Source organism: Lissotriton helveticus, chromosome 3_2 (assembly GCF_964261635.1).
Source record: "Lissotriton helveticus chromosome 3_2, aLisHel1.1, whole genome shotgun sequence".
NCBI lineage: Eukaryota > Metazoa > Chordata > Amphibia > Caudata > Salamandridae > Lissotriton > Lissotriton helveticus.
In genome coordinates, this window is record NC_136062.1 from 420397730 (window position 1) to 420469818 (window position 72089).

Sequence of the window (72089 nt, forward strand, 5' to 3'; positions counted from 1 at the left end):
CCTCAAGAAACTCCAACCCTATCTCTTCGGCACCCACTTCCGGGTGCAGACTGACCACCGACCCTTGCGATGGTTGATGCAAATGCGAGGGGAAAACCCAAAGTTGCTGCGATGGTCCATCTCCCTCCAAGGGATGGACTTCACTGTGGAACATCGCCCCGGCAACGACCATGCCAACGCCGACGGCCTGTCCCGCTTCTTCCGCCTCGACGAGGAGAACCCCCAAGAAGATGGGTGACTCTCCCCGCCTTCAGCTGGGGGGGATGTGTGTTGGACCCGGCCTCGTGGCGTGGTCCCACTTCTCCCGCCTGGCAGGCCCCGGACAGCTTCGACCCCTGGCCCCCGGCCTAAAGCTATCCCCTCCAACCTTCACAAGAGCCGCCTCCCCTGGCGACCCCCGGCTCTTCCCCTTAGGAGCCCGGCGACCCCTACTCGCCCCCTCTGCGGATCCGACCCCAATCCTGGGCCAACATTTCAGGCCTCGACTCCATCTTGGACCCTCCACGTCCGGACCGCGTGGCCCCGGCCCAACCTCGGCCACAGCCCCCGTGAAGCCCCGACAACGAGGCACCAAGATCCAACCAGGTGGTAAAGCGGCCGCTTGACGGATCCAGGAGGAGGGGAGTTTCAATGGGCCTCCAGCCGTCCCCGGACGCCTGGTTTCGATCGCCCTCCGGCCTCCCTGGGGGCTGGCTCCACCCCCTTGCTGGGTGTCTGGACGCTCTCATCCCGGCCCCTCTGACCCCCAGGCACGAGGGTCCGGACATCAAAGGACTCCAGACCTATATCTGGGGCAGCTCTGGAATGGGTCGGCAGTTGTATCCTGGAGTCGAGAGCCCTGCTGACGCTGCTGACGCGGCTGACCCTGAGAAGAACTCGCTACGTTGAACCCTGAAACCATCTCTGCCGCGGCCCGACCTCGCTGAAACCACCTTTGGAGTCCTGCTGGCGCTGCCGCGGCCCAACCTCGCTGAAACTATCTTTGGAGCCCTGCTGGCGCTGCCGCGGCCCAACCTCGCTGAAACCACCTTTGGAGTCCTGCTGGCGCTGCCGCGGCCCAACCACCCTGAAATTATCTATGGAGCCTGCTGGCGCTGCCGCGGCCCAACCTCGCTGAAACCATCTTCGGAGCCTGCTGGCGCTGCCGCCGCCCGACCTCGCGGAACCCCCCAGCACGAGGATTGAGAGCTGAGCGTAGGGTACCCCTGTGCCAGACTGGTACCAAGACGGTCCCGCTACCCTTTTTCCCCAGTTACCGAGACTCTAAGGATCCCTAGATCCGTTTGTACATATTGCCGAAAGAACGAATCGTTATTGCTGATAAAGATTCTAAGTAGTTACCCTCTTGTGTGGTGTCCCTTTGTAGTGGTGTGATTCCTCTGCTGTTACGATTCTAGGAGAGGAGCCTCGCCAAGGAGGCCTCTCTACGGCGCTCGGCCAAATTCCATAAGGGGAAGTGGGTCTCGGGAGGGGTCAGTCAGACATCTTCTGTCTCCCCGGGGATCGCCTTTCTAACAAACTGGCACATAAAAAAGTTTTGTTCCGGATTGACAATATGGCAGTGGAGGAAATCATCAACATGCAGTCAGCAAGAGATGAGCAGATTCTGTAGTTGTTGTGGGTGTTTGTTCTTGGCTGCCTTAGACATGATATTGCGTTCAGGGCACTTCACATCCCTGGTTGGACAATGACATTGCGGATGCTTTGTCTCGTTTGCAGTGGGAGAGATTCCATGGGCTGTCCAAGGAGGCGGACAGAACACCAACCCCAATGCCGGAACATCTTTGGTATGTAGGCAACGTAGGGTTATACAGTTGGTGGTAGGTTCCTTGTTGGCCTCGACTCGTGCAGCTTATGCGCTGGCCTGGAGAGAATTCTTAGCATCAGGTGCCTGTTGACAGGATGAGGGATGGGAGAGGTCGGAGGATGTGATACAGTTTATGCTGGACCTCATTGAGAAGGGTCTTTCTAAGGTCACCATCGCAGGGAAACTGGCGGGTATTTCTTTCATGGGAAAACTTCTGTGGGGCTACTCCCCTTCCGCGGGGGAAGTAGGGAGGAGGATGTTGGAAGGTTGGGCTAGGGAGCGGGCGGGGAATGTTTAGCACATAGGCCGTTATCTTGGCAGACTTAAGCGCGTTTGTGGGAAGCTTTACTTGTTGTTTGTAGGTATGGTTTTGAAGCATGTTTGTTTTCTACTCTTATGGTTTGGATGTTTTTTGGTGCTTTTAGGATCTCCGAGCTTTTAGGTAAAAAGATGGGAATCACTTGGCAGGAGGTCTTTTTCGCAGAGAGAGGGATCCATATTTGGCTGGCCAGCGCAAAAATGGACCAGAGAAGTCTTGGTAAGGGAGTATGGCTGGAAGCAGCTTCTCTGGTGTCAACATGCCCATTACATTAGGCTAGGTGGTTAAGGGCTCTGTCTGGGGGGGACGGTGGTGAAAGGGTTTTTCAACACGCTGTTGGGACGATCAGTTGGGCATGGTGCTGCGTAAGGCCTTGAAGCATATTGGTCTGGATGGGGCACAGTTTGGGGCGCATTCTTTTAGTATCGGGGCGTCAACGGAAGCCTGCAATTGGGGTTGGTCTAGGGGAGATAATATGCGGCTAGGGCGCTGGTCATCAAACTATTTCCAGTGCTATGTGACGAGTACTGAGGAAGAAGCGATTGCGTCATCCTCTTTTTCATGAATCTCATATTATTTTTTGTTACAGGTTCAGTGGCAGGTACTCGCTCCCCGGAACTGACCATCTGGATAGTGGGGCACTCTTTCATCAAATGGGCTGAAGTCCAGGCTCGCCGTTGTTATTTGGAGAGATGTTGGGTTTTAATGAGCGCTTGTTTAAAATTGTTTGGAAAGGGAAGGGAGGGATGTTGTGGAAGGAGTTACTTCTGGCTTTGAATAAGTGGCTTGTTGGGGACCAGTGCCCGGATGTTTTGTTAATTCATTTAGGGGAGCGTTAGACCTGGCATCTTTGGTGTGGTTTCCCCCTATCTTTTTGCCTCTACCTCCTGCATTTTTTATGCTGTGCTGGATTTCGTTCTTGTTGGTTTACATGCTTTGGGCACTTTGCCACTGCTGTTCAGTGTCAAAGTGCAAGTGCTTCCTGTGTAAATTGTTATTATGATTGGTTATCCATGATTGGCATATTTGTGTCACCAAGAAGTCCCTAGTAAAGTGCACTGAGTGTGCCACGGCTGGTGATAACAAATGCTACTAGTGGGCCTGCAGCACTGATTGTACCACCCACATGAGTAGCCCTAAAATGGTGTCTCAGGCCTGCCACCGCAGTGTCTGTGTGTAGTCTGTGAACTGCCATGTCCTCTTGGTCAGTGTCCCCACTGGCCAGGCCTAACCCTTCCCTTTCTGTACACATTGGTCACCCCTATGGAAGACCCAAAGTACCCCCTTGGGCAGGGTGCTGTGTATGTGGAAGGTAGAGCATGTACTTGTGCAGGTGACATGCTCTGGTAGTGAACTACAGCCATTTTAGTTTTTCACTATTGCAAGGCTATCTTGCCCCATAGGCTATCATGGGGGATGCTGGCTACAGTGGCTACAAGCATATTGTCCCATAGGAGCAAGATTGGACATAAAAGTCTGGTATCTCTGAACTCAGAATTTAATAACACATCTTTTAGGAAAGGTTGTTTTTAACTCCTGTGTTTGAGAACAGCACTTTTAGAAAGTTGCTGTTCTCTTGTCTAACCTTTCTATGTGCTTTTGGCCTGTTTGTGAATTGACTGTCTGGTTTGTGAGTGACAGGGGCTGCATGGTTCCCTGGGCTGAATAGCTCCATCTGCATCTAGAGTGGTGAGAGGGGGTAGCACCTGGGTCTGAATAGGACTGTGCCTGCCTCCCACAATGCTGGCTCTGTGGTACTGAAAATTTTGGACCTGTGTCAACAACATTGTCGTACCATGACGATTTTGGTATCAGCAGACCGAGAATGACGAGTACACTACATACTCCAATTTTCGTCATATTTGGACGGCGAAGTCACCATTAAATCAGGGACTCCGTCCTGAACCCTCGGGTTCCATTTTGTATACGGCATCCATTTTGTGGTTGCCCTCACATAGGCCGGTGACTAAGGCCAAAACCGAGTCTGAAGGACACGTTTACCTTTGCTGACTCCTGCAAGACCTGGGCAAGCTGACTCCACTGCCCAAGGCAAAACCTGCTTGGTCAGTTCTTCTCCCAGTGGCCGATCGAGATAGTATCAAGGCACAACATGCCATAAATCTTTCATCGCACACAAACCACGCCTAATCTTACATACACCTGTCTCTGCTCCTTACTTTATGACCTGCTTTACGAGGAGGAGGTGCCCGAATTTATTGGGGTTTCGTCGATATCTGATGAAAATACTGGGCCTTGCCGGGTAATTGATTGTGGGCTGAACAAACTGAAATACGGGCTTGTCATCATGACTCCGCTTTTTCTTTGTATTGAAAATATGTGAATGGTCAACTGTAAAATAAGGAATGTTTGCCTGAAGCATATTATTTTGAATAAAAAGAGAAGGCTGGCTTTGTAAGATTGAGCAGTCTCCTGAGAATATACACCGTGTTGTACTTCTAGGACGCCTGTTACTTGGTTGCAGCCAATAAACTCGATCTTTGACTTCACCTAGAAGACTCTGAGTTTCTGTAGTCTGAAACAGGAAGGACTCGAAGTCATAGAGTGTGTCCCTGGCACCGCTGGGTTCCGAAAAACCCAGTACTTCAGCTCCACCTCCTGGTGGGCGGCTGACGACCCTGCCCCTCTCTCTGAAAGCAAAGGAGAGGCCAGGAAAACAAAGTGCTCAAGGAACACCCAGAACTGGTTCAGACCAGGCTCAGAGCCCTCCTGCATAAAGGGATAAAAGACTTTTAGGGGTAAAAGTACAGGACCCCTGACTACAGAAAAATAGATCATCCTGGAATCAAGAAGGAACATCTGCCGAGGAGAAAGCTTAAACTGAAGAAGGAAGACTGTTCTGCTGTTTTCTCTGCTGAACTGGCCTGCTGTTGCTTGGCTGCCAAGGAGAGGGGAAGCACTTTGCTTCTGGTGCTGTGTCCCCTTGCTTGAAGGAATCTCCAAGGGCCTGAGAAGAGCTGGCTCCCTGTTAAGAAACCCCAGGAACAAAAGTACTTCACCCCCTGCTTCCCTGAACTCTGCTGAGAGAGTCCTGTCCTTCCTAGAGTGTTTGGGCCAGTTGTGGTGCCTCTGGGAGTTGTACCTGTGTTGGGAAGCTGGAAACCAAGGGGCAGATTTATGTTAACTGGCGCATCCCCAGAGATGCGCCAGTTAACATGCGCCACAGTGCGCCACAGCTCCGCCACCCATGGTGCGCCGCATTTATGATGCGGCGCACCATGGGGCAAAAACGGCACAGATGCGTGACGCATCTGTGCCGTAAAGGTGACGCATTGCTGGAGTTGCGTCGCAAGCGCGACGCAGCTCCAGCAAGGCTCGGGGGTGCCCCATCTCCACAATGCTGCGTCAAGACCTACGCCTGCTACAAGCAGGCGCAGGCTTTTGACGCAGCATTGGCCTGAAAGTGACTGAGTGAAATCTTATAGATTTCACTCAGCCACTTTTGCGAGGCGCACCTGCCCCGGAACGCCCACCCTGCGCCGGAACGCCCACAAGTGGCGCAGGGCTTCACAACGTGACGCATCTGCCTAGATGCGTCACGTTGTAAATCGTTCGTAGGGATGCGCCACGTTTACGCCGCCTTGCGTGACGCAACAGCGGCGTAAACGTGGCGCAAGTGCCTCATAAATCTGCCCCCAAGGGCCTCATTTATGAGGCCGTGCGTCACTTTTACGCTTCCGGAGCGTCACTTTTTGTGACGCAACAGCAGCGTAAAAAATGTGCCTTGTTGCACCATATTTACAAAGTGACACATCTAGATAGATGTGTCACTTTGTAAACCCCTGTGCCACATTATATCTGCACCAGGTATAATGTATGCAAGGGGAGCGTAATGACGCAAGAAAGGGTCATGGAAGTGACGCAGTGAAATTTATGAGATTTCACTGCGCCACTTCTAGGACTCAAATGCGTCAATTTCTTACGCCTGCCTCACAGCAGGCGTAAGACTGACGCAGGCCCTTTCACATGGGGCTTGCCCCATGTGAAAGGACACATTGCTGGAGTTGCGTCACTTCTGTGACACACTCCAGCAATGCGTCACTTTTGTGCCATACAGATACGTCAGAAATACTGACGTATCTATAACTCCTTGCGCAATGATGCGTCATACTGTAAATATGACGCATCATTGGTGTCGCAAGGAGGGCGCAATGAAAAGTGACGCATCGCTGTTTTCATGCAGCGATGCGTCACTTTTCATAAATGAGGCCCCAAGCTTTTAAAGACCTTCTGCAAGGTTTGTCGCATCGCTCGCTTGCGGAGCGCATCCCCGTCAGTGCGAGCAAACTCCTGCCACGACGAAGGCCGAGATCGTGGCAGCGCCTGTTGCCGCTGCCAGACTCGTCGCATCTTACATTTGCGGGACGCATCAGACCGGTGCGGGAGGATTACCATCGCTGCGAGTGTCGTCGCGGAGCCTGTCGTCGCTGGGTGAGATCGTCACACCGCTTGCTTGCGAACCGCATCACGTCGCTGCGAGTGTCGTCACAGAAGCCATCGCATCGAGGAGCTGCGAGAGAGATCAGCGCTGGTCCGCGCATCGTCGCCCCGGAGATCGTCGCAACTCCAAAGATCATCACATCGTGCCTTTGCAAAGCTTCTTTCACTACGGAACCTACGCACCAGAATCCATGCAAGGTATTGCATCCCTCCCCATACAGACCGGAGTGACTGCATCATGCCTGCTACATCCAGCGGGGCTGTCGCATCGCCTCCCCAAGGTCTCAGGAGTGACGCATCGCTTGTTTTCCACCACACCAGTTTCTGTTTTGGAACTTTGTCGCATTTAAAAGTACTGTCGGCTACACGTGACACAACTGTGAACTTTTCACACAACTGTGGATTATTTTATCGCAACCTTAAGAACCTTTTTGAAGCCATATTCTTGAACAGTGTATGTTGGATTTTTGTCGTTTTGGTCTTGTGTAGTTTAGATTAAATACCTTTATTTTTCTAAACTGTTGTGGAGTCAGTTTGTGGTGTTTTTACTATGTTACTGTGAGTTTGGAGTAATTACTTTACACATTGCCTTTGATAAGCCTTGACTGCTCGTGCCAAGCTACCAAGGGGGTGAGCAGGGGTTATCTACATAGTGTATCCTCCTTACCCTGACTAGAAGCAAGGGTCTCTATTTGGACAGTGGTACCTACCTCTGCCAACTAGAGACCCCCAGTTCTAACATTGTTGGTCAGCAGTGGGATTTGAACTTGTATTTGTACTAGACCCACAGTGATTGGTGTACATCACTAGTGAGTGCAGACCACTACGCCATCGCATACTACGGTTAAGTTTTTTTTGGTTGGTTCTATTTTTGATGAACTCTTCAAGCATCATGTCTGTGAATGAAATGGCACCCAGTGTGGAAGAGGCAGAATTGGAATTTTGTATTGAGGATTTGTATTTCTACAAATTGCACAGCTTAAACAATTCTGCAGCCAGTTTGAGTGCCCCATAAAAAGCAGCCTCAGGAAGGAGGACGTCCAGAGCATCTTGAAGGCCCATTGGGAGGCCCAAGAAGGAAATGGTGGAAGTGGAAGGGGTGGTTTCAGCCCTATGAATTGCCTGTGAGCAGACCAGATTCAAGGGCTTGCAGCAACCACTCCGGCCGAGGTCTGACCCAGAAGAGTTAGAAGAAAATCAAAAAGTGAGAGTTCATGAAATTGAAATCTTGAGAATGAAAATGAAGCAATTGCAGGTAGAAAAAGAGAGGGCAGTGGAGGAGAGCAAAAATACCCGTGCCCTGGAGGAGAAGAAATTGCTTTTGGCTCATGAAGTGAGCAAGAGATAACTGAATATCAAGGCAAAGCAGGTGGATTCCAGTTCAAATGGTGGCAGCGCACAGCCAGTGCAGGGGGGTAAAGTATATATTCCCAGGGATCTGGTACAGAATTACCATAGGAGTGAGGATATCTATGCCTGGTTTACTTCTTATGAGATTGCATTGAGAATGAATGGTGTGCCTGAACAGCATTGGGGGGCAGGCCAGTGGAAACATTTTGAGGTTTCTGGGAGGAGTGCTTAGAGCCCTTAGAGTTAGCAGGTACCATGACCTACCCCAATATAAAGGAGGCCTTATGTCTCAGGTATGGACTTACTCCATAGCAGTACAGACTGTAGTTTAGGAACTCTAAGAAGAGAGAGTGTGAGACTTGGATGGAGTGTGTGAATTTGTACTCACGTGCACTGGAAGGTCGGATGAAGGGCAGCAAAGTAACTGATTATAAGGGTTGTTGCATTTAATTAGTTGGGAGCACTTGAGTAGTCTTTGTGTTCCAGAGCTGTGTCAGCATCTTTTAGACAGCAAGCTGACAGACCCCATTGAGCTTGCTAAGAAGGTGTACCGCTGGACCAGTACCATGGTCCACAGAGGAATTGTGGGTACCACAGCCAAAGGTGGGCAGGGTCCCCAACAGAAGAGTGGGGGGACAAGAGTAACCAAAAAGAGTTCTCTCAAGGGCCCCAAAATAGTTCCCAGGAAAAGGAATCCCAACCCCCCAGACCTAGACAGCCATGCCCCCCGCGGGCAGACAGGACATTAGAGACAACAGGGACAACAGGGGTCCCCCTACCTGCTATCACTGCAATGAGGTGGGCCACTTTGCTCCTAAATGTCCCAAGAAATCCACAGCACCCACTGGTGCTCCAGCCCCAGGGTTAGCAAGTGTAGCTTTGGGAGGGGATTTGATTTCTAGTGGGGAGGAGGGACTAGCAGTTATGACCTTTGTTTCTTTAGGAGACTAAGAGATGGTCCAGGAAACCTTACTGCCCCCTAACACTAAGAAATATGGGCAGAAGGTGATCATCAATGGGAGAGAGATAGAGGCTTTGAGAGACATGGGAGCCAGCGTGACATTCATGAGGTGTCAGTGGGTGTCTGAAGAGCAGGTCATTCCCGATGTACTCTGCCCTGTAGTGGCAGCTAACCGCTCAGTACGCCTCTGCAAAGTGGCACGTGTTCCCTTTGAATGTGGAGGGGTCTCTGGTCTCTTGGAAGTTGTTGTCAGTGATGCCTTGCCTGTAGACTGTCTGCTAGGTGATGACCTGGAGAGTTCTCCATGGAAGGATGTGGAACACCAAACTCATTTGTAGATGTTGGGTTTGGCTGCATGGATCTGTGTGACCACGCGTGCTATGGCAGCCAGTAAGGGTGATTCAGCAGAACTGAAGCCTGAAACAGTGGCCCAGATACCTGCCAAGAGAGGAAGAGGCAGGGGGCGCGGGAAACCAGCCCCAGCCGTTTCCACAGTCCAGGAAGAAGCAGAACCTGAGGGGGATGCCCTGGAACCTACAGGGGAACAGGTGGCCAAACTGGGTGACCTGCCTGAGCTGACCCATTGGCAGCAAGAAGGTGGGCCCACCAGGGAGGAATTCTGCAAGGCGCAAAACGAGTGCCCTTCCATCATTTGTATGCGGCCACAGGCTGCAAACCAGGCAGCAGGTAGAGCGTCCAAAAATCATTTCCTTTACTGGGAAGATGAGTTGTTGTATAGTGAGCCTAAGTTTGCTGAGCCCGGTGTAGCCGTGTGCTGGTGGTATCCACGCACTTCAGGAACTTCCTAACGGGTCTGGCTCATGACGTGCCTCTCGCAGGACATCTGGGGCAAGACAAGACCTTCCAAAGGCTTGTCACCCACTTCTACTGGCCCCAGATGAAGAAGCATGTCGATACCTTTTGTAGAACTAGCCAAACATGTCGGGCCAGTGGCAAGAGCGGAGGGAAGTGCAAGGCACCCCTCCAACCCTTTCCTGTGGTGAGCACCCCTTTCCAGTGGGTGGGCATCGACATCGTGGGACTCCTGGACCCCCAGACAGCCTTAGGCAACAGGTTCATCCTGGTCTTGGTAGACCATGCCACCCGGTAACCAGAAGCAGTCCCTCTCCGGACAATCACAGCACCCATGGAGGGCCGTGCATTGATGGGGATCTTTTCCCGAGTGGGGTTCCCCAGAGAGGTGGTCTACGACCGGGATACCAACTTCATCTCTAGGTACATGAAGTCTCTGTGGGAGGAGTGTGGGGTAACTTATAAGTTCACCACTCCTTACCACCCTCAGGAAATGGGTTGGTTGAAAGGTTTAACCTCACCCTCAAAGGTATGATTATGGGCCTAGCGGAGCACATGAGACGGAAGTGGGACATCTTCTTACCATGCCTGTGGTTTGCCTGCAGGGAGGTGCCTTAGAAGTCCTTAGAGTTCAGTCCCTTTGAACTTCTGTATGGCCAATCTGTTAGAGGACCTCTCACACTGGTGAAGGAGGGGTCAGAGAAATCCTGTGGTAAGACACCCCAGGATTTGTTCAGCTACGTGCTGGCCTCCGCAACCAGACACAACACATCAGGAAGCTCGCACAGGAGAACCTAGAAGCTAGCCAGGAAGAAATGAAAAATTGGTACAACCAGAATACCACTCCGGTCGAATTTCAACCTGGGCAGAAAGTGTGGGTAATGGCGCCAGTGGAGTCTTGTGCGCTCCAAGACAAGTGTACTGGGCCATATGAGGTGGTGATGCGCAAAAGTGAAGTAACCTACCTGGTTAACTTGAAGACTCCCAGGCAGCCCCTGACAGTCTTGCATGTGAACCGCCTCAAACCCCACTTTGAGAGGTTTGAAGTGACAATGCTCATGGCTGCAGATGCTGGAAGGGAAGAGGATAGTGATCCTCCCCCTGACCTCCTGGCAGCTAAGGAGCAAAATGGGTCAGTGGATGGTGTGGTCCTCTCGCCCACCCTGACCCCTGAACAGCAGAGGGTCTGTCGCCAGGTGTTGGGTCAATTTTCCTCCCTGTTCTCCCTGACCCCAGGTATCACCAACTGGTGCGTCCACGATGTGTACACTGGAGATAGTTTACCTGTGAAACAAACATTTTACAGAGTAGTTGACAAGTTCAGGGCCAGCATCAAGGACGAAGTTTCCAAGATGTTGGCGCTAGGGGTGATTAAGCCCTCCAGCAGCCCCTGGGCTAGCCCAGTGGTCTTAGTACTAAAAGCTGCTGTGCCCGGTGCCACTCCAGAACTCTGGTTTTGTGTGGACTACCGTGGGCTCAATGCGGTCACGAAGACTGAAGCACACCCCATCCCCAGAGCTGATGAGCTTGTGGATCGGTTGGGAGCTGCCCAGTACCTCAGTATGTTCGATTTAACTTCTGGGTACTGATGGGGCCAAAGAGAGATCTGCATTCTCAACGCCAGAGGAGCACTTCCAGTTCTGAGTCATGCTCTTTGGGTTGAAAAATGCCCCTGCCACGTTCCAGAGACTGGTTAACCATGTATTGACCGGGCTGGAGGAATTCAGCGCTGCATAATTGGATGACATTGCCGTGTTCAGCTCCACGTGGGAAGAACACTTGCAGCACCTCTGTGAAGTGCTGAAGGTTCTGCAAAGGGCAGGCCTCACTATCAAGGCCAGGAAGTGCCAGATAGGGCAGGGATCTGTGGTGTACTTGGGACACCAGGTAGGGAGCGGCCAGGTGGCGCCCCTACAGGCGAAGATTGATACCATTCTGGCTTGGGAACCCACCAAGACCCAGACAGAGGTGAGAGCCTTCTTAGGTCTCACCGGGTATTACAGATGGTTTGTCAAGGGATATGGCACCATCGTTGCCCCCTTGACTTCCAAGAAGCAGCCCAGGAAAGTGAATTGGACTGAAGCCTGCCAAACTGCTTTTGATGCCCTGAAGACTGCCATGTGCACAGCACCGGTGCTCAAGGCACCTGACTTCTCCAGTGAGTTCGTATTGTAGACAGATGCTTCAGAGCATGGTGTGGGAGCAGTATTCTCACAGATCACTGAGGAGGCCTGGAACCAACCTGTAGCTTTCATTAGCCGGAGGCTACTCCCCAGGGAACAGAGGTGGAATGCAATTGAAAGGGAAGCTTTTGCTGTGGTCTGGGCTCTGAAGAAGCTGAGGCCCTACCTGTTTGGGACTCTCTTCAGTGTTCAGACAGACCACAGGCCCCCTCAGATGGTTAATGAAGATGAGGGGTGAGAACCCAAAACTGTTGAGGTGGTCTATCTCCCTACAGGGAATGGACTTTACGGTGGAACACCGCCCTGGCACATAACACGCCAATGCTGATGGTCTGTCCAGGTTTTTATGCCTTAGTGAAGAGAACTCCCAAGAGGGTGGATAGTTCTCCCCACTTTCAGCTGGAGGGAACACGTGTTAGACCTGGCATCTTTGGCGTGGTTTCGCCCTATCTTTTTGCCTCTACCTCCTGTATTTTTGATGTTGTGCTGGATTTCGTCTGAGTGGGCCATCCCTGGGCTGAATAGCTCCATCTGCATCTAGAGTGGTGGGAGAGGGTAGCACCTGGGCCTGAATAGGGCTGTGCCTGCCTCCCACAATGCTGGCTCCACCTCCTGCTGGGCGGCTTACGACCCTGCCCCTCTCTCTGAAAGTAAAGGAGAGGCCAGGAAAACAAAGTGCTCAAGGAACACCCAGAACTGGTTCAGACCGGGGTCAGAGCCCTCCTGTACAACGGGATCAAAGACTTTTAGGGGTATAAGTACAGGACCCCTGACTACAGAAAATCAGATCATCATGACGGAACCTCTGCCAAGGAGAAAGCTGAAACTGAAGAAGGAAGACTGTCCTCCTGTTGCTCTGCTGGACTGACCTGCTGTTGCTTTGCTGCCAAGGAGATGGGAAGGACTTTGCTTTTGGTGCTGTGTCCCCTTGCTGGAAGGAATCTCCAAGGGACAGAGAAGAGCCGTCTCCTTGTTAAGAAGTCCCAGGAACAAAAGGACTTCACCCCAGCTTCCCTGAACTCTGCTGAGGGAGTTCTGTCCTTCCTAGAGTTCTGTCCTTCCTAGAGTGCTTGGGCCAGTTGTTGTGCCTCTGGACGTTGTACCTGTGTTGGGAAGCTGGAAACCAAGCTTTTAAAGACTTTCTGCAAGTTTTGTCGCATCTCTCCCTTGAGGAGTGGATCCCCGTCAGTGCGAGGAAATTCCCGCCGCTACAAAGGCCGAGATCATCGCAGCGCCTGTTGCTGCTGCCAGAGTCGCCGCATCCTTCGTTTGCGGGACGCACCAGACCGGTGCAGGAGGATTACTATCGCTGCGAGTGTTGTCGCAGAGCCGGTCATCGCTGGGTGAAATTGTCGCACCGCTTGCTTGCGGACCGCAACACGTCGCTGCGAGTGTCATCGCAGAAGCCATCGCATCGAGGAACTGCGAGAGAGAGATCACCGCTGGTCCGCACATCGTCGCCCCGGAGATCATTGCAACTCCAAAGATCATAACATTGTGCCTTTGCTAGCTTCTTTCACTACGGAACCTCCGCACCGGAATCCATACAAGGTATCGCATCCCTCCCCATACAGACCGGAGTCACCGCATCACACCCGCTACATCCAGCGGGGCTGTCGCATCGCCTCCCAAGGTCTCAGGAGTGACGCATTGCTTGTTTTCCACTGCACCAGTTTCTGTTTTGGAACTTTGTCGCATTTAAAGGTACTGTTGGCTAAACATGATGCAACTGTGACCTTTTCACGCAACTGTGGAATATTTTATCGCAACCTTAAGAATCATTTTGAAACCATATTCTTGAACTGTGTATGTTGGATTTTTGACGTTTTGGTCTTGTGTAGTTTAGATTAAATACCTTTATTTTTCTAAACTGTTGTGGAGTCAATTTGTGGAGTTTTCACTGTGTTACTGTGAGTGTTGGTAAAAATACTTTACACATTGCCTTTGATAAGCCTTGACTGCTCGTGCCAAGCTACCAAGGGGGTGAGCAGGGGTTATCCAAAGAGTGTATCCTCCTTACCCTGACTAGAAGCAAGGGTCCCTATTTGGACAGTGGTACCTACCTCTTCCAACTAGGGACGACCAGTTCTAAAAGGGAGAATGACCTTTGTGGGGTAAAAGGTGTAGTCTTGTTAAGGACAATGAAGAGGGACTTGGCACTTTTGCGGGAACTGTGGTCTGGTTGGCATGTTTTGTGGACAGAGCTAGTGCCGCGCAGACTGTGGAGGGGCGCTTGGAATTCCAGGGCAATTGACAGGGCGCGTAGGAAAGTAAACCTGGAGATTTCTAGGTTTTGCAGGAGTTTAGGCTTTGGGAGAGTGTCTCATAGGGACATTCGGTTTGGTCAGTGGAGTTTTTCAGGAGCGATGGGGTCCACTTATCCAGGATGGGTATTAACCTTTATTTGTTGGAAATTAGAGAGGTTTTATCCAGGTGTCTCAATGTACAGGAGAGTTCGAGAGAGGCATAGATGAGTTGTTTTTCGGTTGGGGGGCAGAAAAGGGGGGTAGTATTCTCCCTCCCGGCTGGCAGGAGAGTTTGTGTAACAGATGGTTTAGATTTATAGGTTTATATGTTTATGCATTGAATTATAGTGTTTGTAATTTTGTAATGTTGTAATGTTCGGGTGGGGGGCGGGTTCGAGAAAAATGTTAGGAGCGGGGGAATGGGGACGGGGTAAGGTAAGTGTTTTTATTTAGTGAGGTTTAGTTTTGTAAGGCATTGGCCGAGGAGTATAATTGTTATGTGCACCTGTCCCAATAAAGGGCCCTTTTACACACAAAATCTGGTTGTGGTCTGCTCCCCCCCTTCCTCCCAAGTGCTGTGACTGCTTGGCCGGGAGCCCCTCTGCATGTGTGCAGGGATGGCTCTGGGCCTCAGTAGTTAGGTTTCCAAGGAGCCGCGCTCTCCTGAGTCAGGGAGAGGGCTGCATTGTTAGGAGAGGGCTTGCCTCTGAGATTCTGGCCGCAACAGCGCTGCTACGTTATGCCCACAACAGTGCTAGAAATCAGCAGCGTGAGGAACAATGGCGAAAGTGAGGGCGAAGAAGCCGTTCTGGGTTGCCTACACTGAAGCAACAGACATCAGCGTAGCTGCCAGCATCAGCGCTATTTTCCCTCAGAGGAGAAACAGTAATGAGCCTGCCCTTGTGAAGAGTGGAGCGAGTCCTGCTGGCAGCATAGTTGCGGGCAGCTGCCCTCAGTACTGCCGGCGGCAGAGAAGGAATTACGTTGCCATGTCAGTGGAGGGTGGAGACCAGAGAAGGTCCTCCATGGGGTGAGCTCGCTTGAGCCTACCATTAGTCCCAACGGTAATATTACTGCTGCATGTGAAGCCGGCAGCTGCACTGCATGCCTGCGGGGCTGATGCGGCCATTCCTCAGGCAGAGGGGAGTGTGTGACGTCTCTCCACTGCGGGAACAAGGAGGGGTTTTCTTCCCGTTCAAACCACTGCCCTTTTGGTCTCCAGGAAGCGGACATCCTGGCACGGTAATTGCAGGGTAACAAGTGTCCGTGGTGGGTGTACAGGACATTCACCGTGGCGTGTATTACAAAGGGGGATTGCAAAGCTGTGGAAGCTAGGAGTAATTACTCCGTTATGTGTGCAGTAACGGTGGTATGCCTATGGATAGCACAAGGGGGCATATTATCAAGGAGGTTTATCTCCGCTTTTTTGGCTTTAAAAGCCAAGAAAGCGGAGATAAAATTATCTCCCTATTACCAAGCTGTCGCTAACACCAGTTAGCGACAGCTAATAGGAGATAGTGACCATCTTGGGCCCCGCTTTGCATGTCAGTGATATTTATCACTAATGACATGCAAAGTGGGCGTGCCAAGATGTTAGCGACTGGAAACAGTCGCTAACATCGCTATCTCCTATTACCAACTTTTGGAGATATTCGCGCTAAGCGCGAATATCTCCAAAAGCTAACACCTGCCCTGAGCAGTTCTTAGCCATGTTAACCAATGGGAGGTGGATAACATGGCTAAGAGCATTTGCTCGATAATGCATGAATATCGCGGTCTTTTCAGCGATATTCATGCATTGCGGCCGGTTTTTATCGCATTTGCGATAAACCTTGCTAATAGCAAGGTTTATCTGCGATAAAAATCGCCGATGTGCGTCGATAATTTTTGTCTCTAAACAAGTTAGAGACAAAAATTATCTCTATTGGTTGGTAATATGCCCCAAGGTTCCTAATGGGTGCACTCTAAAGTGGGAACTATAATGTACCGTAATGTGATGGTTATTTCCAAAATGTGCCTTATGGATGATGTGTTTACATAAGGTTTTATGCTTAAGGCAATCCTACCAGTTGTTACTAGTCATCCTAACTGTAATGTTTATTACAATTGCCCGATGGGCAAAGTGGTTTATATCAATCAATATAAGCTTTATTTCAACAGAGATGTCATAAAAGCTGCAATTACAATAAAAAGCACATTGCTATTCTTTAAAAGAGCAGAATACAGATTTGCAGCATCATTACTTTTGCATGGATGATATTACAGCAAAAATGATCAATTAAGCTTGTGAAGCAAAGATACGAATATCATAATCAAATAGTTCAGAGATTAAAACTTCAAAACAGGGAAACAGTTAATATATACAGATTTTAGTTCTGATTATTTGGTACATATCATCATTAAGAGTAGAATAAAATCATGTAATATTTGTTGTTGCAATGGGATATTAAAAAAGTTCAAAAAAACATTTGGTTTTCCTTGGCTAATAACAAAGAAATTTTTTACGAATAAAGGGGTATATTATCAAGGGGTTTATCTCCGCTTTTTTGGCTTTAAAAGCCAAGAAAGCGGAGATAAAATTATCTCCCTATTACCAAGCTGTCGCTAACACCAGTTAGCGACAGCTAATAGGAGATAGCGACCATCTTGGGCCCCGCTTTGCATGTCAGTGATATTTATCACTAATGACATGCAAAGTGGGCGTGCCAAGATGTTAGCGACTGGAAACAGTCGCTAACATCGCTATCTCCTATTACCAACTTTTGGAGATATTCGCGCTAAGCGCGAATATCTCCAAAAGCTAACACCTGCCCTGAGCAGTTCTTCACCATGTTATCCAATGGGAGGTGGATAACATGGCTAAGAGCATTTGCTCGATAATGCATGAATATCGCTGACTTTTCAGCGATATTCATGCATTGCGGCCGTTTTTTATCGCATTTGCGATAAACCTTGCTAATAGCAAGGTTTATCTGCGATAAAAATCGCCGATGTGCGGCGATAATTTTTGTCTCTAAACAAGTTAGAGACAAAAATTATCGCTAGTTGTTGGTAATATGCCCCAAAGTGCTTGTGCATACTGGGTCCAGCAGCTTATATAATAGGGCTTTAAGGTCCCCGCTAATCTGCTTAAGGTTAAGACTATGTCTTTCTTGTGAGAGCCTTACACCTTGTGAGTCATGCTTGTCCTATAAACTTTGCTACACAACAGGCGTAAAACGACCTAGGATCAGATCTAAGAATACGTATTGCTGTAGGGTAGTCTTGTGTGCCCAGTTGTCGACAGAGCGATTTCAGCCAATTTGCCAGCAATGATTTGAACGCCGGACAAGCAAACATTAAATGGGCAGTGCTTTCAATTGGGGCCTTCAAACATGGGCAGTTTTTCTTCTTGCTTGGGCCCCCCTTTACTGTCGCCTCACGGACAGAGAGAGTTCCGAACTAAAATTAGATGTAGAGTGTTCTATCTCTTGGTACTTTAATAGTGTCGATAAAGGGCTCAAGATATCTAATCTGCTTGTGGGAATAGAATTCTAGTGTTAGTTTGCCCACTGTAGAATTACGGTTCTCTCATAGGTCCACCCATTCCCAGAATAGACACTTTAGTTCCTCTCTCCTTGGGGGTACCTGGCCCGCCAAGCAGCCTTGGAGACCCATAGCTGACAACGTTCTTTTAACATTAGAAATCCAGCCTATTGTCCCGCCGGTGTCTAGGCTAATAATCTCAGTCACGGCTTCTGCATAGGAAGAGAATTCAGGGGTCTGCCTAATGCAGGCCCAAAAGAGTAGGGGGCGCAACCCAGCTATGCCACCCAATGACCACCTACCCATATCTAACAATAGTGGATCAAGGGGGGCGTATTTGGGTACCATGACCAGGTATCTCAGAAATGTGTATTCTGACCTGTAGAGCTCATTAAGTTTGTCAAACCACCAGACTTCAGCTCCGTAAAGGGCAGAGCTGACTGCTTTTAGGTCATAGATTTGGAGTGCTGGGGCTACGGGCCTAATATGCGAAAGGCGATGTTCTTTCCCAATTACTCCAGTTAATCTTTTATGTCCCAGCAACATCTTTGCTATGTGGGGTTTCCAGTATATCTTGTCAGAAAATCTTACGCCCAGATAATCAAAGGTGTCCACCTTGTCGAGGGAGACACTTTTGTATGACCTGTGGCAATTAAAAGCCATAAATTTGGTTTTGGAGCTGTTCATGACCAATCCCATGTTATCGCAAAAAAGTTGAAATCCATTGGAAAGATGTTGTAACACTGCTTGGGTCTTAGATATCAGCAGGGTATCGTCTGCGAATAACAGGGTTGGTATCTTGTTACCTCCCAAAGTGGGTGGGTCAGCAGGCTCCTCCAAGAGGAAGTCAACTACCCCGTTCACATATAGGGAGAATAGGGTTGGTGCCAAGACTCATCCCTGTCTAACCCTTCTATTAACAGGGATGCGCTCTGTTGTTTGACCCTGCTCCCCCCACCTGACCTGGGCGACATTCACTTTGTGAAGTCGTATTAGTAGTTTAAGAATGAATGGGTGGATGCCCATCCCAATAAGCGTTGCCCACAGTTTGGATCACGTGACTAAGTCAAAGGCAGTCTTCAGATAGATAAGTGTGAGTTAAAGATTGCCCTTGCCCAGCACAACTACCTTCCAATAAATAAGGAGAAGTCGAAATACATTGTCCCAGTCTTTGATCTGAATCCGGCCTGATAATATCCATGTCTGTATCCTGTGCAGAAGCATCCGGCCAAAGACCTTCTGCATGGCATCTATCAGACTGATTGGTCTGTAGTTGACGGGGTTATCCCTTGTTCTATATGGGGACTACTTTGGTGCTCTTCCAAGACACTGGGACCAGCATACCATCAGCTATGGCATTTACTAGTAGTATTGCTCCCAGTTGTCGTGATTGGCCAAGAACAAATCACCTGGCAAACCATCAGGACCTGCAGCTTTTGAGGGGACAAATCTGCTTATTGCAGCTTCTGCCTCCTGTAGGGTGAAGCGTTCCTCTTCTGGCGTGCAACCATTCATACAGTCTGGTTCCCCTTCCGTGTTTGCCTCCTCTGCAGAATAAAGGCATTTGAAATGGTCATACCAAACCTGGCTGGTAATATAGTTTGCGGGCGAGCGAGCACCTGTCTTCCTGCCCCAGTTTGCTAGTTTCTGGAACAAATTGTTGTCTTTAGTTAAGCAGGCGTCTTACAGTTGTACCCAGTGCGATCCGTCGCCTTGGCCTCACGCTGGGCTACTTTATAAGATTTTCTGGCAGATTTTATGTGCAACTGGTTTTTCTCTTTAATGGCTTTGGCCAGAGTTCATCTTTTGGCCGTACAGTCTTAATTGTACCTGGAGTAGGGATTTGTGTTGGTGCTGCAAGGTTTTTTGCCCCTGTCAGGAACTTGGAAATGTGAGCTTATTTGGGCAACAGTGTGCGCGTGAACCCTTAAAGTGTCTGTTGATCTTGTTGCACTATTAGCTGCAAATTGGAGCTTGGCTATGCCTGAGTCAAGCTCATGTTTGATACCAGCAGTCCTGGCATTGCTTACAATGATGTTCTTCCATATCAAGAATTTTTTACAGTTTGATTGAACTATGTCTCTGGTAGTAGTCAGAGGTGCATTATTCAGCTGTTGATGGGTTACCGCCCACAGGGGCTTAAAAATCAGGTCACTCTCTGTTATCGAGCCCACTAGCATATCAACCAAATCCCTCCACAATTTACCATCTAGGAGGATATAGTCGATTCGAGATGGACAGCTGGCTCCGTTATAGGGATTGGCACCCTCTTTATCGGATAGCAACCTTCCGTTTGTTGCCCTTAATCCATACTCCATTGCAATAGCATTAAGTTGGAGCACTTGTTGGGTCCATCTTTTTACAATGGGGAGATCAAGTTGGGGTACTGCCCATTTGCAATCTTGATCTACTGCTCCCGATAAGTCCTCTATAGCCAGTGGTTTGTAGGTGCAACTACTAATCATGCTTGGGGAGCGAAGTTAGCTAAGATGGTAGCTGAGGGTCTGCCACCCTTTGTCCCTCTTGCGTAAACATTGAAAAGTTCTATTTGGAGTTCACCCCTAGGTCCCCTGATGCTTAACCACAAAATGTCTGGACGTGCGCTGGTTTGTAGAGTGAATTGACAATCTAAAGCTATACTTATCCAAACAATCAAACCTTCAGACAGACGACCGCTCCCAATGGAAATTGCAGGTATATGAAAGCAGGTATACCCTGCCTTGTATAGTGGGACCAAACGCCACGTCTCCTGGAAGAGGCAAACGTCAGAGTCTCCCACATATTCGTTCCAATGGGGGAGCTGAATTTTACTATTTAAGCCCACGACGTTCCATGGCACTATCTTCAGCTGGTGTTTGGCTGCAGGGTTGATAGCGGTGTTTGCGCAGAAGCGTGAGTGTCAGAATGGGTGTCGACTGGTGCTTGCAAACGTAAGTTTGTAAGGGTCCTAGCGACTAATTTGTTGCCAGTGTCATCCATGGTGTGGGTTTGGGGCTTAGGGAGGACCAGGGTAGCAAGGGGGCTAGCTGTATGACTGAAAGTAGGCTCTATAGTTGGTAAGGGAGAGCAGGAGTATACCCAGTCCTTTAGTCAGTTAATAACCTCAAGAGAAGAAGTGCCTACCAGGTGCGTCAATGGCTGTTGGGTTAGTGACCCATCGTGCTTATATATAGGGAAGTGCCTAAGTTGGATAGAGGACCCATCAGGGGCGCAAGTGCGAAACTCCAGAGCAAGGCGGTTTTCCGCCGGATCGGTACCCTAAAGGGTAATCTCGATGTTATCCAGATGGTAATTTGTGGAAGAACACCTCCTTGCTCGTAGAATGTCGTCTCTGATCACTGATCGACAACCCCTGACGCGGCGGAAACCAATGAGTCACCTTATTTATCTGGTACTCCTCACTCTCATAGGCATTCTTACAGTCAAAATTTGAGACGTTGGTCATGTAAATATTTTTGTTTTGCAGCCGATTAGTGTTAGCTGTGACTGCTAATGATGAGGGCTGGTCTCGGCTACCATGTTAGAAGGTTGGACTTGCTGTGGCCATGCGGCACGTGTCTATTTGTAAGATTCTGCAGAGCAGCTAGCCTTTTGAGCTTCTATTGAATATTAATGTTTGGTCTATTAGGTTCCCAAGCCAATGGGGTATTTATGGCTTGCTTGTTATTAGAAGAAGAAAGGGGATAGCTAGTTGATGCGGATCGGAATTCTGGGGAATGTTAGCTTTACTAGGAAGTGCTGGTTCTCGTGGCGTTAAGTTGTTATTTTTGGCAAATGGATGGTGAGTGTGTGTAGAAATGACGTTGAGAGGCGGATCTGCCTTTACTAATGTTTTCACTATGGTGGTGAAACTTTCTATCATGTTTTTTAGTATGTCAATCTCAGCTCTAAGGGCCTCATTTATGAAAAGTGACGCATCGCTGCGTGAAAACAGCGATGCGTCACTTTTCACAGCGCCCTCCTTGCGAGACCAATGATGCGTCATATTTACAGTATGATGCATCATGGTGCAAGAAGTTATAGATACGTCAGTACTTCTGACGTATCTGTAAGCGCAAAAGTGACGCATTGCTGGAGTGTGTCACAAAAGTGACGCAACTCCAGCAATGCGTCCTTTCACATGGGGAAAGCCCCATGTGGAAGGGCTTGCGTCAGTCTTGCGCCTGCTGTGAGGCAGGCGCAAGATTCTGACGCAACAGCGTCCTAAAAGTGACGCAGTGAAATCTCATAGATTTCACTGCGTCACTATTACGAGGCTTTTTGCCGGGGAACGCCCCCTCTGCATACATTATACCTGACGCAGGTATAATGTAGCGCAGGGGTTTACAAAGTGACGCATCTGCTTAGATGCGTCACTTTGTAAATGTGGTGCAACAAGGCAAATTTTTTACTCCACTGGTGCGTCACTAAAAGTGATGCACCAGCGGCGTAAAAGTGACGCAAGGGCTCATAAATGAGGCCCTAAGTGTCTTAACAGTGGAGTGGATGTCCAAGGACTCTACTTATCTTTTTTAGAGGGCACCATGATGTCGCGTGCTACTCTGGGAGGTGATGATACGGGCGTGCTGTCGCTATTTTCATCCCTATCGCCTCAAAGGGGTGAAAATCTATCTGAGCAGTGGATGGCAATTTCTTGTCCTTGTTCTTGCTGAGAATCACTGTTTCTAGTGCAAGGGGGGTAGAGAAGGCAAGGGGTTGGGATGTATTCTGGGCTGTTAATGGAGAGTTTTTGGAATTTGTATATTTTTTTAGGGGGAAGTTTTTTAAACATTGTTTGAATAATTGGGGGCAATTTGATCCCGGGCGTGAGGGAGATTTATTGGCTAGGTAGTCTACCTGGCTGCCCTCTAGGAATTCCTTGCACTCGTTAATCAGGGTGTCTATCCTATCAAGGACACAATTGCTGCTAGGATGTTTTAAAGTCTTCTTAGCCCTTTTCCCTTTTGTCACCCAGGTTACCCCAGCTACCCCAACACTTTCTATGGTTTTCCTTTTAACCGATATTATGCCTCGGCTGAACCACCAATGTTTGTAAGTGCTAGCAGTAAGTAAAAAAGGAATATACCTATACCCCCCAAAAAAGAATGAAATCGCAATCAAGCAAAACAAGTTAAAATCATGACCCCCAGCAGCTCAAAGAATACAAAGTCACCACAGTTAGCAAAGGTGGCGCGCGTATAAGCAAAATGTTATCAGTGTGCATGGACAGACGAGGACACGAAGCACAGTACCTTTTCTAGGTGATAATGGCAGATGACCACAGTTCTGGTGGAAAATACAAGGGGGGTGGCCCTGCCCTGTTTCTTCCTGGTGATGATGGGCAAGGATGGGCCTGCCTTTGGCACGGGCTTTGCCCAGGCACGGCGCACACACGTCCTGCGCTGCGGGAGTCAAAGGCGCTTTTTAGCATGGGGCAGCTGTGTGGCTCCTCCCTCCTGGGAGATCTCTGTATTCTGGGGGATTGAGTCCCCCGTCAACAGCAGCAGTGGCGGCAAAGTCACGTCCCGCGCTGTGGGAGTCAAAGGTGCTTTTTAGCGTCGGGCAACAGCGTGGCTCCTCCCTCCTGGGAGTGCTCTGGATTCTGGGGTATTGAGTCCCCGTCGGCAGCAGGAGTGGGGGCAAAGTCACGTCCCATGCTGTGGGGGTCAAAGGCACTTTTTGTAGCGGGGCAACAGCGTGGCTCCTCCCTCCTGGGAGAGCTCTGGATTCTGGGGGATTGAGTCCCTGTCGGCAGCAGCAGTGGTGGCAAAGTTGCGTCCCGTGCTGCGGGAGTCAAAGGCGCTTTTTAGCGTGGGGCAACAGTGTGGCTCCTCCCTCCTGGGAGAGATCTGGATTCTGGGGGATTGAGTCCCCGCCGACAGTAGCAGTGGCAGCAAAGTCGCGTCCCGCGCTGCGGGAGTCCAAGGCACTTTTTAGCATGGGGCAACAGTGTGGCTCCTCCCTCCTGGGAGAGCTATGGGTTCTGGGAGATTGAGTCCCCATCGGCAGCAGCAGTGGTGGCAAAGTGGTTTATATAATTCCTGTGAAATCATGACAAGTGCCTGGTGGCACAGTGATATATGTGATTGTGATCTAATGTGTTTTCATGGATGATATGTAGGATATGTTATATAACCTCGTGTGGAGTTTCTTTTGTGTGGAGTTTCTTTTCTGGTGTGCCTAGTTTTTCACTGTTGTGTGTGTGTGTTTCATAAATGCATTACACATTGCCTTGGGGATAAGCCTGACTGCTCTGCCAAGCTACCAAGGGGGTGAGCAGGAGATATCTTCAGTGTGTACTCCCTTACCCTGACTAGAGTGGTGCGTCCCGCCTGGCTTAGGTGCATACCCTAGCCAACCAGAAACTCAATTTCTAACAATGTTTCAGCCTGTAATAAAAGATGCCCACCTAAGGTCACAAGCTTTCGTCGGGAAAAAAAATGTGCCTTGTAAACTCATCTCCTGTCTACCTTTTAAATTAGGGGGGGGGACAGCCAAACAGAAAATTTAATTCATGTAATAATTGGCTTAAGAGGATAAATAACTGGAGAAATAGTAGAACTTGAGTTACAAATATATGTACATTAAGGTGATTTCATTACCTCTAGAAATGTAATAGAATCCATTGTAGCCATGCAAAAACTGCATGTCAAATTCCCTCTAACAGACTTGGTCAAGACAAGAGGCAGTGATGAGGTGACTGTCCTTATTTTGAGTAGAATTTGGATCAGCAAGATGCCTTTGGCAAATGGTTGTCAAACAAAAGGGGTTTGCAGCTTAGGATGCATTTTGTTCTAGGAAGTACTTGCATCTCAGGAAATGCACCTTCACCAATCTCTCAATGCTGCACAGTAGCTGTAATGCTGATCACAGTTGAGCTGCAGAGACAGTAATTGTTGTAACATATATATTCTAAATCCATGTTCACTAATGATTTTGAGCCATCACAATTTATCCCCTCTCAAAAAAATGCCTTGCCTACTTGCTGCCAACCATAAGTTAGAGATAAGTATTCTCATGACATTTTCAACGCCTGGAGTCTCCGTTGCAGAGTAGCACTTCAATTCCATGGAGCTACTTTAAAAGGTCTCTACATATAAAATATTACACACCTGAGAATTGTGCAGCAGTGCCTTACCTTTACCAATCACTTTGACAGCCGACATATCTAATGTAAAATTTAGTTTTGAGTTGTAAAAATCAGAAAAAGAGTATCCTTTGAACTTTGCAGACCTCAGGAGGGTGATATAGATGGCTGCAAGTCATCTAATGAGCTTTTTTCTAAGATGAGCGACAATACCCTTGCTGTGTAGCTCTACTTTATATGAGTGTTACAGATCTTATATGGTTTGTAAGCTCATTTGGCACTAACAAAAGCTGCAACTATGCCAATTAATAAGGCCAAACACTTACCATATATTCAGAGAGAGCAGATGCTATGCTTGGCAATGAAACAATTCATGGAAACAGAGATCAAATTTGTAATTCATTCACCATGTTATCAACCTAAGGGGTCTCATTTATGAGGTAAAATAATGTGACACTACTGGAACTATTGCGCTGCCGGAACGTCACTTTTTGACGGTCCGGTGGAGCAATGTGCCACTGCAATATTTGTAAGGGCATGTAAAGCCACGAAACGTGCTTTTCATGGCCTTTAAATATGTGCCCTTTTCACACAGAAAACTGCATGAAATGGACGTTCCATGGGTGTTGCCGGGGTGTTCCCAGCAACATCCATGGCTTTCTGACACTGCCCCAGATTTACGAGAAATTGTAAGTCTGAGGCAGCGACAAAAACGTACTCCTCCCCAGGGGAAGTGTAAGGGAGGCTCAACGAGGAGAATTTTTTTTATTTCTCCTCCTTTTTCGCTTTCTATTTATGCTGCATTCTGCAGCACACCCAGAAAAAAGAAAAAATGCTTTATGCAGGAAGGGAAACCTTCCTGCACAAAAATAATCATCCCTGCAACACAGACAACCCTGCACCACCTAGTGCAAAGGTACCTGTGTTGGCGCACAGCAGCTTATTGTGCGTCATCACAGGGGAAAAGGACAGGAATGCACTGTATCTCATAGATACAGCGCATTCCTCATATTTTCTTCTGTCCTAAGACAGCGCAGCAGCAAGGTCTGCTGCATTGCCCTACTGTACAAAAAAACATAACTTAAGCTCAAAGAGTTTTAACATTTAGATATGATGGGCTACACATGATCTGCTGAAAAGAGGCTAACTTTTCAATTATTTGAATGTGACATTCTTACCAGAACTGAAGGTATGCATCAACTTCCTGTTAGCTCTATGACCTAGTTTCAGTTGTCAACATGTGTGTGCGAACATTTAGCGCCTCATTTACGAGGTTTTGGTGTAGGACAGTGCCGCAAAGAATCTTGCTGCACTGCTGTGCATCAAAAGAAGAGGGCATGAATGTGCCATGTCTTTAAGATTCCTGTCCTTTTCCCCTGCTGTGGCGCACAATGGCCTGCCATGCACCAACCTCGGCACCCTTGCGACATGGTTCAATGTTGTCTACATTGTAGGGTTGACTATTTTTGTGCAGAGAGGGACACCTTCCTGCCAAAAATAATCATGAAAGGTGTTTTCCTCTATCTATGTGTGCTGCCGAATGCAGCACATTTGAAAAGAGAAAAAAAGAGGAGAAATAAGGATATTTCTCCTCGTTGCACCTCCCTTATGCCACCCCTGGTGTGATGTTAAAATCTAACGTATTCCCAGGATTATGATTCCTCGTAAATCTGGGAATGCTTCAGATTCCATGGGTGTTGCTTGGGCACAGCAGCAGCCATGGAACACCCCTTTCATGCAGTGTTATACCTGAAAGGGGCACATATTTTTAAGGCCATGAAAAGCCTTGAAGTTGCTGTGCCTGGTCTTCTGAATATGCTGCGGCACAATGCTCCACTGCAGCATCAAACAAGTGACACTCCAGTAACACAGTAGTGCAGCTGGGGGCATGGCAAATGAGGCCCTTAGATTTTATAGTGTATTATGGGTTTTAAGGTGCAGGCACTACAACAGCTGAGAAATTCTGCATATACAAAAAAGTCATTTCCAACGGAAGAAGTTAGGACATTTCGGAGAAGATATTTCCATCCAATGGTAGAGTGAAGGAGGCTGGTTTTCAAAGATGTTGCAGGATTCAGATATCTGACTACAGAAAGAAGAGAGACAGAAGGGAGTCTCCAATTTTAGAACTTCTGGTGTGCAATAATATTCCTATACATATTGTGTGCCTTGTTTTACAAAGAGACTGCCTGTGAAAGAAGGCTACATTTGTGTTCTACCCTAATTGTAGAGACATTCTGTGAAGACATCTTGTTCCAGGCTATGAAGCACTTTATGGATCAGCCCCAAAAAGTTCAAAAGATCCTCAGTGACCCACCGCACTATACTAAAATTCAGGACTCTAATAGTCCTAATTCTATTAGCTCTGTTTTTAGATCTTTTAATATGAATTGTTCTCTTCCAAATCACAGAGCAGACATATTTGATCTGTTGGTTAGTACATGACCAGATGCTATTTTCTTAACCGAAACCTGGCTCCATGGGGGTTCTGGCCCTGATGTAGCGGCCGCGCTAACAGCTGAGTATTCCATTCTAAGATGCAATTACGAAGACAGGACGGGGGTGGGCTTGCTAATAATTATAATTCCCGGTATAAATTAAATTTGTTACATTTTCCCGTAAGGGATGTGAGGGCATGTTTTTCCAATTAACCTTGACCCCCCATTTCACCCTCTCAGGAGTGTTAATTTACTGTCCACCCGGGCCAGCTGCCCTTTGGGCCTCGTCACTGCCAGACCTAATCGCCCCATATTTGTTAAGAGCAGCTAATTTTACGATTGTGGGGGACCTTAAGCTCCATTTTGAGGATCCTACATGCTCTGCTAGCACTAGTTTAATTACTGATCTAGTTTCCATGAATATGTTGCTTCATAATAATGGTCCCATTTATTAGATCCCATTTTTTCAACCCTTCTCAATGTATGCTGCTCCCCTGCTCTCCCTGTCCTTTGGTCAGACCACTTTTTAGCCGGTTTCAATATCACCATAGATCCAAATAACTTTCTTACTTCTGCTGTAGGTAATAAGTTCAACTCTAGGAACTGGGGAAAATTAGACATGAAGTTTTTTAAAGCTCTTTTTAACTAATACTATCCCTACCATTAATCAGGTCTCCACGACAGACCTGGAGTCGATTAATAATTGAATCTCTAATTCAGTGGCTACCTGCCTCCCCCTTTCTACTCAGAGGGTAAAAATCCATCGCCCTCCTGCCCCTTGGTTTTCACAATGCCCTAAAATAGAAAAAAGTAAATGCAAACTGCTGGAAAGTTCAAAACTGCTATAAACAAGCAACTAGAAATTATCATTCCCTCTGTAATGCTGTCTGGGCAGATTACGTGAGCTCTATTACCAATGCCCAAAACTGCCCAAAAATCCTTTTTAAATCGGTAAATGAACTCTCCGGAGTTGGTACCCAAGCTCCCCTTCCTACTCTCAGGGAATCCCAATGTGAGGATCTTGCATTGTTTTATTAAATCAAGTAGAGACAATTTATTCTGCTGTAAACTCTTCACACTTGAATATTATACAGCCAGCTTCTGTTGCTCCTTTACCTTCTAAGTTCGACCCTTGGCCGTAGGTTGTACAGGAAAATGGTTTGAATAATTTAAAGTATTGTGTCCCGTTTGATTCCATCTCTCTAAGTCAGATGCTTTGCAGCTTGAAATCTGGGTCTCCTTTAGACCTGCTCCCTGTCACTGTGTTGCAGGAAATCGAGCCACCCTCCATGAAATTGATCATGGGGATACTGAATGAGTCCCTGCAAGAAGCGGTGATTCCACCTGAGTGGAAACACGCTATGATTCTTCCGTTGTTGAAGAAAGCAGGTGCTGACCCAACACAGCCATCTAATTTTCGTCCCATCTCTCTGATTCCCATCTTTTCAAAAATTTTGGACAATCATGTGAACCAGCAATTGAATCAGTTTGTTGAGTCCCATGAGCTTTTACATCCCTCTCAGTCAGGTTTTCGGAAAGGTTTTTCGACTGAAACCACGCACCTAGGAATGACTGAGATGCTGTGTAGTGAGTTAGTTGCAGATGACACCTTGGCACTCATACTATTAGATCTGAGTGCCGACTTTGATACTGTTTCTCATACTATACTATTGCAAGCGTTACAATCTTTTGGTGTGGCTGGGCTCACCCTCAGATGGCTGGAGGACTTCTTGGAGAACCGCACATATCAGGTATTTGCCTCGGCAGCAACGTCCAAAATGTATATGTCTCCTTACTGGGTACCACAGGGCTCTATTCTTAGCCCCTTATTATTTACTATATATATGTGAAACCGTTGGCTGACATCTCCACTGAATCAGGGTTGGCAATTTTTTCGTATGCTGACAACATCAAAATATTTTTTTCTCTTTCTGCTAAAGGAGTGTCTAAGCCCTCATCCCTCCAAGCAGGGCTCTGTAAAATTGCAGGGTGGATGCAAGCCTATTCACTAACAGGGATAAGACCGAGGTGCTGATACTCTGGAAGAACAAAGTACTATGGCTCCCCCAACACTGGCCATCTGAACTGGGCCCCCTTCCTCAGCCCTTCCAACAAGCACGTAACTTAGGTTTTGTGTTGGATGATCAACTTTCTATGAAACATCAAGCAGTCATGGTTGGTGCAACCTGTTTTGGCATCCTTAAAGGGCTCTGGAAAATGTTATGGATGTTGTCAGTCTCTACCCAAAGAACGGTTGTCAAGCTCTTGTCATCTCTCACTTGGACCATGGCAACGTCCTTTTCCTGGGAGCCAATAAGGATGTCATACACAAGTTGCAGGTTGTACAAAATGCTGCAGCCCACCTACTTTGCCATATTTCGAAATTTGACCCCATTGCTAACTCTCTACGAGCACTTCACTGGCTTAGGGTTGAAAGCTGCATTACATTTAAGGCGGCTTTAACCTATATATTTAAAATCAAAATCGGTAAGGCCCCTGAATGCTTTAAGACTATTGTCCGTGAATGTGCCCCATTTCGCTCTCTCCATTCAACCACTCAATTGCGATTTATGGTGCCTAGTCATAGATTGTCTCGTATGGGCGGTAGATCTTTTCCTGCCTGGGCCCTGCTTTGTGGAATTCCCTTCCCTTATCGCTTAAACAAGAGACTACCTTTATTCATTTTCATAGGGCATTGAAGACTTGGCTTTTCAACCAATAAGTTCCCCTTTTCTTTCATTGGTCCTTTCAGGTGGCACCGGGAAGCCCTTGGGTAGCTGTGCGCCTTATAAGTGTAAAATAATAATGGGGGGAGAGGATGTGACCTAATGACGAGGTCCTCAAAGCTGAAGAACCGGGATTGAGTCTCGGCAGAGATGCTCAACATTCTGTGATTCTGAGCAAATCACCCGTGCCAATCAAAAATGATGAATGTGTTTGTCTGTAAATCGCTCTGATACCTTCGGGTCTAGTTCGTGCTATATAGAATTCCACAAAAAGAAAGAAAAATGTTTGTATATGTTACATGTGGAAATGGAGGGTCTTTCTCAAACATGCACAGCACATGCATGTGCAGGACAGCAGGTTAACATATATTAAGGGGGGGTACTGAGCATCCCAGAACTCTGTGCAGACAAAACAGCCCAAGCTTACATCTCCTCTACCCATTATGTGGCAATTACTTGACACCAGCGATCAGCCAACGAGGGAAGGAGAAGATGCCTTCTCCCATCACCAGATAACCTCCTAGAGTACTTTAATCGAAAGCCCTCAGTCCCCTTCAAGCTTCCTGTACCCAGGGGGTGCCTGAATATTTTATGTGAAGTAAAAACTTGTGTACACTAATACTATTAGTACTTAAATTACAATATGCAAAGTATGTTTCCTCACTCACATTTACATGTGTACACATATATAATATTGCCTTTTAAACGATTTTGCCATGACCTGTTAAGTGCCTTTTTTAGGCTTTTTCTAACGAGGCCTCAACACCATCTTGTTCAAAATGGTTGTCTCATTCTGCACGTTCACTGTTTATTATTCCTGCTACACACTGTGAAGCAAACTCCAAATGACCTTTTTCTCAAAGAGGGCCCTCTAACATTGGCTCAGTAGTGCAACTTTCTTCAAAGTTTCTTCTGACTGCTTGCTGTATTGCATTAATTCACAATAGTTCACTGTTGTTTTGTAGTTATTTTGTTCCAACATCTCCAGATGACGTTAGCATAGAGAAGGCTGGACATGTAGTGGGATAGTGTTTAGATGGTTAGGTGATATGACGCTCTTAATCTTAATGCTCTGATTTGCTGAAATTATATTGTTTTGGCACATCAGGACGAACCTGAGTTATCATGAAAAGATTTCCTTTATAAAACCTCAAATTTGTGGGCGAGCAAGAGACCTTTCCAATGCTACTAGTGATGCTGTTCCATTTCCTACTGATTTTGCTGGTCACTTGGAACTTAGAATATTTGTTGTGTGACTTTTGGGGCATACACTTTTGGGAATTCCCTGAGCCTACAGTGGCTTTAGTTGAGCACAGTGTTACCAGAACTGAGCTAAGAACTATGGGGCATATTATCAAGACAGGCGATAAAATTATTGCCGCTTTTAAGTCAGAAAACTGCCGCTAAAACGGAGATAATGGGCTTGATAATATTCTCTATGGTATTCCAATTGAAGCTCAGGTTAGATGTCCTTCACATCTAACATGGTCTTCATTTGGAATTCCATAGAGCATATTATCAAGCACATTATCGCAGTTTTAGCTGCAGTTTTAGGCCACTAAAGCAGCAATAATTATATTGCCTGTCTTGATAAGATGCCCCCATGAGAGGTGATGAGTTGGGCAAGGGGTAAGTATCTAGGAGACTCGCGGGCCTACTTGTGAAGATTCCCCCCCACAGTATTTATTTTTTTATTTATTTTGCAAGCTTATACCGCGCTGGGAATCGACTCCCTAGGGAGTATCTCCGCGCCATTGGCAACGTCAGAAAGCAAATAGCCCTGTCATGTGAAACATCATACTGCAAGTATTAATAGTTGAATAGAAAAGTTTTTAGTTTTTTTCTGAAAGGAAGATGATCCCTGCAAGCTCTGATTTCCAGGGGGAGTTCGTTCCAGAGTTTCGGGCCGGCCACTGACAGAGCTCTACCACCTTGTCGTGATTTCCAGAATCTGGGGACACATAGAAGTTCATGGTCTCCAGATCTCAGAGTTCTTACGGGAATATATGGGGAAAATTTCCCTGTTAAGATCTCCGGTCCACTACCAGACAGGCACTTATGGATAGTGCAACAGGTTTTAAACAGCACTCTCTGTTTTATGGTAAGCCAGTGGAGTTTTTTTAGAAGGGGTTTAGAAGGGGTTCTGGCCGGGACGTTTAGAACAAGGCGGGCAGCCGTGTTCTGCACAACTTGAAGTCTAGCGATGACCCCTTCATTGGCGGCTAGCAGCAGACCATTGCAATAGTCCAGTCTACTCAACACGAGTGACTGAACCAAAGTTCTTCTGGTGGAATCAGGTAGCATGGGAAACACCCTATGGAGAAGACCAATAACGTGAAAACAGGAGCCTACTACAGAAGTAGCGTGATGTTTTAAAGTAAGCTCCTGATCCAGTTTGACTCCCAGATCTTTCACTACCATTTTTGGCTCTGGGACTGGGCCAAGATCACAAGGCCACCAGTCCGGAGTCCATAGTCGTTTTGCTTCCCCAAAAAGCATCACCTCCGTCTTGGAGACGTTGCACTGAAGGAGATTTACTGCCATCCAGCGTGCTACTTCTTTCATCCCTTGAGCAAAGGAGTGGCGCACTTCAGGAGTCAAGATTTTAAAGGGAAAGAGGAGTTGTGTGTCGTCTGCATACGATACAGGGATAAACCCGTGGGATCTCACGATGTTAGCTAGGGGTGCCACGTAGATATTAAATAATGTAGGGCTCAAGCAGGAGCCCTGTGGCACCCCCTTTGAGATCTCCACCTCCTCTGACTGGTAGGAACCCAGTATAACTCTCTGAGTGCGCTTGCTAAAAAAGCTCCTCAGCCAAGCCAGCGCCTTGCCTTCCAGACCGATGTTAACTAGTCTGGTGGTCATGATCTCGTGTGACACCGTGTCAAACGCCGCTGACAAATCTAATAGCACCAGGATAACGGAGTACCCCTTATCCTGAAGCATACGAAGATTGTCAGTGACGGATAGCAAGGCGGTCTCGGTGCTGTGCCTAGGCCTGAAACCCGATTGAGAGGGATCTAGTCCCCCTACACTCTCAATAAAGTTGGATAAGTGCCGATTAACAAACTTCTCGGCCAGCTTCCCTAGGAAAGGGAGAAGAGAGATGGGTCTCAGGTTCGTGAGGTCAGTCCATGGAATGGAACTGTTCTTACGTAGAGGCCTCACCAAGGCACGCTTCCAATTAAGGGGAACATCACCTGAAGCTAGAGATAAATTCAGCACCTGTTGAATCCCTACTCCTAGGTCTTCCCTTAGGAGAGACATGATCCGGGCTGGAACAATATCTGACGGGCAACCGCTCTTAGTCTGGTTGATTAGAGTATAAATTTCCTCGATAGATATAGGGGGGAATTCAACCAGTTTATTAGCACTAACTCCTGTTGTGCAGGGGTAAGGTGGAGCAATACTATCCACAGTACTAGAGATATTAGGAGAAGAATTTGAGGCCAGAATCTTTGCATAAATACCCTCAATCTTCCTTACAAAAAACTGCGAGATACTGTTGCACAGTACCTGGGACTCAATGTCCTCAGTTTCACAGGCTGCAGGTTTAACAAAGGTCTGAAGGATCTGATAAAGGACTTTCACGTTTTTACCTGCAGCTGTTATTTGGTCTGCTATGTGATGTTTGCGAGCAGAGCGAATTGCTTTATGGTAATTTTTCTGTGCGGTCCTATAAAAGACCTTATCCTCAGCCTTATGAGTAGCTCTCCATAATTTTTCCGATTTCCGTGCCGCAATTTTTAATTGCCTTAGATCATCTGTGTACCAGATTTCTTGTCTTGGGGCAGGACGGGGCTTATATGTTTTAAAAGGAACAACAAGATTAATGGAAATAGCTACTGCTTCGTTGAGAGCTGTTAATGCCGCATTAACATTGTTCCCATATTCAGGCCAGTTGGGTTCAATAAAGTTATCCCTGAAGCTCTCAGGCTTTAGTTTAGTCCAGGGTCTTCTAACATCGGCCAATATTTTATGTGCTCCCTTAGGCACATAAGTAGATCGAGTGTAAAACTCAATAATAGAGTGATCCGTCCAATCCACTTGGCAGGGAGGTAAACACTTTATAGAGGCGGAGTTATATAGCACAAGGTCCAAAGTGTGACCAGCTAAGTGCGTGGGTCCCTGATTAGCTTGGTGTAGACCTAGAGTGGTTAGATCTGCCAAAAGAGTCTGCGCCTCCACACAAGAAGAAAGTTCACTGTGGACATTAAAATCCCCTACCAGGAGGAAATCAGAATCAATCTGTATGTGTGGGGCCAGGATTTCAACAAGTTGGAGAGAAAAATTCCCAAGCGAGCCAGGGGGTCGATAGGCTAATGCTCCCTTCCTTATATTTTTCGAATTGGGGTTTATAGTAAAGATGAGGAGCTCCATTTGTGAATTACATATGGTCTCAGTAACCACAACCTCGAGGTCTTGTTTAAAAACAATAGCCAATCCCCCACCAGTATAATAAATAAAAGAGAAAGGTAGGCCAAGAATTAATATTTTTCAAGAATGTTGATGGCAAAGTTTTTAGCTCTCTGAAGCTCTGTCGGGGGTGTTTGCAGAGATTCTATTTTAGGTACATGGCTGTAGTCGAGGTGGAACAAAGTCACTGGGTGGACCAGCACTAGACACTGTTTGGGAAGAAGCAAAAGAGAAAATCTTTGAGGTTGCTGCAGTAAAGAGAAGACATTAATCATTACAAATTTAAAATTATCCGCAAAAAAGTTAGAATGGCACTACAAATGACTTTTCTGTGAGTATTCCTTGCAAGAGTGACACAGTAGTGCTCAGGAAATGGAGGCAGAGGCAGGAGACTTGAACCCCTGGGCTTTCAAGAAGGATCTCTGCTTTCAACTTGCTCAGGCAGAGCCAGTTCTCTTCATTTAACGTTGGATAGCTGTTAGTGAATTGTGGGTAACCACGTCACCTAAAATTAATTTACGGTGGATTTGCGGCTTATTACGAGTCAGGCGGAGAACTATTCCCTGGGGTTCCACCTGCCTGAATATGTGTTTTACAGGAGGTGGGAAAGCCCCTGATGAAACACATTGTATTACTACTCCCATTTTCCTCCTCATAAATAATGTAGAAATGTGTGCAGAATAGCGCCTTGTAAATCCAGGAAATGCATGTTATCCGTGGCTCGAAGCCCTAAAACTCATAATAGCCAAAATCTCTGTGGAACGGGGCATCTGCCGACAGATATTGGTAACTCCCTTCCCTGCATCTCTCCTTCCAGCTACCAGCCTTTTCATACTGATGGCTAATGTGTCTGCCCCAGAGAGCAGTAGGCTTTGTAATTAAGAAAATAGGCAAGTAGTCAATTGTGTATCCTATATAGTGGCGAAACATAGGCCCCTGCAGCCCACGCTGTGCTAGGTGGGGCCCAAGCTCCAGGGGCCCCCTCAGCAAAGTACCCTGTCCTGAGAGCTCCTGATTAAGTCCGGAGGGGGGGCCTCCATGCACCTTGCAGGGGGGCCCTCAAGTTTCGTTACGCCACTGGTCTTCTATGCATCTAGGTGGCAAGAGATAGGCCTGGAAATCACACCTTCTTCTGAGGCAACAGCAGGTTTCTTCAGGATACCCACAATGGTTGGGTACTGAATTGTCTGAGAACCTGCCTTGAGTGATTGGCACTTACCATCCTCCTCAGTTACTTACCTCTGTGCTCATGCTTGCTTAATTCCTCTGGAATGCTAAGCCAACATTTGCACTTAAAGATGTGCCTCTGTCACACCAGACATTCATTTTAAGGCAGAAGTAGTGACTTCTTGAAACACCCACCAGCTTGTCCTGCAGCAATTATTCACCTCATCTTCACTCATTAACAATGAGCATAATGGCTGTTAACTACAGCTCATTTACATATGTAAATGCATTTATATCCCCTTCTTGTCCTCCAGTTACACTTGCATTTGTGGTGCAACATTATAAGTTAATGATCTCGAAAGGTGATTGATAAAAGACACAACGAGAGAGCTGGCACCTTTCAACAACCATTTCACATTTACAGCCAAGCATCTCTTGTAAATGAACGCAATAAAACAGCCCATTTCACCCACAGCAAAGGCAAGGTAAGAGCGGAGGCTAATGGACCACCAGCAGGATCAGAACAGCACTCTGGGCCCGAGGCATCCACCGTGTCAGCATCGACTCCAGCCCTCTTCCCTTTCTGGCTGATAAAGAGAAAATGACACAAAGATCTACAGCTCATGCATTTGAATTTTTCAAATTAATCTGCATGAATAAAAAATGGATATGTTTAATAATTAAGGTTTTCCAAATCAATCTATAAATGCAAGTGATGTACAATGGAAGATGCAGTGACGGCTCCTGTAGTTTGAGTGTTTTAGCACCTCAGCATTCCCACTATTGAATCCAAAGGGCCCTGTTTACAACTGTCAGATGCAGATAGTCCCTTTTTTATAGAAACGATATGGGAATATCTCCAAACTAGCAGAATTGGATACAACAGCTGCCCACTGTCACTGCCAGTTTGCGTCTAACTTTCCCCTGATATGCTCCTAGAAACTACCTCTCCCGGTGATGAGGGTGAGCTCATGGCATGCCCTCCTCCTGTGGGCCTCCCTGGCCAGGACCTCTCTTCTGTCTGGTCACCTGGCTCTTCTTCTTGGCCCGGGGTCCTCCTCAGCTGCCCCCGTGGCCAAGCACTCTTCTGCCTGCCCTCCCCAAGTCCTATGGATTCCTAGCTGCTTGCAAGGTACCTGTGTGTTAGCAGGATTCAGGGGCCTACTCCTGCTGGAGCTCTCACACAGGCAAGCCCAGTCCACAAATGATCCAGGAGCATCCCTCCAGGGTATGAGTCATATGGTCCATGACCAGCACCAAAGGCCCTGGAGTAAGTAATCCTGGTCACTAGGTGGCAACTACTCAGAAGTCCTTGAAACCATCATCTTGTAAATAAGCCTCGGAATACTTAAAGTCCACCAGGCTCAATTGTGGGGTTTGGCCAACTGGGTACTTTGGCACTAAACTCTAAGGGACATATTAGCAAGGGACTTATCGCCGCTTTAGCGGCCCTTTTTGTCGATAAAGCAGCAATATTTTTATCGCCCTATTAGCAAGCCAGCGCTAACATGCGTTTGTGCCAGCATTCTGGCATTATCTGCCGGTTTTCCTATCGCCTTGCATGCCAGTGATAATTTTCGCTAATGACATGCAAGGTAGGCGTTCCTTACAAAAAGCACACAGAAAAGGTCGCTGAAACAACTTCGCTGTATTAGCAAAGCTGTCCTGCGATGACAAAAGTCACGTTAAGCCCCCATCATCACAACATTCTAACGCCTAATTGAAACCTGACTTACCATTAATGCCTATGGGAGGTGGATTGTAAGGTTAAGTCCACACTCCCCTATTACCAAGCCTGACATTAGCGCTGTGAAATCATTTAATGCGCTAATGTTCATTATTGCAGACTATCGCAGGATTTCACATCGCCTGTTAGCTAAGCGTTGCTAATACGCCGCTAACACGGCGATGTAATCCAGCGATAGCCGGCGATAATTAAAATCGTGCTAAGCGCGCATTGCGATATTTATCGCAGACTGTGGATAATATACCCCAAAATTGGGCCCTTAATGTACACATACCATCATTAACGTCAATGAAGCATTTGCAGCATCAAAGGTTGTCACAACACACATTTGAGAACAGATGTGGTGCAGAGGTGCAGCTGATGTGTGTGGTGATACGGGTAGATATACTAAAAGGTCAGATACGGGCGCTGCAGCTAGGCAGTAAGCTCAGTGGCTTAAACGCGTCTCACTGACATATGCTATCATCTGTAAATTTTAATTTTGAATCTTGACCAGGCCAAGTCAATTTTCCATACTTTCAATATCAGTATATTCCATGCTATTAAAGTGAATACAAGTACTGACGGTTTTTAAAGTGCTTAGATATGGCAAGAGGACTGCTTGAAGCACTATGTAAAAAAAAAATATTTGTTGTTTTTTGTCAGTCGATCCCTTTCCTGTGTTCGGATCATGATGGATTCATGCTGGGGATGCAGCCCTGTATAGTGCCGAGCCGACAACATAAACTTTCTTCCTAGCGCCCAGCGGCGCATTCCAGTTTCCAGAGATCTCTAAGCCCTAGGCTATGTGTAATCTTTCTGCCAAACGGTATTTGCCTCTCAATCAGTATTCAGTCTTCTGTGGCTCAGCCCAGCAGCATCCGATGGAACGTTAGGATGTGCATCAGCATTTCATCAATGCTGACGTCAGTTGCATTTTCTCTTTGATCCAAAGTCAGACGGAAAAACTCATTATTAACATTAAGCCTGCTTGCTTTCATTCGGCATCAGAGGAAAGATGCATAGCTTTTCAGGAGTTCAGGTGAGCAAGGTCACCTTTCTTTCAATATATCCAATTCTTTGTACCAGAATCACCTGTACTTTACGAAATCTCAATTGTGTGTATCAGGATCACCTGGGTTTTATTAAATCTCAATTCTGTGCATCAGTCTCATCTGGGCTTTATTAAAACTCAATTTTTGGGGTCATAATCACCCTGTTGTATTAAATTACTACTCAGAACCACTTGGAATTATGCAATCCCTATGTTGTGTATTAGAATCTCCTGGTTTTATTAAAATACTATTCTAAAATTGGAATTCCTTGTACTGTATCAGTGTAGCAGAAACACCTCCTTTCATTAAATGTAAATGTACAGTATTTATATAGCGCACTTCTACCCGGAGGCCTCCACTGTATTCATACTGCTGTGGAACCCATCCTGGCTTTCCTGTGAAATGTCCACTCCTGGGCACCCCCAGGGTGAAGCCAGGCATCCAAGCGCTGCTGGGGCCGTTGTGGAAATTAAGCAAGCTATTGCCCAGAGTCACAGATTGGGACCCATGATTAGACTAGGCACTAAGGCGAGAATTATCAGGTACGGGGAAATTAAGTCCAAGAGCCGCCGAGGTGGGAGTTGAACCCTGGTCCCGGGCCAGACCTCTGCATCAGGGTCTGCCGCTCTAACCATTGAGCCACGCTTCTCCACCATTCTGTTCCTCTCTCTCGCCTGAGCTTTATTAAATATCCATTATTTGTATCAAATCACTTGGGAATTGTGAATTCCCCAATCTGTGCAGCACACTTACCTAGGTTTCATTACATCCCGTTAGTGTGTCACAATCAGATGAGTTTCATTAAATCTCTATTTTCTGTACCAGCATTACCAGTGATGACGATGATGATGTGGGAAATTAGTAGAGCACATGATTATACCTGGGGGTGTCCCAGCACCCACCTACAGAAGGGAACTGTTGAAAGTTGGGCTGAAACCGTCAACATTATCGGCGCCCTCTTGCTCTCCTTAAACCTTTTGTGCGCGTAAAACAGCCGCCATTTTGGGCACCATGGCTTCCCTGCTCTCGCCGAGAGCCAGCGCGCCTCTCTCTCCCTCCTAGCTTCGCTGACAACCCCCCTGCCTGCACCTGCCGCGAATCATAAAACCCCTCTTCGGCGCTGCTCTGCCCCAGGCCCTCGTCCTGTTCCCAGCGCAACACCTCCCTTCTTCCCATTTATGATCCCCGGCCCTTTGATGCAAACCCCTTTTCCCCGTGTGCCCGTTTGTCTTCCCCGTTCCCAGGCCAACACCCAGCTCTGCCGATACCAATCCTTGCCCCTCCCCGTACAATAGAAAGTTTCCCCCCAGCAAGGGATCCCCGGGTTGATCAAAGCCCCCCGCCCTACGAGATCCAATCGAACCCCACACACTCCGTGAATCGGCGGAATATCCAGCTGCGCGATGATCATCACCTGTTGTGAACGGGGCAGGGACTTCCACTGTAACCTTGCGTGGGAACGGGCTGGGAAGGGGGATTCTGAGGATGTCTTTCCGTACATCAAAGTATCGACGAGAATGTGTTACATGCAATAAAGAGATAAACTTGTGTATAAGAGGCCAGGCCTCAGGGATGCAGTTAGAGCACCTCAGAACGATACCTTCTGTCCGTTTCGTTGTGTTCTCCTCCGGAGAGAATAAAAACCTTGTTTCCTGCCTTCCAGTCTCCAGCGCCTGCCTCTTCAATAGTTTAACTTCTTTGTGGGTTCAAGAGGCGACACCGCCGGGCAATACTTAAGGATCTTATATTCTGGTTGGTAGTGCCCCCCTTATTTTCAACAATTGGCGTCCCAAGCGTGGGGCCCATCAGCGACCCATGGATCCAGTGGGAGAGGTCCTGACGACAAAGTGAACGACTGCAACGATCGGGAACGCGTCTGTCCGATAGACCCTCGTCTGACAGCCGATCATCCGAACTTCACTGGTTCCGAACAGACCTCTCTCGAGTGATCTACGGTCCTGACTGGGAACCATCAGGAGTGCCGCGAGGATAACGGAGAAGAGAGGACGATCGGGCGCTGGATTCGGAAGACAGGAAACTGTCCATGCGGTCCGGGTAAGGTCGTGTAACCACGACAAGTTGCGAAATGATTGCTTGATTGCTTGTTTGTTTAAAAAATACTAGTATTGCTCTTTTTATTTATTTGGAGATTCACTGTCTGCAAACGGAGAAACAACGGGCTCTCTCTTTGCAAGCAGTGGAGGATAGGTAGGGCAGCAGCCGTGCTTATTTTTTCTCCCCCACTCAATAATCACTTGAAACTGAACTGTTGTTCGCAAAACTATTGTTTCCTGGAGATTCCCTGTCTGCAAACAGGGAAGAGACCACCCTTTTTGCAGATAGTGAAAAGGGTAGGTAACGCAGATCTTTGCGGACCTACTCATTCTCCCCATTGTTATTTATTGGTCTTTTGTTATTTTGATCCATGAGGTATTCACTGCCTGCAAACAACGTAGAATAGAAATATTCTGTCCAGTCTTTGCACCTAGTGATAAGATAGGCAGTGCTGACTTTTTAGTCCCTCGTTACGAGCCGTCATGTCTGTCTTCTCCCCACTGATTAGTAGCCTGTTTAGCCCGGACCGCCTATTAGAGATGGACCATCCAGCCCCACTGGAAGGCACCCCTAATAAGGACATGTTCATGAAGCATGGATTGACCGCTATAGCCTATAGTAAACTATGGCATAAATATACAAAAAAGGGTCAAGAAAGTCAATGGCCCCTGATAGGATCCTTCGATGATGATAAAATAAAAACGCTAGAAACTGCCCTGGGTAAAAACAAGACAACACCTACTATGCTTGACAGCTTCGGCATGTGGCGAAAAGAAACTGAACAACGTAAAAAGAAAACTGAGAGTAGGTTGGAAAAAGAGCTGCGAAAAGCAGCCCACCTAGCTGCTCAGAAACTAGAAAAAGAGATAAAGGAAAGAGAGAAAGCTAAACAGAAACTAGAAATGGAAACGCCAAGCCAGTGTCCGGTTAGAACCCCCTCCATGCTCTACCCTGATTTACCCTCGAAAAAAACGAGCCAATGAGGACCTGCTGTTAGGTCCTCCTATCATCTACATGCCCCCTCCATATGCCCCTTCTCAACCCTTGGCGCAGCACGCGCCACCCCCAGGTACAAACGAAGGTACCGCCACAGCGTCGGCCCCAATGGCCTCTGTGCCAGCCGAACCCCTTGTATTAAAACCCGCATCAACAACAACGTTAGACGACCATGAGACTCGAGGGGCTGGCCCTGCAAGAACAAACAGACTAGACAAAGATGAGCGAGCGGGGATCGACAAAATAGCAAGGACACTGGTAGAAAGAAAGGATGATGAAGAGTACATCACAGATATGTTCAGCTCGTATACAGGGAGTCACAGACGACATTTTACCGTACGACTGTGTTATCATGTCTTGAATGCATACGAGGACCGATATCGAGACAAAGGTCCCGAGAGCCTAAGGACTCTGTACCGGAAGGTCGATATCGGGGATGAGGGCGAGTGTGATGTGTCGGACCTCCTTACGCGTACGCTTGAGGTTTTCCGCCACCTCACTGAACGAAAGCCGGGAGCTAAATCCGCAGCCTCCGTAGTGACCGAACCACCAACCGAGCAATCTAACACCATGATGCCGATACGTGAGGCTGCCCCTTACTGGGTTCCTCCTCGGGGTACAGGGACTCACGATGATGCAAACAACCAAGATGCGAAGGGAAGGGTAGTGTACAACTGGGTCTACCAGCCATGGGACCGGCAAGAGATACTGACATTCCGGAAATCTCTACCCGACCTACGTAAAAACCCCACTGCCTTCTATACTGAATTGGGTACAGCCCTGGGCTCAACGATTATGACCCTGGCTGACATCGACTTGTTCTTCGGGTTATGTCTACCAGCTGATGTGTGGAAGCAAATCCGGAAAGTCGACCACCTTGAGCTGTTTGGACATACCTGGTCACAACTCGATGACCTGGACAAACAACGGGGACCAGGACAAAAGCCGTTGAAATCCATTCTAGACCTCCCAGATAAAATCGTAGAGAAATTAAAAACCCTAATCCCAGAAAAGAAAGTGGACTGGTCGATAGTAACAGCCTGTCGCCAAAAACCCCAGGAGGATGTATCGGAATACTTCTCCCGGTTTGAGACGGTGTTCTCCGATTACAGCGGCCAGGACATGACCACTGCAACCAGACACCATCTGTTTGTCCAGAATTATGTTAAGGGCCTATCATCGGAAATCTCCCAGAAACTACAGGCCAGCGAGAGTAGTTGGGCAGCCTCCAAACCTACAGCGATTCTCCAAATGGCCCAATATTATGAGCATCAGAAAAATGAAAACGATAGGGCGACAGAGAAAAAGAAGAAGGACTTAAAAGAGAGGGTGATGATTGCCAAACTGCAAGGGGTGACTATAGGACGAGACCAATACCGGGGAAACTACCAGACAAACGTCCCTAAGACTACATTTCCCCAGGACCGCACTCTGACTTCCTACAGTGGACGCACAGACCTTAGAGAAGACCAGTGCGCTTTCTGCAAAGGGACTGGCCATTGGAAATCCCAGTGCCCAGTTCTTCTGGAAATGATCAGAAACAAAGACCCCAGGGATGTAGCAAACGGACCGAGACCTAAGGGACAACAACGAGGGCCCCCAAATGACGCGACTAATGACAGATCAAGCAGACCAAATACGTTCGATCGACCCAGGCAGAACCAATATCAACAATCTGACTATAACGACACTCACACCTTCGCATAGGACAGCCAAGGGCGAGGGAGGGATCCAGTCGAGCTCTATGTTGACCAGCAGGGCCCTTATGTCACTGCTAAGGTCCTGGGTACCAAGTCTCCATTTCTGGTAGACACTGGCGCAACACGTAGTGCGTTATCTAAACGACTGATTCCAAGGGCACCCTTGTCTGGCTCACTCATAACATCGACAGGTTTCGATGGAACGCCCTCCACCAACCCTTTGTCTGCCCCGATTCTCTTTGACGTAGAAAACAACACCACCGACACCACGTTCTTGCTTTCCTCCAATAGCCCTGACGCCATTATGGGACTTGACTTACTGAAACACTTCCGAGCGACGATCAGGTGTTCTCAAGATGGAGTTCGAGTGTTTCTTTACGACAACCCCGTTCTGCTTAGACATTGCTCCCCCCGACACATGTTTTCCATCACCGACGTTGACGCGTCCCTGCTTGACACTCTACCTCCGTATCTGTGGGCCAAAGCGGATTCGGACGTAGGGCGTATGTTAATTGACCCAGTGCACATTACTGTCCGACCAGACGCAACACTCCCAAAACTCCCACAATATCGGATATCGCCAGAGGGCGAGAAGGCATTGGTAATGATTATCCAGTCACTGATAGACGCAGGAGTGGTAGAGGAAGTGGTTAGCAACGTTTGCAACAGCCCTATCTTGCCCATTATCAAGAAGCAGGGAGAGGGAGATGAGAAAGCATACCGTTTCATCATCGACCTCCGAGAGATCAACAAAGTGGTGGTACCCCAGTACCCTGTGGTCTCAGACATCACCACCATCCTGACCTTGATTCCATCCACTGCCACCACCTTTTCCGTCATCGACCTCAAGAACGCATTCTTCTCCATCCCCATCCACCCAGACAGCCGATATCTCTTCGGCTTTACCCTAAAAGCCCGCTCATATAGGTTTTGCCGAGCGCCTCAAGGCTACACGGAAAGCCCTAGCATCTACAGCCAGGCCCTCAAAAGACAACTAGACCAAGTCCAGTTACCCGACGGAGTGGTGTTGGTACAATATGTCGATGACATCCTTTTGGCAGCCGACACCACCCCTCTAGCGGTTACCGCCACCATTCAACTCTTGCACTTCCTTGCGGAAAATGGCCACAAGGTCTCCAAGAAGAAGTTGCAATTCTGCCTACCCCAGGTCACTTACCTAGGCCACCTTTTGTCCAAAGATGGAAGAAAACTCACCCCTGATCGAATCCAAACCATTCTAGATACCCCTGTCCCTAAGACCCAGAAGCAGGTTCGCTCCCTATGAGGCCTCACCTCCTTCTGCCAACAATGGTTACCAAACTTCAGCCTCGTTGTAAAACCACTGCTTTCTCTGCTAAACAAAGACGTCCCTTTCCCACTCCCTTGGACTCCTGAGTGTCAAACTTCCTTCACAGAACTGCGAGATGCCCTTTGCTCAGCCCCTGTCCTGGGTACCCCTGATTACAAAAAGCCCTTCTCCCTTTACACTCACGAAAGGGAGGGGTGCGCTTTATCTGTCCTGACCCAGGCCATCGGCCCTAAGCAACGACCGTGCGCTTACTTCTCTGCCACTCTTGACCCTGTCGCCAGAGCCTTGCCTGCCTGCCTTCGAGCTGTAGCTGCTGCTGCAGTCTCTATCCGACAGAGTGAGGGGATTGTACTCTCGAATTCCCTCACGGTACTGGTACCCCATGCAGTCGACACCCTCCTGAACCAAACCAAGACGCAACATCTGACGAGTGCACGACTGACTGGATACGAACTGACCTTGCTTGCCCCCCATATCACCCTGAAAAGATGCACCACACTGAACCCAGCAACTCTGTTACCCTTGCCAGAGAACGATCCCAATGTGCACCCCGTACATGACTGCGTGACTCTTACGGACGAACAGACCAGGAGTAGGGTCGATCTCAGAGACACAGCTTTCCCTGACCCCGACGGGGAGTTGTGGGTGGACGGTTCTTGCATCAAACTCTCCGATGGTACCACTTCCGCTGCCTATGCAGTCACCACGGCTCGAACTGTAGTAGAAACAGCCCGCATCACCCAGCGATCTGCCCAGGCAGCGGAACTGATTGCTTTGACGCGAGCCTGCATCCTGGCAACAGGAACCACAGCGAACATTTACACCGACAGCCAGTATGCCTTCGGGGTGGTTCACCATTTTGGGCTCCTCTGGAGGGAGAGAGGATACTTGACCTCACACGGCACACCCATTTTGCACGGGGATTTAGTCTCCGCCTTAATCGAAGCTGTCCTCCTCCCCAACAAACTTGCCGTTATCAAATGCCAGGCACACAAGAAAGTGACAGACATTATTGGACAGGGAAATGCACTAGCCGACATCACCGCCCGAACGACAGCTGAAAATAGAACGACAACACATATGTACGTGACCAGGTCACAAGCAGAAAACTGGACTGACGCCAAGGACACAATTAGAGACATACAAACGGCTAGCACACAACACGAATTGACTGAATGGACACGGGTGGGATTGAAAGACGATGAAGGCTGCTGGCGGACAAAAGACACGAACAGATGGTTGCTACCTGATTCGTACTTGATTCCCATATTAACCATGGCACACTCCCCTGCCCACATAGGATCAGCCCCCATGATCGAACTTGTCTCCAGGGTTTGGCACAATGACAAGATCCCAGATTCCGCCAAACGCCTGGTCCAACAATGCTTAATATGCCTGCAACACAACCCCGGGAAAGGAACTGTAGTACCCCGGGGGGGATTTGGGGTCCCAAACCACCCATTTGAAGTCCTGCAGATGGACTACATCCAGCTAGACAGATGCCAAGGCCTGAAATATGTACTCGTCGTGGTGTGCGCATTTAGCAAGTGGGTGGAAGCATATCCAACCCGTGACAACACCGCTATGGCCACTGCAAAGGTTCTGTTAAAGGAGTTTTTCCCCCGTTATGGCCTCTGTCGTGTTTTATGGAGTGATAATGGCCCCCACTTTGTAGCCAAAGTTATCCAGCTCATCCTAAATGGGCTGGGTATTAAACAGAAATTCCACGCAGTCTTCCACCCTCAATCTGCTGGGCTTGTCGAACGACACAATGCCACACTAAAGCTTAAACTGGCCAAAATAGTGGCTACGACGGGCCTGAAATGGCCAGACGCCCTCCCATTGGCATTGCTATCGATGCGCTCTACCCCCACCCGACATCACTTAACCCCTTATGAAGTTGTCTTCGGTCGACCCATGAGCGTCTGGTCTGCCCCGAAACCAACTTCCATTCATGACGTTCCGGATGTCCTAATGTCTGATTATCTGTACAAATTGACTGAAACTTTGTCTGTCCTTCATCAGCAGGTGCAGCAGGCCATCCCCGATGCTTCCAGGGGTCCGGGTCACGCCATCCAGCCGGGGGACTTCGTGCTGATCCGAAATTTTCAGCGATCAAAGAGTTTTGAACCCCGGTGGACGGGCCCCTGGCAAGTGCTGATCACCACTCGGACCGCACTTCGAGTGGAGGGGAAGAAACACTGGCTGCACGCTCATCACTGCAAAAAGGTCTCTCCAGCCCTGGCCACGACAGACACCGTCAACACCCAAGAAGAGCTCCTGAACCAGGACCGACCATCGTTGAACTGCTACCCTGATACTGAGACACTTGAACTTTCAAAACATCCTGACCCCACTGTGCCATCTCGAGAAGGGTATTTCCTGCGTCGAAAGGAGGGAGCTTCGGCTAAGTAGGCCACGGACTAGGTTAAAGGATCTCAGAACGGTGACCCAAACTACCAAGGGTTACCTGGAGAGAAGCTAAAGCTAAGTTTGTGGTCCTGCCCACTACCGAGCACCTTGAAGACGAAGATGATGGAAGCGCCAGATAAGAAGATGATGGAAGCGCCAAATAAGAAGCCGACGGAGACAGCAGGAAATACCCACTACAGAAATCCGAGAACAGACAGACTCCATAGCTCAAAGACAATTGCACTCTTCATCGTAATCCTCCTCTGTTTTCTCCTCATGACTACGCTCTGGATTATGGAAGAACACGCACCTGCTCACGAAACATTCCTAACCACTGCTCAGCCTACCACCATGAAGGAACATTATCTAATTTCGCTCTCTCCTCAACTAAGAGAGAGGCGAAAGGAGTTTTGGAACAACTCTTTCGTGCAGCTACTTCACCAGCACAATCTTGCCACCAACACCACCAACTGCTGGATCTGTGGGTTGCTACCCCATGCCACTGGACATTCAATACCATTCATCCCTTCACCCTTCTCTGTCCACGGCTCCTGCCTTGCCTGGCTGATCCTCCTGCAAGAGAGCTATACGGGCAATGCCACCTCCAGCAGAACTGCAGCACATTCTTCTCATGGGGCCGGGCGAAACATGACAAAGACACACTTCTGCCCGCTGACCCCCAGCGACTCGATCCAAATGGACATCCCGGCTAAAGAACGAATCGAAATGCAGGTGTTCAACAATCCAACCAGACCCACCTTCTCCTATCTGCGGAAACGAACGGCTGCCACTCTGACTGTGGCCCTGTCGGTCATCAACGTCACAGGCCACATGTGTGTAGAAGGACTTGGGACACAGCTGGTGGGTCGCAGCGCTTGCCGCTTTACCAGCACTCTGGATTCCACGGATCCACCTTCCTTTGTGTCATCCCCAAACATGTATTTCATCTGCGGCACGAAGGCCTACACCTGGCTCCCCAAAGGCTGGGGGGGCACTTGCTACATCTCCTTCGTCCTTCCTCCAACTTATGTGGCCCCAGCGAATCACCACAGGCAAAAACGAGCCAAAGACGTTGAGCAAGCCGACTCAACAGGGGCGCAGTTCCTCGATGCTATGAAAGGACTCGTCCCCCTCTGGGGCCCGATGGCAAACAGCCGCGCCATCCGACATTTGACTCAGGCAGTCGAGACAACCATGAACATCACAGCGGGCATCTTTGCCAACAACACTGCCGAGCTCCAAGCGGTCCGTTTGGTGGCTCTTCAGAACCGCCTCGTTCTAGATGTGGTTCTGGCGGACCGTGGAGGAGCATGCCGCATTATTGGGTCCAGCTGTTGTACATACATACCGGACAACTCACCCTCAGTGTACAAAGCCATCGAACATCTTCACAGACTCTCTTCGGAAGTTCACCAAGAGCAAGAAGAATGGTCGCTTGGTGGTTGGTTCTGGGACACCGTCAAAAGCTGGGGCTGGAGACTGCTCACCATTATCCTGATTCCCGTAGTTGTAATATGTGGCCTACGCTTAGGAATTCAATGTCTGCCACCTATGTGTTCTTTATGTGCGAGTTGTATTTTTCCCAAAACTGTGGACATTGGAAGCGAACATATGAGAGCATTGTATGATACCGAAGTTAGGAATTTGATGAAAATTGACATTGAGTAAAGCAAGGTGGCTAGATATGTTGAAAAGGGGGGACTGTTGAAAGTTGGGCTGAAACCGTCAACATTATCGGCGCCCTCTTGCTCTCCTTAAACCTTTTGTGCGCGTAAAACAGCCTCCATTTTGGGCACCATGGCTTCCCTGCTCTCGCCGAGAGCCAGCGCGCCTCTCTCTCCCTCCTAGCTTCGCTGACAACCCCCCTGCCTGCACCTGCCGCGAATCATAAAACCCCTCTTCGGCGCTGCTCTGCCCCAGGCCCTCGTCCTGTTCCCAGCGCAACACCTCCCTTCTTCCCATTTATGATCCCCGGCCCTTTGATGCAAACCCCTTTTCCCCGTGTGCCCGTTTGTCTTCCCCGTTCCCAGGCCGACACCCAGCTCTGCCGATACCAATCCTTGCCCCTCCCCGTACAATAGAAAGTTTCCCCCCAGCAAGGGATCCCCGGGTTGATCAAAGCCCCCCGCCCTACGAGATCCGATCGAACCCCACACACTCCGTGAATCGGCGGAATATCCAGCTGCGCGATGATCATCACCTGTTGTGAACGGGGCAGGGACTTCCACTGTAACCTTGCGTGGGAACGGGCTGGGAAGGGGGATTCTGAGGATGTCTTTCCGTACATCAAAGTATCGACGAGAATGTGTTACATGCAATAAAGAGATAAACTTGTGTATAAGAGGCCAGGCCTCAGGGATGCAGTTAGAGCACCTCAGAACGATACCTTCTGTCCGTTTCGTTGTGTTCTCCTCCGGAGAGAATAAAAACCTTGTTTCCTGCCTTCCAGTCTCCAGCGCCTGCCTCTTCAATAGTTTAACTTCTTTGTGGGTTCAAGAGGCGACACCGCCGGGCAATACTTAAGGATCTTATATTCTGGTTGGTAGTGCCCCCCTTTTTTTGCCCCCCTTATTTTCAACAGAACCAGCCTGAACAGTGGAAAGAGTTAGGCCTTCAGAGATTTGCAGAAAACTAGAAAGTTGCTTGTCATACAAGAGTAAGAATGAGTGATTCCAAATATTTTCTTGAACCGTCAAGAGATGGCTAGAGGCGCGGGCGACCAAATAGGTGATGTGGTAAAATTTTGTCCTAAAGGTAGCAGAGACCTGAGCTTTGAATGCCATCGCCAACAAATGCAGAGCATTGTGCAAAGTGCACGTTGGCCAACAGGGAGCCAGTATGTATTAGTAACTGATGGTTGAAGGGTGGTAGGTAGATGACAAGCTGTTGTGGACTAGACTATTTTCAATTGAGATATTGGCTATGAGAAACTACAAAGAATACATACACCTAGACATGGAAAGATCCTTACAGTTAGAAAGGGAGAAATATTTCTCTGTTAGATTTCCAGGCAGCCATGATGTTAGAGCAGTGTAGGGTTGTGCGGGTTCCTGTTGTTGACTTGTTACAACTTTAATTGATAGTATGTAGTTGAGATGGCTAGAAGGGCGGCTATGTGTGGTGTAGACTTGCTTTTAAGGAAGCAGGGAGTAGATTGCAGAAAGAATCCATGAGCTGTTGTTATTGGAAATATCACTAGTGAAGCATTTAGGTCACAGGGCTCAATGCAAGAGCATTAGTTAAACATATCTGTTTGAGAGAGGTCTAGTAGTGTGACATAGGTTGGTTGGGTTGGGAAGCACCATGACGGGATGGTGCAGTGATCCAAGCGAAAATGAGGCAATGATCGGACTATGTTAGCTAAAGAGGAGGTCAGATGGAAATAACCCAAAATAAGGTAAACATTTGGGGCCTCATTTATGAAAAGTGACGCATCGCTGCGTGAAAACAGCGATGCGTCACTTTTCATTGCACCCTCCTTGCGACACCAATGATGCGTCATATTTACAGTATGACGCATCATTGCGCAAGGAGTTACAGATACGTCAGTATTTCTGAAGTATCTGTATGGCGCTAAAGTGACGCATTGCTGGAGTGTGTCACAAAAGTGACGCAACTCCAGCAATGTGTCCTTTCACACCATGTGAAAGGGCCTGAATCAATCTTACGCCTGCCGTGAGGCAGGCGTAAGAAATTGACGCATTTGCGTCCTAGAAGTGGCGCCGTGAAATCTTATAGATTTCACTGTGTCACTTCTATGACCCTTTCTTGCGTCAGAATGCCCCCCTGCATACATTATACCTGGCGCAGGGATAATGTAGCACAGGGGTTTACAAATCTACCTAGATGCGTCACTTTGTAAATATGGTGCAACAAGGCACATTTTTTACGCTGGTGGTGCGTCACAAAAAGTGACGCACCGGCGGCGTAAAAGTGACGCACGGCCTCATAAATGAGGCCCTTGGTCTTGCAATGACCAGCAGTGTGGTTGGTTCAGTGAATATGGGGGTCAGCCCAGAGTGGATCAACAATTGAGGAATTCTGAGAGGCCAAGGTTGAAGAAGTTTTCCAGACAAAAGATTTATATCAATGGGAAAAAGTATTTAGACAATGCAAGAATTAAAAGCACTAGAAAGTTCCCAATGTCAGTGCATATAATGGTATAAATGTGGGGGCCAGGGAGGGTGGGAATGCAGAGCACAAACAGTATAAGTGAGAGAGGGGCGAGAAGTAAGGCATCCTGTGAAAATCATAGTGGAAGTAAAGGACTTGATGGGTAAAAAAGAATAACAGTCATTGTGGAAAATAATAGCAATGACACCACCGATACGGTAAGGGTGGTCCATATGTGTAACCTAAAGCAAATATGCAAAAGAGGTTGAGGCAATATCCTACCGCACCTCACCCTACCCTGGGAAAGGTTATTAAAGACATATAAAGGTGCACAGAACCGAAAGTTCAAACCCTTTCAACTTTCAATGGAAAGAATTTCCAGCATATATCAATTGGTATGGTTCAGCACTCGTTTGTTTGAAGGACATCCATGTTTCTAAATCATAGTCTCATGGAGCTGGAATCTGTACTTGTTTCCCTTCAATTTTTTGTTACCGATTTAACTAGGATCGGCAAAGAAAAATGAAAGCACCTCGTCCTCAGCTTTCGATGCATGCCAATGGATCGGTGCGGATGAGACCTTGGGCCCGATTCACAGAGCTAACTTAAGACAAAATCCTAAACTTACTACTTTTGGTATTCACAGAAGGCATTTAGTAGTAGTAAAGTTAGGGTTTTGTCTTAAGTTTGACTTAAGACAAACTTAAGACAGACTTAAAACAAAATCCTAACTTAAGTCTGTCTTAAGGTTGTCTTAAGTCTGTCTTAAGTATGTCTTAAGTCAAACTTAAGACAAAATCAAAACTTAAGTCTGTCTTAAGGTTGTCTTAAGTCTGTCTTAAGTATGTCTTAAGTCAAACTTAAGACAAAATCCTAACTTTACTACTGCTAAATGCCTTCTGTGAATACCACAAGTAGTAGGTTTAGGATGTTATCTTAAGTTAGTTCTGTGAATCAGGCCTGGTATGCCGATCATTACATCACTTCATTCACTTGTTCTGTCCGGCTTCTCTCTGGCAGCCCTTAATGGCTGATTATTGGCGTCAGAGATGCTTGAACCAAAGCCAGAAGAACATTAGTTTCAGACTGAGGAGCGGAGCGCAGCAGACGTTCGACATAGACGGGGACTAGCTGACCTTTAGCCTTTGAACCTCACATTTAGCTGTTTCTGTTTGCTGTAAATGTTGATAATCTACTCTTGGTACAAAATGTGATACGAATGTCTCCCTAAGGCGCTGTAGATGCGGCTGTAGGCGGGCTCCTGACAGCTGTGCGCTAGGTAAATGGCAGTTGTAGATTACGAGGTTACTGAATTCAGCATCCATTTTGCAATAATTGCATAAAACAACTTTACAGAAAAATGTGCAGACCCTTAATTGTATTACCTGCACACGGTGATGTTTTTGGTTCAGTAATATACTGATAAGCATCTAAATAGCATTCAGGCCTCAAACTGAGCACCTCTGGCACATCACATGTTCTCACCCACATCAGTGGAGCTCATTTCATTAGTGGAGCAGTAGTCTGACATATAAATCCGTGGCATGCAATTACAGATTCATCTGTGCGGTGCTGAGCAGAACCCTCTGAGCTACCTTACCAGTTTATTTTGCTGTATCTACAGCTCGCCCTAGCATGCCTAGATACTAAAGCCCGACCCTCCCCCGTTGTCTCTTTCATGACGTGACAATCAAGCTGGAAACCTTGGACCTCATTTATGAAAAGTGACGCATCGCTGCGTGAAAACAGCGATGCGTCACTTTTCATGACACCCTCCTTGCGACACCAATGATGCGTCATATTTACAGTATGACGCATCATGGCGCAAGGAGTTACAGATACGTCAGTATTTCTGACGTATCTGTAGGCGCAAAAGTGGCGCATTGCTGGAGTGTGTCACAAAAGTGACGCAACTCTAGCAATGTGTCCTTGCCCCATGTGAAAGGGCCTGCGTCAGTCTTACGCCTGCTGTGAGGCAGGCGTAAGAAATTGACGCATTTGCGTCCTAGAAGTGGCGCCGTGAAATCTTATAGATTTCACTGTGTCACTTCTATGACCCTTTCTTGCGTCAGAATGCCCCCCTGCATACATTATACCTGGCGCAGGGATAATGTAGCACAGGGGTTTACAAATCTACCTAGATGCGTCACTTTGTAAATATGGTGCAACAAGGCACATTTTTTACGCTGGTGGTGCGTCACAAAAAGTGACGCACCGGGGGCTAAAAGTGACGCAAGGGCTCATAAATGAGGCCCTTGGTCTTGCAATGACCAGCAGTGTGGTTGGTTCAGTGAATATGGGGGTCAGCCCAGAGTGGATCAACAATTGAGGAATTCTGAGAGGCCAAGGTTGAAGAAGTTTTCCAGACAAAAGATTTATATCAATGGGAAAAAGTATTTAGACAATGCAAGAATTAAAAGCACTAGAAAGTTCCCCAATGTCAGTGCATATAATGGTATAAATGTGGGGGCCAGGGAGGGTGGGAATGCAGAGCACAAACAGTATAAGTGAGAGAGGGGCGAGAAGTAAGGCATCCTGTGAAAATCACAGTGGAAGTAAAGGACTTGATGGGTAAAAAAGAATAACAGTCATTGTGGAAAATAATAGCAATGACACCACCGATACGGTAAGGGTGGTCCATATGTGTAACCTAAAGCAAATATGCAAAAGAGGTTGAGGCAATATCCTACCGCACCTCACCCTACCCTGGGAAAGGTTATTAAAGACATATAAAGGTGCACAGAACCGAAAGTTCAAACCCTTTCAACTTTCAATGGAAAGAATTTCCAGCATATATCAATTGGTATGGTTCAGCACTCGTTTGTTTGAAGGACATCCATGTTTCTAAATCATAGTCTCATGGAGCTGGAATCTGTACTTGTTTCCCTTCAATTTTTTGTTACCGATTTAACTAGGATCGGCAAAGAAAAATGAAAGCACCTCGTCCTCAGCTTTCGATGCATGCCAATGGATCGGTGCGGATGAGACCTTGGGCCCGATTCACAGAGCTAACTTAAGACAAAATCCTAAACTTACTACTTTTGGTATTCACAGAAGGCATTTAGTAGTAGTAAAGTTAGGGTTTTGTCTTAAGTTTGACTTAAGACAAACTTAAGACAGACTTAAAACAAAATCCTAACTTAAGTCTGTCTTAAGGTTGTCTTAAGTCTGTCTTAAGTATGTCTTAAGTCAAACTTAAGACAAAATCCTAACTTTACTACTGCTAAATGCCTTCTGTGAATACCACAAGTAGTAGGTTTAGGATTTTATCTTAAGTTAGTTCTGTGAATCAGGCCTGGTATGCCTATCATTACATCACTTCATTCACTTGTTCTGTCCGGCTTCTCTCTGGCAGCCCTTAATGGCTGATTATTGGCGTCAGAGATGCTTGAACCAAAGCCAGAAGAACATTAGTTTCAGACTGAGGAGCGGAGCGCAGCAGACGTTCGACATAGACGGGGACTAGCTGACCTTTAGCCTTTGAACCACACATTTAGCTGTTTCTGTTTGCTGTAAATGTTGATAATCTACTCTTGGTACAAAATGTGATACGAATGTCTCCCTAAGGCGCTGTAGATGCGGTTCTAGGCGGGCTCCTGACAGCTGTGCGCTAGGTAAATGGCAGTTGTAGATTACGAGGTTACTGAATTCAGCATCCATTTTGCAATAATTGCATAAAACAACTTTACAGAAAAATGTGCAGACCCTTAATTGTATTACCTGCACGCGGTGATGTTTTTGGTTCAGTAATATACTGATGAGCATCTAAATAGCATTCAGGCCTCAAACTGAGCACCTCTGGCACATCACATGTTCTCACCCACATCAGTGGAGCTCATTTCATTAGTTGAGCAGTAGTCTGACATATAAATCCGTGGCATGCAATTACAGATTCATCTCTGCGGTGCTGAGCAGAACCCTCTGAGCTACCTTACCAGTTTATTTTGCTGTATCTACAGCTCGCCCTAGCATGCCTAGATACTAAAGCCCAACCCTCCCCCGTTGTCTCTTTCATGACGTGACAATGAAGCTGGAAACCTTGGACCTCATTTATGAAAAGTGACGCATCGCTGCGTGAAAACAGCGATGCGTCACTTTTCATGACACCCTCCTTGCGACACCAATGATGCGTCATATTTACAGTATGACGCATCATGGCGCAAGGAGTTACAGATACGTCAGTATTTCTGACGTATCTGTAGGCGCAAAAGTGGCGCATTGCTGGAGTGTGTCACAAAAGTGACGCAACTCTAGCAATGTGTCCTTGCCCCATGTGAAAGGGCCTGCGTCAGTCTTACGCCTGCTGTGAGGCAGGCGTAAGAAATTGACGCATTTGTGTCCTAGAAGTGGCGCAGTGAAATCTTATAGATTTCACTGCGTCACTTCTATGATCCTTTCTTGCGTCAGAACGCCCCCTGCATACATTATACCTGGCGCAGGTATAATGTGGAGCAGGGGTTTACAAAGTGACGCATCTACCTAGATACGTCACTTTGTAAATTTAGTGCAACAAGGCACATTTTTTACGCTGCTGGTGCGTCACAAAAAGTGACGCACCAGCGGCGTAAAAGTGACGCAAGGGCTCATAAATGAGGCCCCTTTTTTTATATCGCTTGGTGGCCGCTTCCTAAGGCTGCGCAATTTTCTTATTATTTGACAGAAAAACAAGCCTTTGCAATGCATGACTGAAAGTTTGTGCTATTGGGCGTTGCAAATAATAATGCAACGTCATAGCTCACACTTACAGTAATGTGAGACCTATTGCATTGCAAATGCTTGTTTTTGCAGTTGCTACTTGGGTCGGTTTTGCAGACTTTCGAGCCTCCTCTTAACAAGCTGCCAGGTGAAACTTTTGCTATGTAGGTTACGTCTCCTCTCGGCATTGGTTAAGAGTCTGCACTGCAGCCTGGGCACCCGCGGCATTAACCTGCTTCTCTCCTGCATGCCAGGCACAGCGGGCTTTAATTCGTATTTTTAAGCATGGTTAAACATCTGTATTGGAAATGGCGGTCCTAAAGCAGCTATCACTCATGATCCAGCCGTAACACCACCCTGGTGGGCCCATGGACCCCTGCTCGGCGCCGACTGCAGCGGTTCATCAGTGCCAGGTGGCATGCCATTAGAGGGGAGGTGGAGTCGCTTTTCGAATCCCAGTTCTGCTGAACTCCTTGTTTGTTCCTCTAGGTGCACGTCTAAACTTTGAGGTCACAAGTATAGTTATAGTATGGAAGTTATTTAACTGTTAATTTGTTTGCATATGCGGTACTTAAAATGTATCTTAATTTTTTACGGATTTTTTGGAAGCATCGATCTGGCTATACAGTGCTGCTGCAGTGAGCTGTACATAGCTCGGAACATTGGAAATTAGTGTACGCAATACAATGGTGTCTTAGTTAAAGGAAAAGCAATTCTAGATATTCAGGCAAAGTAAAGATATAGGGAGAGTGTATCAAGTATTGTAGTTTTGTAGATTTGATTGCCTTTTAAGGACAGATTTGAAGGAAATCCAATTAAATTCAAATAATTTGCTCAGTTGTAGTTTTATAAACGTTGCATAATCTTAGATTATTTGGCAAAAACACTTTTCACAGCTATTCAGGGCCCGATTCACAAAGGGCCTACGTACTCACGTTGGAGGCGCCGCAGTCGGTGAGGGGGTGGGGGCTCCGTACTCGTTGCAGAGGCACCGCAGTCGTTGGGGGGTGGGGACTACGTACTCGTGGCGGAGGCGCCGCAGTCGTTGGGGGGTGGGGCGGCCTACGTACTCGTGGCGGAGGTGCTGCTGTCGTTGGGGGGTGGGGCCTACGTACTCGTGGCGGAGGTGCCGCAGTCGGGGGTGGGGCCTACGTACTCGTGGCGGAGGTGCCGCAGTCGTTGAGGGGTTTGGCCTACGTACTTGTGGCGGAGGCGCCGCTGTCGTTGTGGGATGGGGCCTACATACTCGTGGCAAAGGCACCGCAGTCACTGGGGAGTGGGGCCTACGTACTCGTGGCGGAGGTGCTGCAGTCATTGGGGGGTGGGGCCTACATACTGGTGGCACAGGCACTGCAGTCGTTGGGGCCTACGTACTCGTAGTGGAGGCGCCGCAGCCGTTCCAGGGGAGCCCACACTCATGGCGTAGGCCCCGCAGTCATTGCAGGGGGAGGCCATACGTGAGGCGGGACCTCCTAACTGCTTTTTGCCATTGTGGAAGTACCACCTTAAGTGAGAGCCCCCCGAGATGATTATGGGGCCTCTGCTACAAGTGTGGAGGCCCTCTGTGAATCGGGCTCTCAGTGTATTCAGTGCTCCATGTTCTGATATTGAAATAGAAGAGGATGCAGGCAGATTTTAAAGAACTGGGATGGTGTGTGTTGGTTAAGTGTTATAGCATGGAGTAGGGGAAGCAGAGACTGCGGGATTAGGACATTAGCAGACCCTTCCTAAACTGGGGGGCATTATTAGAGGTAAGTGAGTCCAGAGTTTGAGATTGTAGCAGAATAATATGTCTTTCTGAGACTTTCCCTAATGACTCTGGGCCTGATTCACAAAATGCATTTTGTGGTATATTTTGTAGCACTACAAAACACAAAGTGTAAGTTTTGGCTATACTTATATGTGCGTACTTCTCTCCCCAACTGTAAGTCTCAGCATATGTGTTTATAGATTTCTGTAGTAAATGGTGGAGGGACACAGATGAATAGGTGCGAAGAGAGACAGGTGTACTACTAAAGAAAATGGGATTATGGAGGAGTAAGAATGCTTTAGAGACAGACAGGGAGGAGTTAAGGGATGGATAATTACCATCAACATAAGAGATAGATAAATGCCTTACCTTGGAGGCGTAGAGGGCAGATTTACAAGCCCCTTGCGCTGCCAGTACGTCACTATTTGTGAAGCACTGGCTGTGCATTTCTCTGTCCCAAAATTACAAGGACAGGAAAAGCCTCCTTGTGTGGCTTTTCCTGCCCCTGTAAATACGGCCCCTTTACATGCAGCACTTTGCGTGAAAGGGGCATTCCATGGATGTTGCTGTGGGTGTTCCCACGCAACACCCATGGAAACAAACACATTTCCAGATTAACGAGAAATCGTAAACCTGGAAATGCGTCAGTTTGCTATGCCACCCTAGGAGTGGCGTAACCAGGTGCAACGAAGAGAATTGTTTTTATTTCTCTTCGTTCTTTTCCTCTTTTAATGTGTACTGCATTCTACAGCACACATTGAAAGAGGAAAATGCCTGTAGTGATTGTTTTTGTGTAAGAAGGTGCCCCTTTCTGCACAAAAACAATCTTCTGATGGCGCAGGCATCCTTGCACCATGGTCCAAGGGCGCCTGCGCCGGCGCATGGCAGCTGTTTGTGCGCCAGTGCAGGGAAGAGCACAGGAATGCGACATATCATTGCAGATATGTCACATTCCTGTGCTCTGAAAGTGCGGCAGTGTGGCTCAGCAAAAGGGATTGCGGTGCTGCAGCACTTTCTTGTAGATCTGTCCCTCGATATGTAATTTACACTTTTGCAGTATGTTTACACTCAGAGGTTGTGAACATTGAAAGTAGGAAACTTACTATAATGTGTAAACTTGATAAAATAAGTCTAACTTACATTTTTGAATCAGGCCCTTTATTTGTCCATGTCATCATGTTGAGGCTAAATGCTGCTGATTGACTTCATCAGAAAGCGAGCTTGTTGGCAAGATTTCTAGTTTGCTTTTGTTGAATGTTTGACAACAACATGCAAGTACACCTCCCCCACACTGGAGGCTCCCAATAATGATGAATGTCCAAGTGGCTTTGACAGTCACATATTTATGGTCTTCTATCATAAGATATTTAGAAAAATTGGAAAAGGCACTTATGATTTTTATTAGCATTTTGTGCAATCAGAAATAAGAAACAATAAGAAAAACGATTGTACATTTCAGCTTATGGCCATGTTACCTGGAAGACTTCAAAAACGGTGAAATGAGGGCCCAACAGATAAATCATCTTCTAAGATACATTTAACATATTTTTCTTCTCTTGGAAATGCATCACAATTTTTTTTGAAGCCTAAAGAAAATGGAGTCACATATTTTATTTACTTTAAAGTAGGGGCGTCAGACAAAGGTCCAGGAGAGCAAAATTCATGACATCGACTTATTCAAAATATATGTGCAGATTTGTCACATTATTAATGAAAAAGTTATTAGTGGAATAAAAAAGACAGTGGCATATTTACAAAAGAAGTGACAGAGCACAGCGTTAGCCTTGTTGGCTGAATGCTGCTCTCCGCCACTTCTGAGACGCAGTACTGAACAGTGTTTACAAGTATACGATGCAGCCCTGTGTTTCTCCCTGCGCAAATGCTAAATGTAGCAGCTTAGCGCCAACGCAGGCGCCCTTGCAGCATAGTGTAAGGGTGTCTTCATTGAGGGGGAGGATTGCTTATGTGCAAGAGGGGGCACCTTCCTGCACATAAACAATCAATGGCATTTTGCTGTTTCTATGAGTGCTGCACAGTTATCTTGAAATTCTAGTATGGATCCAGCCCTCTTTTTCCAAGGCTGGACATCCATGCTTTAAAGAAAAAGAGTTATAGAATAGATTATAATGAATTCCTCATGAATGTGTGAAGCTGTTCATGCCTAGAAAATATTAGAAAATCAGCAACATATTAAAGTCAGTACGTTGGCTATAAATAACTGTGGAAAGATGTAAAATGGCAAGGGTTTGATACTAGCAAGCCACATTATTCACTCAAGAGTTAATGGCCTTATGTTCATGAACATATATATGAATCCTAAACATTTTCAATCATCCAAAAAGGTCATATGTAAGAAAGAGTGTGAAGTTTGCTCTTTTCAGACATATATTGGGTCACAGTGATATATGTGCATCAGAGCATGGAAGATGTAGGAGTGAAAAGGGAGGGGTGAAGCTCAGAAACAACTGCAAGATGTATATATTCGTGTTATGCACAGAGAGTATCAATGAGAGGGGAGGCAGACTGGTTCTCTTTGATCCCTTTATATATGTTCGAGGAAGCTACATTGAAAATGAAATAGTGTGAAGTATGCGCTTATGATGCTAAAAGACAGAAAGCTGGTGGAAAAAGGGGTCAATGGGTAAACCAGTGACAGAAAGCATTTCTATTCATATGCAACACTAGGCCTCTGCTCCTCCACTTTGAGTTTTTATGCTTACAAACAAAATAGTTAGACTCTCATTTAGAGATGAGCAGTAAAGGTGGTCCATTAAACTTTGGCAGATGTACCATCCGCCCACTTCTTTGTTCCCTCGCCATATTTCTCCTGAAGTGCCTGTTGGACCTGACCCGTCCTGCAGGGTCATCCACAAATGTTTGCCTTCCTCCTCCAAAGTTTTGTTGAATTCGTTTTTGCTGGCATTAGAACTCTGTGCACTTTACCACTGCTAAGCAGTTCTGGAGTGCATGTGCTCACTCCTTACAACATGGAGATATTGGCTTATCATCTATTAACGTTATTACAATTACTTATAAGCCGCTGGTACATATGAATGTCAATTCACTAAAATGCCAGGATTAGCAGAAGTGAAATCACATGCCCATTGACGTTCAGTTTCACTCATGCACATGCTTACACATAGACACACTTACACTCTCTCATGTAAACGCACGCTCACCCGCAAGCACGCACACAACATATTTTTAAAAGCAGTCTGTTTTTACTTACCTCCACTGCCAGGGAAAGTCGTATTCTAGCTAATTGTACTGCATTTTTTTATTACACTAATAGTTAATAATGAAACATTATTCAATATAAGTGTAGTAAAAAATCTGAGAGAGATCAAAGAAAGTGGAACCCCAGCTGATGTCCGTCCGGACGAGCTGCCACTGTGTTCCTGGTACTGGTTTTGCCATTTCCAACTGCCGGGGGTCGCATGGTGCAAGCCAGGAGGCGCAGCTATAACCCCTGGCAACTGTTAAATGACATACATGATACTTGATGGTCTCATTCCTGTAAATTAAATGCTACTAGTGAGCCTGTGGCACGTGCTGTGCAACTCACTTAATTTGGCCCTTTAAACATGTCTAAGGGCTTCCATTGCAGAGCCTGTGTATTTACTTTAACAATGCCATTTCTACCTGTCCAATAAACCTTTTGTCAGGCACAAACCTTCCTCTTTGATACATATAGGTCACCTCAGGGTAGGCCCTCGACATCCTAGAAGGCAGGGTGCAATGTCATTAAAAAGTAGGACATGTAGTTGTAGGTTCTACATGTCCTTGTAGTAAAAAACTCTTACATTTGTTTTTTCACTACTGCAAGTCCTATCTCTCCAATAAGGTAACATTGGAGTTGCCTTATTACATTTTATAAGTGATGGCCAGTTAATGTTTGGTGTCTCTGGAATCACAATTTAAAATCCTAACTTATAGTGAAGTCAGATTTTAAGTGGCAATTCTTAAAATGTCACTTTTAGACAGCTAGCATTTTCCTACCTTAACCATTTAGTGCCTGTTACCTGTCTCTGGTCACATGACTGAGTGTAGCTTACAGCTGGGCTTTATGTATTCCTCCTAGACAGACACACTCAATAGGGAGCATAGGTGGGCCTGGATTGGCCATCCCTGGAAGGATAGGAGGGAGGAGCTGGGCACAGCCCCACTTACACTTGAATAGATTTTGTCCTGCCTGCCTCCACACAATGAGCTGAATATCCCCTGTAGATAGTCCAGAGCCATGGCAGGTGAGATAGAATGCCTAGGGAAACCTCTTAAAGCTTCTCCTCTCTACAAAGGCATAATTGGGTATAAATACTAGACATCAGGCACCAAAACGTCTGTGCATTCTGGACCTGTGGATACTCGGCCAGGATGAAATACTGCTGTCATGCTGAAAGGACAGCGACTCTGCTGGACTGCTACTCTGAAGGTACTGCTGCTCTGCTGTGCTGACCTGCTGCTCCTGCTGGGTGAGAAAAACCTGGAAAGCATCTTTTGACTCTTGAACCTAGAGTGACTCTAAGGGCTAGTTGCCGAGCCTCCTGAACGAAGACTAACATGCTTCGAAAAACCTTGCACCTGCACCTAAACTTTGCCATCTGTGAGTTTACCCTGCCAAGTGGTGCCACTCCAGTCCTAGACATTTGGAAGTGGGCTTAAGGTGCTTGCCAGCCTCTGTGGACCCAGCAGAACTGACACAGCTCCTCTGCTGCATGGCATGACCCCGAGCAGAACCAACGCATCTCCGCTACTGTGTGGATTGGACCCTACGCAGAGACTTGCATTGCCGCCACAGCCTGCAACATCTTCGGAATTGCTGTTGTGCGATTTATCCTTGGAACAGGTCCTCCCGTCCCTCGTTGACAGCAGCCGTGATGATAGGATAATGGTGGCTCTTCTGAACCTATGCATCACACCGACTGCACCCCGCATCCTCAATGACAGAGTTCACAGCACAATCCTTGTCAACGGGATCTCGGATGACAACATACGCCCTCATATTGCAGCTCTTTGGCAACTCAGAACCAACACACCGTTTCTCCTACGCGATGCATCTTTGACATGGACCCACGCAATGCCCCCCAAACCAGGATTTAAGGTACTCTTTTCAGTGGGCCTGACTTAGTCTCTGCAGCTGGCCTACGCCACATTGCGGTTGGCCTGAATTTCTGACTTTGTCCTGGTACGGCGTTACCAGATACTCACAGGTGGTATTTTATCCTTTTTGGTGCTATTTTCTTATAACATTTGAAAATTCAATTTCTCCTGTTGTACAAATTAGATTTTTGTAGTTTTGGTCTTATTTTATTTATTAAAATTCACTCAGTTGTTCTAAAACCGTTGTGGGCTCCTGTTATGGGGTGGTCTTACTGTTTTACTGTTTGAAGTGTTGCACAAATACTTTACACATTGTCTGTAAGTTACGCCTTACTCCTCTGTGCCAAGCTACCTATGGGTTGAGCACAGTTTAACTTGGGGTATGTTTGTGACTTACACTGACAAGGACTGTAGTTGCTGCTTGATCGGGGCTCACAACCCAGGAAACCAACAGCTCAATTTCTTACAGTGGCAAAATGTTTAAAAAAGAACACAAAGCCAGACTAAAAACCAAAATCAGCCCTGACAAAATGTTCAAACCAGCCCCGCATTGCAAGAGGCTGCAACTAGAACCAGGAGCTGGAGATGTGGTTGGATCATGTCAGCCCATCCAACTCAGAAAGAAGCCCCTTTCCAGCGGGGTCCACGAAAATACCAGAGTGGATGAATAGCCAACCTGGCTCTGAAACAAGGGAGATAATAGAACAGGGTCTAGTATCTGCAGAAGTGTCTAGAGCAAAAACCTAATTACACGTAAGATAACCATGAACCTATAGGTGATGACAGTATCTACATGGAGGTGCATTGAAAAAAGTGTGTACTCATGAGAGGAAGGGTTAATCCATACTGCAGCACATATAGAAGATGGAAAATGCCTCCATGGATTGTTTTCATGCAGGAAGGTCCCCCTTCCTGAACAAACACATTCTGGCCTACAACACAGGGACTCTTGTACAATGGTGGAATCGTGCCTGCATTGGTGGAAGGGTGGCTGCGTTGGAACTAGGCTGCCAAAATGGTGCCAGCGCAGGGAGAAAGGAAAGGAATGCACCGTATTGGATACGTATGGTGCATTCCTGCCCTTTTCCTTTAACATAGAGCTGTGCAGCATGATGAGTTGCTGCATTGCTCTACACCAAAACCCCATAAATGAGACCCTAAGTGCAAACAGAACACAAGTAAAACTTCAAACTGATTAAGAAAAATAGAATACTTCATAATGAATAAAATGACATCATGTGGACTGGGGACACAGTGGTCGCTGCTGACACAAGACTGCTTGCAGTCGCAAAGAGACCAAAATGTCTGGATTCTCACCTGCAGTTCTGTGTTTGCACTCATAATGTCAAGTAAGGACCTGGTGAAGAACCTCTTGGGAATTAGGACTAACTCCAACAGAACAGCTCAGGCACGTCCAGTTGATACTGGTCACCTGAGAAGTTGCTGGGAAGGCCTCTGGTAGTTTGCTATGTACCTGGATTTCAAACAGGATGTCAGCCAACTGACTCTAGGAGTCACTTCTGGGGATCCTGGGTTAAAGGCAAGTCTTCCTTCTTTAGACAGAAGGGCAGTCTATCTTCTGAATCTTCCACAGGTCCCGAAATATTTTGTTGCGAGAATCTGAGGATGCCACTTTTATGCCCTGTGCCTGCCTGTGTGTGGGTACCTCTCTTTGTTAACCCCAAAACTGGGTCTGGTCAGATCTGCCATTTTCCTTTAGCTTGGATCTAAACTGTCTAGGGTATCAAAGGGCAGGCCGGCCCAGGTTTGCTAGTTTAGAGCAGGGATCTGCAGACATTAGGAATGGGGTGTACACAGCCCTGGGGATACCCTTTCAGGAAGAGCTGAGGACAAACCCCAGGCCATCATGCATAGGAAAGGAATGCCCGTTCCCACACCAAGGGTCCTTGTTCCGTCTAGAAGGAATGCACACCATACCACAGCAGAGCCATTATCAGTCATGTGACCCTGGTCACTAGCAGAAAGGCACATTTGACTTTCTAAAAGTATGCAAAAAAGTTATGAGTGACTGCTTGATTTTTTTCTCAGCCACAGGTAATCACTCAGGCTAAATTCCCATCCATTGCTATTCTGCACACCATGCCATCTCAGAATGGACCCAGCTATATGCAAATCAATCTTAACCCTGCTGCAATAGGAGCATTCCAGCCCAAACTGCCAAGCAAGGTCTGCTCTGAACCTGAATCCAGTAATCCTTGACCCTAATTAAGGCTCTAAAGCCAGGTACAGCTTGGTCCCAGTGATTCAGTGTACATAGGACCTACATCTGGGCATACCTGTTCCACTAAGGGTAACGCAATTAGTATACAGAACAGTGATGGATGGAATGTTTGATTTAATCTCAGCCACTGCTAATCAGTCGTCCCCCATCCCAACCCATTGTTATTCTGCACACCATACCACCTTAGTTTGGACTCATCTATATGCAAATCAGTCTTGACCCAGCTCTAACAGGAACAGTCCAGCCCGAACTGCCAATCCAAACTGATTTACACATGGCTGGCTACAAACCGTGGTAGCATGGCGAGCAAAAGTACAATGGATAGGAGGCTACCCTGAGCAATAGCCAGTGGGTACATTTATTGCAAGCAGCCTCCAACCAAAGTTTGTGTGCTTCATATACTGCCCTAAGTGGCATGGGTATGCTCAGACATGGATCCCATGCTCACTGTGTCACTGAAACTGAGATGTACTTGCCTGATGAGCTCTAAGCTTGGGCGAAATTGATCCTGGATTGTGTGTGTTTTAGCTTAGGGAGGACTGTTCCCATGAGAAACATGGGTGAGATGGTTTGTATACAGCTGCGTCCAAACTGAGGTGGCATGGTGAGCAAAAGGAAGATGGGGTTGGTGTGCTACTCCAAGCAATCTCCCATCACTTTTGTGTGTTATCATTTTCTAAAAGTGAGATTTCCAAAAGAGTAAGTGAACCTTTCCATTAAAGAGGATTTTAAAATACAATATTACAATTTAAAGGAGCATATGAAGTATTTCTCTAACTGTAGTGGTTTTTCCGTCAGGACTTGAAAATACACATGTCCTACTTTTTAAATACCGTGGACCCTATCATATGAGCTTTTAGGGCATACCTTAGAGGTGATGTATTATATGAAAAAGGATGGTTACGTCCTTTCAAAAGATTTATTTTACCAGGTCAAAGTGGCAGTTTAAAATTGCAATATGGGCTGCAGTGGCAGGCCTAGTACATGATTTATGGTGCTACTATAGTGTGTGGCACAGTGAGTGCCGAAGACCTCTTTCAGCATCTTATAGGCATGTCCTGGGTGCATGTAGTACTGTTTACTATGGAGCTATAAGTAAATTCAATGTCCCTATTGGCTGTATAATAATATTACCACGTTTAAGGGTGCGAGTGCAAGTATTTTACCACTTGGTAGCAGGAGTAAAGAGTCCTAACAGCCAACAAAAATGGGTTCAGCAAAAAATGGTCGACAGATGTGCAATGTGCAAATGGGGATCTAACCACCAAGTTCGACCTTCAATTGGCCTTGCAACATCCGTTTCAGAGTAGAGAACTTTCACCATGCCCTTGCACTGCTTTAGGCAAGGCAGGCTATATAGAGAATTTAGAACCTTGATGCTGAAGGTCAGCATCCATCCTGAGCCAACCTAAGAGCTGTTTCTTGATCACAGAAATGTTGTCGTCATGCCACTATTGGACATGGAGGGGCTCTAGATGGGGGCATGGCACCCGGAGAGCAGTGTGCATGTTCCAAAAGAAACAACTGTGAGAAGGATTTCCTTCCAAATAGGTCAATTAGCAGTGTCTAAATGAACATGGCAGGACGTCCCTGGTTGGTCAATTCCACAATACATGTAATAAGTACATAGTTGCGGCAGAATATTGCTTCTAGGGCCTCATTCTTAGCTATTATGTGAGCATTTTCTTCATTTTAAGCCCCTTTGTTTTGGTAGTAGTGGTGTCACCTCTTGTTTTAGTGATCTAGGCACTCAGACGGCCTGTCAAGAGACATACTGCATTTTTGATAGCTAGAGGCTAGGCTAGCCCTCAGATCCAGCAGTGTAGCATCTGTGGTGAAGCAGGATTCCGGAACCCCCATCCCCTGCAGCTTACGAGGTAAGCCTCTGCTCAACAGTATTATGTTGGTAAAGCACTAACTTCCCCAGCTTAGGAATAAGATTAGACATCCCATATTTACCAGTACTAAAGATGGCAGTGCAAGAATACCAGGATGGCGGGGATGTAAGCATGCAATGTGGCAGCGCTGAAGGAATGACCCAGATTGCAGCAGCAGGGGGAACAAGCCTGGTACAGAAAATTCCATTATGCTGAAAAAGACAGGTGCAGAGAAATCACAGACAATAATTGCCCACACAAGTCTAATAAAGATACACCTTGGCAGGTGTTGAAAATCTAGTATGGGTGTATAGGGCACCTCTGATTCCCCAATGCAGCCACTCTCGCCGTAACCTGCCTCTAGGCGTTCAGATGTGTCTCTTTCCTTCTCATCCGGCTACAGGCCCCTCAGTGCCCCGGGCCGTGGGGGTGATTCCACTGCCCGTGGCCCATTGGACTACTTAGAAGAGCCGTACGCTCAACCAAAGGTGGTTCTCCACACAGGGCAGTACCATCCAACCTATTTGCTTCTCCCGTTGGCCTCTACAACTCCACCTGCTGCGTCAGATCGCTGAGCCTGCCGACTGCAGGCCTCACTCGCCAGGCCCATGGCCAGGCACAGATCCACTGACAAACAGGGTGTACAGTGCGGGCAGCCTCAGGCTCACCAGCCATCATTGTCACAGCCAGTCCTCTGAGTAACAGTAAGACATTGTGGGCCCAGATCCATTGGGCCTATATTAAAAAAAGGATCAATGCAATCCCTATGTAGAAGAGGTCAATGGTAAGCGCACTGGATATATTTCAGTCCCGCATTAATATTTTAAAAAGAGAAGAAGTGCCACAATTCTGTACTATGTAGCAGTATTGGATCCTTGCCAAGCAAAGTCCCAGCCCCTCCATTTAAAACTAAAGGCACCCAGGGGAGGCACACATTCTCAGCTGCTCTTTGAGCACCACGTTGATGGTAATAGGGCGTACTCCCTCAGCCTGCACCAGGTACATCTTGCTAAGGAGCCCCACAGCACAGACTGGGGTAGTGCTCCCATATTATAATACGACCACTGGTGTGTACAATATTTGCATGTTCTTTCCTCTGCAGGGAAATGTTTTTATTAACTAATGTGTATCATTTGAAATTTGTGTTGATTTGATGTGGAATTCTTTGAATATGTTTTTTTTTTAAATTTGAATTATTTGCTTCAAAGGGTTCCCATTGAATTTTACTTTTCCAGGTGCCCCAGGAGAATGTCTCTGCCAGACTCTGCTCCCTACCTCCAAACGTCTCTCTTTTTTCTGTACCTTTGACAGTAATTTATCTGCTGCCATCTGTAGTGGCTTGTGAAGTAAGAGATGACAGAGCCCTTTTTATTGGTGCCAGATGGACTGCTTGGATCAAAACTTTTGATGATTTCATTGATGCACTGGAAGAAGCAGATAACAAAAAGATCATCAAATATCCCAAGAATCTTGCAGGTGAAGGAGTAAAGAAAGTCATAAAGAAAATACCACATGCTGATGAAGACTCCTACTGTCAAATCAAAGAGGCACTTAATATCAATTTGAGTGTAATGCCGAATGTTGAGTATGAAAGGCAGGAGGCTGGTGAAACAATCAATGAGTTTATCAAAAGGCTTGATACGTGCATCAAAGATTCAATGAATTCAATGACTAAGAAGCCATACATCTCAGTCATAGATTATTGCCTTTCTGATTTATTCAGACGACGAATGCTGAGAGAAATGCTCAATATGGAGCAAGTACTCAGGGCTGCAAGAGCAGAGGTACGTGCAGAATGACAAACAGCCAATGTGGAAGCTGAAGGAGCCTAGAGTAAGTAACCCTTGAATGTGAAAAGTAAGCAGAGACACAAGGGTGAGGGGCACAAAGTGATATCTCTAAAGAAAATCAGATGCAGATTTTCTTTTCAACATAAACGTAAAGGTCCTGCCATTGGACAAGCATGCATGGGTTTTGGGAAAGAGGGCTATTTTGTATTGGTTTACAAAGTGAAGACAAAACTAAGTGTGTCACATGAAGCAAGCAAACACCCGAGCATTCCAGAAGAAATGTTCTACTCATGCCCACAAGGCCAAGCAGCCTCATCAGTTGAGGCAAATGGAAACTAAATGAAGTCAATCATCATTAAAATCTTCGTCCAAAAGTTCTTAAACATCATTGTCAATGACAGAGAAGTAGATGGATGTGCGATGCCAATGTCAACTAAAGAGAAATGTGTGCATGTCGGATAGGCCGCATGCAAGGAAGAATTCAAGTCTAAGAAAGATCGACAAGTGAAGTCAGGAAATTCATTTAGACACTGTCCTAAAATCATATTTATTTATTTATTTATTTAGTTATAAAGTTTTATATAGCACAAACTTGACCCAAGAGGGTATCAGAGCGCTTAACATTTAGGATCGTTGGGGTAGAAGTTACATTAGTTACAAGAGCATAGTAAGGTACAGTACACATAAACAAAGTTGCAAGAATTTGTAGGTGGGTGGGGAGGAAGGAGTAATTACGGGGAGACGAGGAGGAACTGTGGCCAATGTCCGGTTGGGTAGGTGCAGGTCAAGGGGAAAACCGGGGCCAATCTCCTCATTAGCTGTCAAAGCATCTCCACCGGACATCAGCCATGTTGCTCAGGTCTCAATGTTCAGGAAAACCAGTTTTGAATTTATTTGATTTAAGAAGTTTATATAGCGCTGGCTAGACTCGAAGGTATTAGAGCGCATAGCCAGAGGATCTAAGCAATACAATGTACATCTAAAAATGTTTACATAGCGCTGGCTAGACCCGGAGGTATCAGAGCGCTAAACCTGAGGAACATTGCGTTACAAGTTACATCAGTTACAATAGCATAGTAAGGTACAGTAAACAAACAACAAGGTTGAGAGAATTTGTGTGAAAGGAGGGGAGGAAGGAGCCATAGCAGGGAGACGAAGAAGAACTGTGTCCAATGTCCGTCTGGGTAGGTGACGGTAAAGGGGGGGACCAAGGCCATTCTCCTCATTAGCTGTCTAGCCGCTCCACTGGGCATCAGCCATGTTGCTCAGGTCTCTACGTTGGGGAAAAACCTTTTTGAATAGATACATAGGCTACAGTAACAGAGTCAAGTAGTGAAAGAGCATGTCCCCGCTAGAGGATAGAGGTAAAGAAGGAGGTGGAGGGGTGGGAGTACAAACAAACCAGAGAAGGAGCTGGGGCTACCAATTAGGCCAATGGGGGATGTGATCAAGGTCTGGTTGGAGTCCGGTGGTAGGGAAAACTGGCAGCCATCTTAGGGTCAGGCAAGGATCCGAGATCAAAACTCGTTCCCTTGTTTCTCAGGCCGCCCACCATGCTTGCGCTCTTCTGCTGCTGCTTTGTGCTGCCACCATTAGGTCCCACCCTAGGTCTTATTCCCTCCGGGTCATACAGTTATGGACGCTCTGAGATGGTATTCCCATGCGTTGGGATTAAGTCTCAATTTACTGCTCTGTGTCCTTCATGCCACAGTCAGGCTCGCCAAACTTTACAGTCTTCATGCCACAGACTGCTTCTGCAATATTCATTATCTTCACAGCTACTGGTTTTGTAGTAATACTTAGTAACTTCTACTAACCAGGTACTTTTACAACTTAACTTGTAGCACCTACAACTTGTAGCACCCCTAACCATACTGTGCTGCACCAACTCCTACTGCCATCACATGTTGCTGGCGGTGGGAGATGTAAACAGCCCTAAAGTGTGGTGACAGGAGGCAGCGTCGGAGGGGCAGATCAAACCATTCAGACTAGTCCAACATCCATTTGAATCATTACTGCCGGGGGAGGTGTTCTCCTTACTTTGCCCAGAGATCCTGTCACTATGTTCAGAAATGAGGGAGTGTTATAGTCCAGATTAGGAAAGAGAAACTCACCTGGCTTTGAACATGCAGACGCTGAGGTATACAGGATGACGTCCGGCAGGAATTATTAACAGGATGAGCAGTTTTCCAGAGGAGCACATACACTGGAGGGAGATCAACACAGCAAAGCCCTGTTACAGGAACTCCGAAGGTGAGAGATTGCACACACTCGCCATGCCCTGCCCGCCACGATGTGTCCGGTCAGTTTCGGTGTTGCCCAGGGCATCTCTGACGTCGGCATGGCTGGAGTCCCATTGCTATTCTCAGGCTTCGGCTACGCAGTCAGGTGCAGATTGCCTCAGAAGCTCAGCGGGGATTGCACTGAACGGTCACTTTGGGGGCTAATTCAGCTGGCATCGGGCTAATTATCTGCCGGCACCGTTTTGCACATTTTCCACATCAGATCCTGGGGTTTACAGGGGTCGAAATCAGGTTTAAATGTCCAATTTACGGAGCGGTTTTTGGCTCCATCGCTGCCGCTAGTTTTATGGTCGCATAATTTTTGTATTTAAAGCAGTTTGTTTTGATGAAGTTGCCATATTGCGCTGCAGTGAGCGGAGTCTTCACAGACCTTAGCGCCAGGCGGCCATTTCGGCTGCTGGCTCCTCCTATGTTGGTTTATGATCTTTCTGCAAGTAATGCTGTGGATGTCTGCACCGCCTACTGTGCACCAGGGGTTAATCAACCTACACAGCATGTACAGGGACTCAAAAGCAAAGGGGTCATTCCATTATAGACTCTGGCATCAATGACATGCAAACTAGGAGGTTACAGTTCTGGTATGCAGAAGTTATCATATGGCAAACAGCGTTGTGCAGCAAAAACGTTTGGCAATAAAGACCCTCAGAGAATGCAGGTTATCTGAAGGTTAAGTACTGTTCCCAAAGGCCGGAGACTGAACTATGTGCCATTAAATTGCAAAGGACAATGTAGCAAAGCAGAGCAGGTTGAAATCATGAAGTAGCATGGGTGCCATCATGGGGTCAGGCCACACGCAGTAAGAAAGCATCATGACGATAAAAACAGTTGTTCTTGAGACGCTCCATGCACCAGCGGCCACCACATTATTGGTGGATATCTGGATACTTAAACAATGCAGCAAGGGCTCCTAGGCAAATGATGAGGCGCTCGACGTAACACACAAACGGCCGCCATCTTAAGGTCTTAAGGTGTGCTGAAGAATGTAGCACACACGGAAAGAGCAAAAAACGTGGAGAAATTAATAATTTTTCCTTGTTGCACCATACTAAGACCAAGTGTTACCTGGTCTTAGTTTTTGGTGCTGCCCCAGCCTTGCAAATATGTGGCAGCGTTGAAAAGCAATGGGTGTTACGGAAGAACACCCACTGCAACACCCATTGCACACCCCTTTCACGCTAAGTGAAGGGTAAAAAAGGACTTTATTTACAAGACAGTGTTAAGCCACTTTGTAAATAAGGAGAAAGGGATATTGCCACCAGAACATAGCTTAAAGTGACATTCTGGTGAGATACCCCCTTGTAAATTTGCCCCTGAAAGTACAACTGCATATTAATTAAAACATTCGCCGGTTGATCAGCCACCTCGCCAAATTGCATTTAATTTACAGGAAGCTGTTGAGAAAGATCTTGAGACATTACTAAAGCATGATATCGATAAAACCGAAGTGCTACTATTGGTCAATAATAGCTCATTCTGGGCACCGGACTG